We start from the raw sequence: 72,089 nt of genomic DNA, 5'->3' as shown, positions 1-72,089 counted from the left end.
CAGACATAGTTGCCGTTTAGCTGGTGAACATAAAGGAGCATTTAGCAGCTAAAGAGAAAGATATTTACCTCAGTGGATGGTGGCAACCAAAAACAGAGCTAAAAGAGAGTGAATGTTGGGTATTTATTTGTTAAGTGGTTAGACTAAATGGCAACCTCCGGGGCTAAAAAATTAAGTCAATGAAGCGGGAGTACCAAAAAGTGCAGTTCCACTAATGGCCACTTGAGGCTGACTCCAAAAGTGAGTCAATCCCCATAGACCTCCATGTTAAAATGCCCAACTTTACAGCAGAAATAAACATGTTTACACCCTGGTACAAAAAACTGTTTTGGTGTCTTTGGCTAATATCCCCTTCATGACAACTGTATGGGGGTTGCATTTTTATAATAACTCACTTATTTACATTTTATTGCATAATTAAGGGCGTGGCCCCTTTAAGTGACAGGCTGTCCTGGTAGTTCTCAGTCAGAGCCACTCCTCAGCCCTCCCCAAGGTCATCAAATATTGACGCCATGTCAACAACACATTCTCCAATCTCGTCACATATCAACGTTTGGTCAAGGACTTTCCACGTCCAGATACGACTTGAAAGGTACCCTGGGTGCGTTGGTTTTTGACATTCTAGGACGTCAAGTTCTGCCTGTTACATGCATTGTCTTCTTTCAAGATACATTTCTGTTTTCACAGGAAATTTAACGTTTACATACAGTCTCTTTCAAAATAAAAGCACTACATCAGTAAAACACCGCAAATTGATAGTTCTTTTGCCTACAACAACAAACGCACATGGTTGGATTTAGGAAAAAAGAACAGGATTTGGCGTTATAATCTTTCGGGACACGAACATCGCTCTCCCAGATGAAGGTTGGTGTTTGCTGGACCAATACACCACCCCTCCCGTCCTACTTGGAATTTTGTCCTCTTAACTTTCATCCGTGTCCCGCTGCATTTCCCCCTGATGCCACGAAGCGCCATTAAACTTTCACGGCAACCAGCTGTGTATCATGCAGACATTAAAGGATGGGTTTTTCATCTGTATTTGACGCCCAGGCGCCGGATTTCAACGACTTCGGAGTGAGACCAGGTTCACATCATGCATCTGAGAGTGACGCACAGGGCACCCTTTAGCGAATCTATGTGACACACAGCTGAAACACATTGTAACACTGGTGGTTAATGTTGTGAAATGGTTGCAGTTAGGTTAAGGCAACAAAACTACTTGGATAGGTTTAGAAAAAGATTATGTTTTGGATTAAAATAAATATTATGTAATGTATTGTGATATAAAAACATCACCTGAGTGACGTCAGTGCACAACTAATTGTGTAACATTACTTTTAAACAACACTGAGTTTTGGTTTCATACAGAACATGAAATGTGGACTCCTGGATGAAAGTCTGGTTTGGTTTGACCCATCCACCCCCCCTTCCTCCCACCCAGTGCAGACTTTCTTGCTGTTAATATTACACAAGTTGCTCTGAGCATCAAGTGTTGCTGTGAATAGGGTGACATCTGAGTTAACTGAACGCCCAGTGCGTCTCATAAAGATGTTAAAGAGTCCCTTTGGCAAGTGCGTCTCATAAAGATGTTAAAGAGTCCCTTTGGCATTGACATCACACGCCAAGGGGCGTGACAAAGCGGCCGTATTTGACGCCCTGGGAATATGGATAGTCTTTCACCTTGGGTCACCTCTGGCTCCAAACATCAAGGCTTCAAAACAGGAGTCCACAAACCAATGGGTCACATCATGATGGCTGTGTCTGTTATTTTTATACAGTCAATTGATTAGGACACATGAGTGCAGATGAATGTTAATGTAGCTAACACATGAGCCATATCAGCTCCATGAGGTGATAACATGTCAGTGTTATGGCAGCTTGCTGTGCTGCCCCCAGGAGGCCAAATAAATCAATTAATACGGGTTTAAATAATATTGTAAAAGAAGTCGACATTGACTTTACCTTCTGAGTGAGTGATCAGTTCACCTCAAACTGTTTCATCTGTCTGTGGAAATTAGCTCTGCTAACGGGGCCTTGTTCAGGACTCAGTATCAGCGCTAACAGTGACGGCTTGTTGGGATGCATCTCAGTCTGAACCAACCGATTATTCTCGCCACAGCATGCTGGAGGGCAGGCCTTATTAGTGATGTGCTAATGTGACATTAATTGCTTTTACTTTTTCACTCCATTAAGAGGCTGCTATCTGTTTCAGGAGCCCGGCCAGATGGTTTATCGGCTCTGCTCTGGCAGCGGTGTTGCTAATGGACTGGAGCGCGGAGCTGTAAAATAACGACAGCAACAGGCGACCGCGGGAAATGCCCATAATTGAGCTGCAAGCGTGGAGGTACAGAGCACACATTGTGAAAAGCAGGACGACTGTTTGATATCGTCTTCCACTCAAATATTGACCCGACAGAAAAATTGGGAAAATGAGTTTTGGAGGGGAAGAAGTGAAACCTTTGACCTCACATAGATAAAGTCTGTTTGTTTAGAGTATTTTTAATCTTTCGCTGAAGAGCAGTGACAAGACTTGATTCAAAATATTGGCAGCCATTGACTATATGCTGAAAATAAGGCAGCTGCATTGAGCAGTAAAGCCAAGCGCAGGGTCAAATGCTAAATAAGAAGAAACTGGCACTAGAGACACCCAAGGGGAATCCTCCTCCTCCTCCTCCTCCTCCTCCTCCTCCTCCTCTGTGTCCTTATTCTCCTCCTCCTCCTCCTCCTCTGTCCTCACTCTCCCATCCACCACCCCTCCACCTCTCCCCTACCTCTATGCCAAACCTCCATGACCTAGGCCAAGATCAATAGCACAGTTTAAAGAGGATGGACTGTGTAAACAGAGACGATAGATCCTGCCGATGAGGATGCCTTGACCACTGATGGCCTCTGACTGGTGCGGTAGCATTTGATCAAGTCTAACATTGATGGCTGTCAATACATCTGGCAACAAGAGAGGTTTGGGCCCTGTCAGCGGGACATCAGGGCTGTGAAATGTATAGGGGTTGGGTCCAGAGATGAGTGGTCAGTCAGTCGAGGGTGAGTCGGGGCCATTAGGGATCTGGAGCTGCAGGCAGGTATTGGCAAATGGACATCCAATAAGAACATCCTGTGGGTGTCCAGTGTGCAGGTTCACCTTGTTCACTGCAGAGTGGCTGAAGCACACATGCATCTTCTTATATTCCTCTTAACATTAAGATAAGATATCATTAATCACAACTAGAGCTGCAACAGTTGACTTGATTGACAGGAAATTAATCTTTAATTTATCAGAAAAAAAGCCAAATATTCCTCAGCTCCAGCTTTTCAATCTTTGTGCTTTACTCGATTTTATATAAATTTGAATTAAAAATCTTTAGCTTGTTTAGACCTGGTATTAACATGTGTCTCAGGTAATCCTATCACAAGTGGACAGCACTACATCTAAGTGTAAATGACCACCAAGACGTACTGTGATCGACATATGTGTAGATTTCAGAGGACATCCTGCTCCATACCCAAACTTTTGTTTGGTATGCATTTTTAATTTCTCCTAGCTATTTGGAATGATAATTAAGCCCCAATGTCCTCAAACAAGATAACAAAGTCCCAATGTCTTCAAAGAGTACTAATTAACAGCGTCTTATCTTGTTACTGTTGCTAAAATTGGTCAAATTTGTTGCCGTATCAAACTACAAACATTAATAATCATAAATAAACCAGAACATTTGATCAGGTTTTGGACCTTGTCCACTTCTGTGTCGGGATCTCTGCAGACTGACTTGGCAGAGATGGCTGCCATCTTGTTTTAACGTGGATTAGTGCATTGTGCTCTTACTACCACTAGATGGCACAGAAAAGCATCCACGAATAAGGACAACAGGTCTAAGTTAAGCAGAATGAAGTATAAGGTCAAGTAAACCCAAAATGTGATGTCCTCATATGAGGACACAGGGTCACAGGAGGATATTTAGAAAACCGGTGTCAATCCGAGATCGTCAAAATCCAGCGCTTGAACAGTGAATTCTGGAATCAGACATTGACGAAAAAAAAGCATCCTTTTATATCAGCATGATGCCCTGCCAGTTGCCGTTGATGTTTATTGGGGCCTGGCGGCATTAGGGGGAAACATAGCAGGACAGTAACGAAAGTTAAGGCAGTGGAAGTCTGAGTTGTGCAGGTGGGAGGGATGGTAGATGGATCCAACAACAAACAACAGTGTACGCTTCCCGTGAGATTGTAAAGCCAAACCCTGTTCCTTTTTCCTAAACCCAACCACGTGCTTTTGTTGCCTAAACCCAACCAAGTGCATGTGTTTGCAAAACGTAACCACGTTGCTCCGAAAGAGACTGTATGTGAACAGCAAATTTCCTGTGAAAACAGAAGTGTATTTTGAAAGAAGACAGTGCATGTGACAGGCAGAACTTGACAAAGCGTCCCAAAACGCCAACAACCAACGACAAAACCAAAAACTGAGAAGATAAGGGTCCTCCTTGGTTCTTCATGTCAAACTAAGGCCAGCACAGCAGCATGTAGCCTGTGCTCACCGTCCATTTCAGTAAAGATGCAGATTGTTGGTTTTAACAGGTGTCAGGGTCAGTATGAGGTAATCAGTAAAGACCTGTCCACCACCTTTTGATAGCAAAAAAATTTCACATTCACTTTTCTTCATGGAAACTGAATGAGCTGATTCCATTTCCCACAATAATATTATGCATCAGGTTGGAATTCCCCAAATAAAACCAGGATGGCATGCATTTTCAAAAGTGATTTATTATAAATAAAACATTTTACTGCATCTTTGAAGACTTGCATTACCATACCTCAGGCATCAGCTTTTTCACAATATTCCTCTTTGCAGCAGTTTTAATGGACCATGTGTATGATTGTTTATATAGTTAACAGTTTCTGGGTCCAAACAGCCTCGGACCTTTAGGTGCACTTAGAGGTCCAAAACTGGACTTTCAAATGGAAACATTTTGGAGCTTAATGACGGTGTTTTTTTGTTTGTTTTTTTGGTTAAGAAATGTCACCATTTCTGATATTTTAAATAAATGGCAGCCAAATAACAGCAAATCCACCAGATCTATATTAAAAAACTGTTGAATTAAAGATTAAGAAAAATTTAAATATTTTTATAAGTTGTCCATCACAAGAAAGCTTCTAAAGCTTGTAATTTACTTTTTAGTTTAGACTATAAGAGGAATTTGTGGTTTAACCAACCCAATCACCAGAACAAATGTTGGCATTGCAAACCACAGATAGATATGCACTTTATTATGTAGCAGATACATTGAAACTTTACATTTAAACAGCGCTGTGGTTTATGTGTGGTTACGTTTAGGCACAAACACTTGGTTATGGTGAGGAAAAGATCATGTTGTGGCTTAAAATATCCAGTTTGGGGGCCACTATCCCAGCTGGAAAAGCAGTGATGTCTCTGTGAAAGTGATCTGCAGCTTGGCAGGCATCTGGCCCAGGTAACGCACCATCCAGCATCCCCTCCACCTCCCAGTGACAAACTGAGCTCATACAGTACGTCACTTTAGAAACATTGATATGATAGCCTGCATATGAAATGTGGAAATGTAACGTATTCATGGTTTGCATCAACATTGTCTGCTGGTGACTGAGCAGGGTTTAAAGTGAAAGAATACTCCACTGATTCAGCACTGCACTCTGTCAACACTGTGTGACTCACGATTTTAAGGAGGAATAAAAAGTCTAAAAAATTTATGAAGCAAAGCCAGTGATAATATCTTCTCTTCTCTGTCAGAATATGGCACCTATTTTACTTACAATGCAACTTGAACTCTGACAGTTTGGTCTGTGTAGTTATCGCTGCAGCTGGTTATTCGGATGTGTTATGCCAGTAGCAGCTAGTGTAGCCTCGAGCCGCTAGCCTCAGAGATGAGGAGTGGACTGCAGAGGTCTTATAAGCACACTCCTTTCTAATGCTGCATTTGCGTACTCCTCAGATGGTCCCATTTCCCAACTTGGGAAGTCGTTCTTCCAGCTTCGGTTGGTTCATGAGCTTTAAAGGAGCTATATGTAAGAAATCTAAAGCAAATAGTCGTAAAATCCTCCTAATATGTCACAGAGACTAAGGAATAATGTTCATATAACATACTGANGAAGATCAAGGACGCGGCGACGCGGCCCTGTCACGGCAGCCACCTTTGGGCAAACAAATCAGTCTCCAGCGTGCCGCTGTCCAGCAACCTCGAATCTGTAGGGGAGGGGGGGCGGACACAACTCGCGGCAGTATTTTGAATTTGAGTGCAGTAACCGTTTTGGCCACATTCTTACATACAGCGCCTTTAAGTTGTAATATGGAAACAACATGGACGCTACAAAGAAGATGTGTTGTATTTTATTGCCCAGAACATTTAAACAACACGATGGTAACACTTTGAAGCTTATGCTCCAAAGTGATTTTGTCCCAGATTTGTTGCTGCACCAGGACATCCCCCTAAAACTACCGAAATGTTGCTTCACCCAACCAATGCTAATAGTAAACTTTTCAAACTAATCTAGTTTACTGTACATGAACTGTTACTACCTGATACCATGTTACAACTTACATGAAAGCAAACAAATTAACCCAGTGTCTGCAAAATGTTATAATGTTAACGTCCACACAATGTGAAATTCTAACTTCATTAGACATTTAAAATAACTTAATTTTCATTCCAACCAAAATTTTACACCTCTCTGACGTAACAGTGCAGTGTCCTGACATCATATTAATGTCTGGTGCTAGTTGGGTTGTTCCAACTTGAGGGGGATCGTCATGTAAATTTTCCCATTTGGAAAACTTATTTTTTCGATTATTCCGACACCACGTGGGGTGGGGTAACTCCACATCCTCAGTTTTGTTTTACATTTTCAAATTTGTAGTCTTCAGACCCAGCTGACACTGACTCAGGTAACATCACCTCAGGTAATTCAACAAATTGTAAAGAGGCTTTGTGTTTAAAATCAATGGAGTTCCCCTTTTGTTTCACTGAATAACCCCCTGTATATGAAGGAGCGGGCTGAATATAATGTAAGCTACATACGTGGGTAAAAAATGCTGACCCAATACATTGATTGAATGGGTGAAGTCATGGTGTAATCCATTCCTGCAGCATAACTATGAGCAAGATTTATATGTTTTGTGAATGTGGAAACCAGCCTATTTTACACTCCTGTATCTATACAAAAGTGTAAAATAGGTAGAGCAGATAGCATCTCGCCATCTGAGTGAATATTTCTTCAGTGAAAACAAAAACATTACTCACCTCCATTTACACAGCATGCATATCCAACCTTATACTTTGTAAATGCAGAATGTGTTAGTCATAATTCTGCTTATCTCACACGTGTGACAGCTCACATTTTAGTATATAAACCAGCCCATTACCACCTCTGTAAGTTATACGCAGCAGCAAAGTGTGTTGAACCTGGAGCCAGCCAGCTGCTCGTATTAATCAAACAGCCCACTTCCCTTTATGACACAAAGCAAATAGTCATAAATGCTCTTATCTGCCTTTCTAATAGTGTGGACGTTACAATCAGATTCATGGTGGCATAAACTATTACATTTCATCTTTATCACATCCAACAATCACTTTTTCCTCATGAGCGTCGTTTATAACCGCTGGACACCTTGTTGCGTAATGAAATTCAAAGCAGTCTATCGGCTCCAGGGATCTCTCGCTCTGTTTACTTATATTTACATATATTTATGTGGATTTTCTTCCACAACAGGCAAACAGGCATGATGAATGTATGGCTGCGGTCCCACTGGGACATGTGGCTCCCTGCAGAACTGATCTGTGGTCAGGCGACTTCCAGCTTCACTGTAAAGTCTGGAGAGGCTCCGTCTGTTGCATTACAGCGGAGCCTCTTCATCATGTCAACATGTTGGACTGACGAATAAATACTCTTTTCATCACAGTAATGTGAGGATGACATTATTAATGCACCAATAGTTTTGCAAAGAAATTGGTTTTAATCACAAACTGAAAAAGAATTATGTGAAAATTCTCTTTGATGTTAAAAGAGCGGTGTGTAGGATTTAGTGGTGTATAGCAGTGAGGATTGCAGATTGCAGCCAACTGAAGCTTCTCCTGGTTAGGATTCTTTCAGTGTTCATTGTTCAGGAGGTTTTTACTGTGAGCCGAATTATCCGCAGTTGTTTGGCTTGTCACAGACAGGCTGGTAGCTCAGCACCTGCTAATGTGTGCCCATTTTTTTCTCTAATGAATTAAAGGTCCAGTGTGCAGGATTTAGGGGGATTAATTGGTAGAAATGAAATATAATTTAATACGTATGTTTTCTTTAGTGTTTAATCACCTGAAAATAAGGATCAATGTGTTTTCATTACCTTAGAATGAGCCCCCGTTTGTGGAGATTGCCGTGTTGCACCACCATGTTTCTACAGTAGCCCAGAATGGACAAACCCAACACTGGCTCTAGAAAGGACCAGTATCTGTTTATTTTGGAGAGGAGGGGACCTCTGCTGATAATTCAGCTACCAGTAAAAGACTGGATCTGGATCTTAAGTTATTAGAGAAAAAGTACATATTAGCATGTGGTGGGCAAGCCGCTCGTCCCTGACTTGCCAAACTGGGTCAGAGGAACACTGATTTGTAATATATAGCCAATTAGCATGTTTCCTTTAGTGTATAAGCACCTAAAAATAAGAGTTGTTGTGTTTGCATTACCTTAGGATGAGCCGTTTATATCTACATATTGAGCGGGTCCTCGTTCATGGAGATTGCCATGTTGCACCTCCATGTTTCTACAGTAGCCCAGAAAGCACAAACCAAACACTGGCTCTAAATAGAGCCATTTGTGTTTTTGCATTGTCCACCATAGTTAGCAGCCCTTCCACGACAAGAGCATTGGAAAAACATCAATTATTTTTGTGAAACTGCTTTGCTCTGTGATTTCAATGGTTTAAATCACCAGGTACATTTGTTTTGGAGAGGAGGAGACCTCTGTGGATAATTCAGCTCCCTGTAAAAACCTCCTGAACGTCTGGATCTTAAGTTATCAAAGAAAACAGGTGAGCACCACCAATTTGTAATGTGAAACTGCTTTATTGCGTGTTATTACTGGTTTAAATGAGTGGGTCTGTTTGTTGTGGAGAGAAAGAGACCTCTGCGGATTATTCGGCTCCCAGTAAAAACCTCCTGAACAAAGAACACTAAAAGAATTCTAACCAGGAGAAGTTTCAGCTGGTTGTAATTTGCAGTCCTCAGAGCCAGATGCCACTAAATCCCCCAAATCTTGCACAGTGAACCCTTAACACCTTTAGGAGGTTTTTACCAAGAGTTGAATTATCTGCCAAGGTCTCTTCTTCTCCACAACAAATGAATCCAGCAATTAAAACCCGTAGAAACACTAAATAAAGCAGTTTCTTTAAAAAAAAAAATGTGTATTTTCAGTGCTGCTTGTCACAGTGGGGCTGCTAACTATGGTAGCCAGTGCAAAAGCATGAAAACACGAATGGCCCTATCTAGAGCCGGTGTTTGGTTTGTCCATTCTCAGCTACTGTAGAAACATGGCAGTGCAAAATGGTGGACCCTGTGTGCAAGGACCATTCTCTATGTAGATATGAATGGCTCATTCTAAAAACACAACAGTTCTTATTTTCAGGTGATTACACACTAAAGAAAACATACTTATTATATCATATTTCATTTCTGCCAATATAGCCCCCTAAATCCTACACACTGGACCTTTAAATTTAACTGCAAAAAAATCAGTCAAAAGATATTTCAGGAATATTTCAGTCAACAAGGAAATTTGAGGTGTAGTCAAATGTCAGTGAACAGTTTATTAATCAGGTATGTTTGCATCCTGTAAAAGACGCTGCAGCATTCTTCACAATCAAACGTGAGAGAAATATTCAGACCTCTGCTCTGTATACTCCCCCTTTAATTTGGAGCACTTTGATTAATCAATTAATATTCCTTTCTCAAGGTCTTTTTATAAACCTCATCATTAATAAAAGCAGACATTCAATTAGCAGCTAAATCTTGATTGCCAATTTTGTCATAACAGTCTCCCTTTCTACGCTTTTTTTTTTTTCTTTTTAGGTTCGCTATAGTTGGGAGTACGGTGTGGGTAGGAAGAATTAACTAATTTCATTAATCTAATTGTCATCGCTTTCAACCATCCCACTAATAAGTACAAATTAATATGATTAATCAATTTGACGACATAAACTCATTCAATTACAGTTTTTCAAAGGCAAGTGGGTGTGTTGGGGTGATAGGGAGGAGCGGCGAGTGAAGGGAGGTGGGCAGCTGAGCAGCTTGCTCTGTGAGGAACCCAGCCCACAAAATTGAAGTCAAGTCAGGCAATTAGTCATTGTGAATGATAAATAAATGGTGATGAATTGTGGCGGGCAGATAACTGCAGTCTTATTTGATTCACTGAAATTTGGTCCTTTTAATGTATAGAAATAACACGACTATACAGGCCATAGATTATTGGCTATTGAAGTGTTTTAGTGTGTGACTGTGTCTATTTTCTTTTACACAAAACTGATGTGCTTTGATCAGTGTCAGGACCATGGCAGGACAACTGCATGTTGTTTTTAGATTTGATTTAATGAAATGTCTAACCCTGCATGTACAGATAACAAATGAAAAACCTTTAAGTTTTTTATTTGCTTCTCTTAATTGCCGAGCGGCCATTTAAGTAAATTTCTCATGAAGAACTAGGGTGCGCAGTATACAATAAACTGTAGGAAAAATCAAACGTATACAGTGTTGTTAAGCTGCATTTGACGGTCTCTTTGTCTGTCCTCTTTGATAGGAGTGGAGATCACTGCAGGTAACATGTGCTGCATGTAGTGTATCATATTTTAAGTACTTGGAGTCCAGGTAGAGACATTGTTGAGGGTTAGTAATGGTGATCCAAAAACACACACACAAAAAAAGAACAACATCAGCTCCATATGGTTCCATATTTTATCCATGAAACAAAAGACGTGTTGCCTTAAATTAGAAGTGGGCGGTATGGATAATATATTCTGTCACATGATATTATAAATCAACGACAAACAGATATAAGGTAAAATAACAAGACAGGAATGTCTGTTTATGATCCAGATACCTGATGAATTAAGATATTTAATCACACTGATGCAAATATCATATAAACATTCATATAAAAATCATATATAAAGTGTTACTGCTCATTGCAGCATCTCCAACCATGTTCAAATCCAACCAGAGAACAACATTAGGAAAAAGGACACCACAGTATAAGCTGTATGGACAAAGCTCAGTTGCAAAAATTCATATCGCCTCATGCCAGAGCTTCTCAGGTTACATAACACAGGACTCTCCCCCAGGAGACAAGTGTCTGGAACCATGAGAACTTTGAGTTATTTTAAGATACATTGTCACCATGTTTCTTTTCCTTAACCTAACCTTCATATCTTTATGTTATGTATCAAAATTTAAGTTAACTACATAAGTTTACGTTCAGAATGTGGGTGCTAATTTGTAAGATATCACAGACCGTTTTATGATGACATATTGACTCCTGGCACGTTGTTTGTCTTTTCTTTTCTTTTCTTTTTTGATAAACAATGCTTTTTATACACTCCTGAACAGTGGTGTAAGTTAGTTACGATGGGCCCCAGTGCATGCTATCATGCACATATTGTCTCGTCACATGATCAGAGACTTGACATTAGATAACATCAACACACATATTTCCCCAACACATTCTCATTCTGACCTCGTCACATATTGATGTTTGGTCATGGACTCTCCACATCCAGATACAATGTCAAAGGCACCCTGGGTGCGTTGGTTGTTGACGTTCTGGGACGCCGTGTCAAGATCTGCCTGTTACATGCATTGTCTTCTTTCAAAATACACTTGAGTTTTCACAGGAAATTTAACGTTTCCATACAGTCTCTTTAAAAATAAACACACTATGTTGGTACAACACAGCAAATTGCCATTTTTTCCCCCTCAACAACACACATACGTGGTTAGGCTTAGGAAAAAAAAGAACAGGGTTTGGCTTCATAATCTTACAACACACAAACACCACTCTCCCAGATGAAAGTTAGTATTTGTTGGACCCAACCACCACCCCTCGTGCCCACCCTACTCGGACTTTCGCTGCCTTAACTTTCGTTCTTGTGCATCCATGCATTAAACTATAAGAGCAACCAGCCGCGTATCATGCCAACATTAAAGGATGGCTTTTTTCATCAGTGACTGACGCCACAAGTCACTGCCCAAGTGCCGGATTTTGATGACTTCAGAGTGAGACCGGGTTGATTAACCAGCAATCATCATTACATTTCTTCAATATAACAAAAAATACCAAAGAAATTAAGAAATCATTAATTTAATTCAACATTTTTAATAGTTGATTTATAGTTATGGAAGTGTATAATTTTGTTAGAGATGTTACTGACTATTTTCCAAAGAAAAGAAAAAACATGGCGGAGATGGGTTTACATACATAGCAGATGGCACTGTTTTTAATTTAATGAGAGCTCCTCTGTGAACACAGGAACATTTTCAAGGTGACAGTCACTCATGAGGGCCCATTCTCCACTCAGCACATTGTTGGAGGGCCCACTCACTCTATGGGGCCCCCGACCTCACAGTATCTGGTGCAACCACACTGCCTGCACTGTTTATATTTACGCCCCTGCTCCCAAAAAGGAAAAGGCACATTAAATATTCCAAACTACAAAAAAAGTCCCAGTATTAATAAGTTTATTTTCATTGTAAATTAAAATGGTCGGCGTGCCACCCAGCACCCTGCAGCCACCCGTTGAGTTTCACTGTCTCACACAATATAAACCTACTTTCTTTCACAGCGGACATTTTGACTCTTTGTAGAAGAGATGTTGCTTAAAACATTAATGATGGATCCGCTTTGTTTAAGTGTCCCAGTAAACCATGACAGAGTGACAGTGAGCCAGCATGAACAGCACCAGGACCCTGAAACTGAAGCAGCTAAATGGAATTCAGCCATATATTCTCTAATTGTGACATGTCAGGATGTCCTCTGTGAAGGACTGATGATTATGTCCCAAGCAACAATGACTCACATACAGAAAAACAAACACACTTAAATACAGATCTGTGAACCATATGTCTGACATAACATAGCAGCATTTTCAAGGTCATTGACTTCTAGTTGTCCTAATTCATATTAGGCTCATAACTAAGATTCAGATAGTGTGAGCCACAGTATATTAATGAGTCCAGATTTTCTTGGAGCAGCTGCTTGGATTTGATTTGTATATTTCAGATCTACTGTGCTGAGAGGAAGATGTGCTGGCGCAGCGGTTTGGGGTGATGCCCTTTAATGCGCTCTATCTTATCAGCCCAGCATCACCCCTATTCAAACCGCCGTCTGATTGAGCAGCGCGATGTTGTTTGGGTCTTACATTGGGAATAGTTTATAGAGGCACCGTCTCTAATTTGTGAAGTGAGGTATTATAGAGGAGACAATTAGACCAAGGTTCGATTGGCGTGTAGAGGCTTGGATGCTGACAGTCAAGAGAAGGCTTTCAAATGTCATACCAATTAATCTATCCAGCCATCAAACAATATTCTGGAAACAAAGTCAGGGGGGGCGATCAATCCGCATCACTTTTCTCCTCACCGGGTTATGGGAAAATTGATTTGTCAAACAAAGCATTTTGGAAGCAGTGCATGGACTTGTTCGGGATCCATTAGCCTCCATTGAGCATTTTGTTTAACATAGGATTTTCATCACAGAGAAAATGCAGTGTCCTCAATACTGTGAGCTACAACTTTACGATTTCTGATTTCTTTGTTCTTGCTTAGAAAGCTTCAGAAAGTGCTGATCAAGATTGAAAAGGGCTAACTTCTAATGCATTCAAGAAACCCTTCAAATGCTATTGTTATTAATACACTACACAAATGAGCAGTGTAACAATCAGTCCCCTCCCGTGCAGGCATTAGTCCCCAGTATCAGTATTATTGTACACTGTGGGGCTATCCTGCCATCCTATACAACGTGGCTGCCCTAAGCTGTATCATGAATTCCCTGTGCAGTGTATTGTTCTAAGACAGAACTGTATCACATTGTGCCCGTCATGCTGTTTTAGAGGGGAGAGAGCTTCCTCTATGGGATTTCTCCCAGCCCCATCCCCTGATAATGTATCTCTCCCTAAAGGCGAGGCCTCCGTGACCTTGTCTTATTCATCGAGGGCGTCTTAAGCGAAAGAACTGAATCCTGAATGGGCCATTTCCCCTCTTTTAACACCCCTTTAATGTCATCAGTGAAATATGAAGTCATTAGGCGATATTAAAACACTGCTGACAAACTAATTAACGGGAGACATTAAACAGGACGGGCTTGATTAATCCGCTTTAACGATTCTTTTTAAGTGGTTCTGGTCAAAATTAATACAGATTTACTGGTGATCTTAAGAAAAAAATACTCTTATGTGTATCAGACCTCAAGGGCAACCTAAAGTCACTGGTCTTTTACCTCCCACTGCTCTCCCTCCCACCCATACCCTCTGTGTAGCTAAACACAGTCTGAACTCACACAGTTGGTCTCTGACAACAAACTACTGCAGATCGTATGGACATGAATGCTGCAGGCCCAAAGATTTTCCAGATTATTTTAATTTATCATTTAATATGGAATATATTGTAATCAGAGTAGTTACAGGTATGATGGTACAGATAAATCATAGTGTTACTTCAGTCAGCAGCCTGACAAATTTCCATGTGATATTTTCAGAGCTTAGAATTTGTTGGGATAAATAACTTTAATTGTCATTATTATTACTATTATTATTTATTTTGTTGTTGTGTCATATGAGGCGTAGACTGTTACAGATTTTTTCCCCCCTCACAGGTTCATTGTTCAGTAGAAATGTCTTTGTGAATGTCTCCCTCTTGTGGTTAAAGCACCGATCCACGGGCAGCTGCTTGGATTCAAATATTAGCTGTAGGCAGCTATGAAAAGCATGATCAGAAATCACTTAACATTTTCCAAAAAAAATCCTTTTATTTCAGGCCCTTTGTTTTGTGTGTTGCGGTTTTTCATTTTATACATTTTCTCTGTCTAATGATGAGCATGCATCTGGTGAGTTTAGTGCAGGGGTGTGCAACCTTTTTTGACTGGGGCCAGATTAGATCATGTGAAAATACCTGTGGGCCAGCTGCTTCTCACATCATATGGGTTTAAAACAATCACATACAAATTTGACAAAAGGAATGGTTTCATGTTTTAGTAAAACTGCCCAGCAGGAAACTAGGTCACCAACTGTTTGCCGTTACTTGGTACATGTCTACAAACTGTGTGATTGTCCTGCCATAATGAGGTGAAAAGAAGAAATGCATGGTGAACTTGCTTGATGAACCAATATTGTGTATTTACAGTATATAGTATATTTTGAAAGACAAGTCGCAGGCCTCGATTGGCCCCTGGGCTGGACTTTGGACATGCCTGGTTAAGTGCAAATAAATGTTATTATCTTAATACATTCATACAGTAAACTTCTGATCAAAGACCTTAATTGTCTTATGCTTTATTGGAAAATAAATCTACATAAGACTGTATAAACAGGCAAGATCGATGTTTTGCAAAAAACATCAATGCAAAATCATACTACTGCTACTACTAGACTGATAATAGTAATAATATATATACATATATATATATATATATATATGTATATAAATAAAACAGCAATGTATAATGGGAAGCATAGCCTAATCAGATATTATAGAAGAAAAACAAAACACAAACAATTAATTTATTTATTTTTAAAGGGTAATTTTGAATATACTTTTTGTTTCATTTTTTTTTTTTTTTTTAGAAAGTTAAGAAAATATGTATATACTTGAGGAAAAATAAAGCATGGGTATTCTTATAGAAAACGACATTGGTAAAAAGAACATTTTCACCATATCGGTTATTTTTATATTTCAGTATAAAATCATAACATAAAAAAAGAACTACCGGAAGTGGTCACCGGATTACTTGTGACGTATTTCCGTCATCAGTGAGAGAATGCGTCGCACTGTAGCATCAGTAACTCAATGATATAACCGTTTCTAAACGTTTTTGTAACTTATTTTCACAACGATAGAGGTATTCATTTATTTCTCTAACGGATAACAGTGTCTCGCTACAGAGTTGGAGTTCAGTCTCTTTGTTTAATGCGCTCTGTTCTGGTCGGGAAATGAAAATGTAACGTTGAGTAGGTTAATGCTAGCTGTTAGCTTTTAGCCTCTCAGGCCCGGCTGAATGTGAACACAAAGGCCGCGCGCACCGCCTCGCCGTTTCAGAGTCACGATAAGGATCAGGTTACTGATTCTGCTTTTTAACAATGTTTCCCTCCTGGGGAGGCTATGGGGCACCCCCGTCACAAAACTTTGGAGGGCCTGGGCCCCGGAAGCAACCTGGCGGCGGCCACGCAGGACCGACATCGGGTTTCGGCGGCTTCGAGGCCCCCTCCTCCGGCGGCTCCATGTTCTCCAGCCTCCAAGAGCAACACCTCCAGCAGATGCAGCAGCTGCAGATGCTGCACCAGAAACAGCTCCAGTCTGTGTTACAGCACGGCAGCAATGATAATGCGTACGGTGGTGGACACCCGGGCGGATATTCAGGACCATCTTGGCATCCAGACGGCGGTGCTGGACCTCCGCCGTACTATATGCAGGACGAGATACCTGCTCAGCTGAACAGAGGTCCCCCTGCACCTCCGGCGGGACACCCACAGCCTCCTCCCCTCCCACCGCAACCGCAGCCCAGCGATCCTCAGCCGCTTCCTCCCCCTCCAGAACCCCCGACATCCAAACCACCAGAGAACAACAGTGCTCCCAAAGCCAAAGAGGTCATCAAGAAAGATCCACCCACAGTAGAGGAAGACATCTCCTTACCTTTGCAGGTAATGCCTTGTATCTTCATGTGTTGCCATGTTTTGGCAACGATCACTTTGCTCAACGGGAAATCAGAACTTCCACCAGCCACAGTGGCAGGTAGACAAAAAAGATAACTTCCAACCCTGGTGCACACAAATGCACAAGCATCATACCGTGCATTTCAAACGTGGAAGAGAATCAAAATATATTTAAAGTCGTGTAATTGATAAACAGACTTGAATTATCCATATTGGGATGTATTTAATCACATGCAAACTGAACCAGTATATCTAGCATAATGTTTTGGATTCAGAACCACCATAACTCATACACTGAGACTCAGTCACATGATCCACTTGCAATGCGAATTTGGGGTGTCTTGCTCATATCAGCAGGGAGTGGATCAGGGTATGAGGAGGGTGTGCTCTGGGTACGCCAGCTGTTACATTTATTTAATATATAAATATTGATTGGACTTTAAAAAAAAAGTTTTGTTCCTTCTGCATAGAGAATACTGGCAGATGATTTCAGAATCAAAGAACAGATAATAAAGAGTAAAGCACCTGGATTGGATGAAAAAAGTGGATATTTTTTAATCCTACAACACAGATTTTGAGAGCTGTGCCATGATGGACAGTTAGTCAACAAACTAGACTATCAAGTCTGAAATCTGAGATGTTGTACTTGTACTATTGTATATGCAGAGCCTGAGGTTGTATTACTGAAAACAATGGAGAGAAGGAGTCTTTATTATGACTGTGTAATACGATTAAGCTCATTTTCTTCTGTTGAATTAAAACAATATTACTTAAAGAACACACAGATGGGACAAATTAAAGGAAAAACCTGAATAAAAGAGTGATGAAAAATATTGAATGCTGATGCTTTAGTGCAGCAGTGCTCACTGAATGGTTTGGTGAGAATGAAATTGACGGGAATTAAATGCTGCAGCCTTTACAGTCAGCAGATTTCAGTCCAGCTGAACACCTGTGGACGAATTTAGACCAACCTGTAAGGCGAAGCTCTCCATCACCATCTCTATAAGAGAATCTGATGCTGTATGTGCTTTTGTAATGTCCAGTTATGGTAGTTTTTCTTTCTATCTGCCGTATTCAGGTCTCTCCTACAAAAGAGATCTCGATCTTAATGAGATTACCTGATTAAATAGAGGTGGTATATATAAATGAGGAATTATCTTGTGTATGGATGGTGTTCATCCCTCTAATAGAGTTCCACAGACTTGGCAAGGAGCATTGCAGCTGTCCTGGAGGCCTCCGGTTGCTCAACTGCATACAACAGAAGAAAATATTAATTTAACTCGGCAGTATAACCTGGTCTGGTTTATATTTAATGTGGTCAATATGAAATTAGAGTAGAGCTTTATGATGTGCAATGCCAAGCATGTCAACACATATTAACACTGTAAATTTTATAGTTAAATCAATATTTGTACATTAAATAAATGTTGCCCGAATTGGTTAACTATATTTTTTATTTACATTTTCAGAAAAGTGAAATATGAGCAGGTGAAAGACTTAATTTCTGATGCCATTTTTGTTTGTTTGTGTGATTTTTAGGCCATTGACATAAAATTTGAAATTGTAACCCTATTATGTCACATTGAGCAAGGAATGTGCAGGTAAAACAAGAAAAGCAAGATTCCTCAAACAGATGTCCCTGTTTTTGTTTCACACAGGAGCAACAGCAACTTTGGTACAAACAACATCTTCAAAATCTACAGAAGTTAAAACAAGAGAAGGCCAAACAGAATCAGAAAGACAGTGATGGTCCTGTGCCACCACCCCCTCAAAGCCAAGCTGTGCCTCCTCTCCCTCCATCAGAACCGCCAAAAGGTGCACCTCCTCCACCCCCTCCGAAAGAGGAGCCCCCAGCACCACCTCCACCTCCTGAGGATACAAAGGTAAGCATTACTGTAATGTTATGGTGGTGTGAATGTAAGAATTCAAACTTGGCATGTACTACTGCTGAATAATGCTAAAGAAGTTGTATATGGCCTTGTGTGGCTCCAGCAGGAGTCCCTCACTTGAGTCATCATGGGTTGGAGCTAAAGACTATAAGGTTGAACACAAAAATCTGGGATGTGGAGTTAGAAAGAAGTGAGCTTACTAGACTTGTGTCACCCTTACCCCTCATCTCTGTTTGAGGCTAATTTTGCCGCTACTACCAATGTCAACAACAACTGGTTGACACTGTCATGTGACATGTGAGGCTTCTTAGTTGTGGGCTAGGGGTGCATTGTATCTGTTAAACTGTTGTGACAAATATTATGAACTCACAACACTTAACACTAAAGCAACACCATAATATGTATTGATTAATATTCATAGTGACAACATTATCTTAAAACATTTTACGTTATCTTAGAAAATAAAAGAGCCATTGCTTTTTTAATGACACCGTCTTTGTATGTATCGCAGTCTGCCATCCCTGGTGTTGCTATGTCTTACTCCCACACTGCACTTTCAGACCTTTTCTTGAGTCCATCCATCGAGAGAGAGAGTATGGACTGAGGTTTTGACGCAATACAAAAACACTCCTCAATAGCGACGCCCTGTGTTATTTTATATATGAAGTACACTGCAGACTGACATCTCTCCTCAAGGCCTTTTTCGGTCGTGACAGTAACAGAGTGACTGGTGACTCATAAACGGGTCCAACGTGGGTTGAATGTGTATGTGTCCTGGTCCGCTTTATTTACTTCTGGTGTATGAGATTTCTGTCCTCACTGCACTGCGATTTTCTAAGTTATGATAATCGTGTACTGGGTCCCAGTGCCGTCTCACTCCATCCTCCTGTCCTTGCAGTTCTTGTATGCGTACAACTGAATTTACATACAGTAACTATTACTAACAGCAGAGCATTGTCAGGTGAAACACTGGGTGTTTTTGCAGCTTCATCGGATTGGATTGTGATGTTTATTACCATTTCAGTAATATCTGCTGCCACACATTCAACACACAGCTCTGCTCGCCCACCAAAAGCAGCTCAAGTCTGTCTTCCTCTTTTACCACCTGCAGCACGACAGTATTGATAGGCTGTTACTCGTGATGGGTAACCAATCTGATAGAACTGTGGCAGCAGAGTAAGAACTGAGTGGTGACTACAGGCAGAGAGAGGCAGCGAAATCTAAGCCAAAGTCCCTATTTTACAATTAATTTATTTTATCGGCTATCAGATAAAATAAATAATTATTCTAATCATCTTAAAAATGCAGAATATTTGCCTGGCCGATAATCTGTTGATCCCTATGCCAGATTTGTACCTGAGCTTTGAACCATTCAGGTAGCCTAGGCTGGGCTAAAATACTTCCATTTAAAACCCAGCATTTCGTTTTTTGTGCAGTTCAGTACAGTAATTTGACCCATGTTTATAAGTTTGTTGCTTTTTGTTCAGTGCAGTAATGGCTGTGCTGTATTCAGCAGCCTTTTAAGAACACATCAAATCCAGTTTTAAACTTGGTATACAAGAGATATAACATTATTACTGGATCTAAATATGTTTGTTGTTTGCATGAATTTACAGAGTGACAATGTAGGAAATTCACCTACATATACGGACACCGTAAGTCCCACCAACCACTCACCCATCATCATATTCATAGATATTTAACCACATGTAATAACATGTGGTTATGTGAATGCTGCCATTTCATGAATATGTGAAATTCATAGGACTCGAGCACAGTCATTCATCGTTCTATATTGTTAATGACTCCCACCCCATTGATGGTTATTGTCACACCTGCCTGGTGAAAGTAATGCACTTGTATACATATTTTTACCCACCTCTTGTTTGTCTGTAGGACTGGGAATAGTTTGAAATTTCTTCAGTATCATTGCAAAAAAAAAAAAAAAAAATTAACACCTTGCTTTGCTGATTGTAATGTTTATCAAGAATTTTTTGAATAAAGTAAGTCAAAATAATAGATGCACCGATCCATTTTCTTTTTGGTTCCAATCCACCTCAGATATCTGAATTTGGACATAAATGTTGCCATTTACATTAAATGACTGTGTAAAATGTTCTCAGTCGTGCCTTGCTACCATCTATGAAATGTCATCCCCTAAACTATCCTCAGTTATGTCACAAATATTCCCTGTGTGTTACAAAGATATGCTTTGCTTCAATCTTGTCTTATTTCTGTTTAAAGCCCGAGGTCCCACAAGACCCAGAGGAGGCTGCCCGCCTGCAGCAGTTGCAGGCTGCAGCAGCACAGTGGCAGAAGGTACAGCAGCAGAGAGCAGGCTTACAGTACCAGGCTCTTATGCAACAACACGAAAAACTTCAGCAGATCCTGGAAAAGTACCAACAGCTGATTCAGCAACCTACAAACTTACAGGTGAGTGAATTGTAGTTTCTTTGACAGCTACTATCCAGCTAGTTACTTTTCCTGGTCTGAAAATGACTGGCAGCCTTTAGAAAATGACAGGTGAAAAGCAGGCAAAGTGTGTTTAGTGGAACCAAGAGACACAACAACTCTGATCACTGAGGCTGGTAGCATTCTAGAGACCCAGGATGTCATGTCTCAGTAATTTTTATGTTCTGCATGTACATATATGATAACATTTAAACCAAATGTCCTTTGTTGCAGTCAATGTCTCCTGAAATGCAGCTGAGGCACTATGAAATGCAACAGCAGCAGTTCACCCCTTTATTCGGGGACTGGGATCGCTCCTTCGCCCTGTGGTACGAGCAGTTCCAGACCTATCCCCACAAAGACCAACTGCAGGACTATGAGCGCCAGTGGAAGCAGTGGCAGGAGCAGATGAACGCGACCAATGCCCACCTTCAAGAGAGGGTGGCCACCCTCACTGCCATGGTGCCATTCGCCTCAAGCCAGTATAGTAGCGGGATGATGGGACAGTTTGGCCAGTACCCTGGACAAGACATGCATATGCAGCAGCAGTCAGCAAGCCTGGGTGTGCAGCATTCCCCAGTTGGTGTTGGTCCCAACGCTCAAGGTCCACGGTCTGCTGGCTTTGGGCCACATTCAGAACCACCTGCTGGTCCTCCTGTGAGAGGAGTGGGCCCTGCAGCCATGGGAGTCAGACCTCCAGTGCCCCCCACCATTCAGCCACCAAGCGTCAACAGCATCAGAGGTCCACGGTCAGTTGGGATTGTTTTGTATTACTGTGTTGTATCTCATGTTGACAGTGAATATGTATTGTTTTATATTGTTAGGTTATCACTAAAGAAGCTTTATTAATAATAATGTTGTCGTACAATTTCTGTAGTCCTGCTGGTCCCACCGGAAACAATGCTGGTTTTGATGGTCCTCCAAGATTTGACCAGCCACAGCAGCGCTTTGATGCTCCCCCAAGGTTTGACCAACCACAGAACCGCTTTGAAGGTCCCCCAAGGTTTGATCAACCACAGCAGCGCTTTGATGGGCCCCCAAGGTTTGATCAACCACAGCAGCACAGCAGCGCTTTGATGGGCCCCCAAGGTTTGATCAACCACAGCAGCGCTTTGATGGGCCCCCGAGGTTCAACCAACCACAGCAGCGCTTTGATGGCCCCCCTCGATTTGACCAACCAAGGCACCGCTTTGATGGTCCCCCCAGGTTTGACCAACCACGGCAGCGCTTTGATGGTCCCCCCAGATTTGACCAACCTCGATTTGGGGGGCAGCCCAGGTTTGAACAGCCCCAAAGGCTCCCTGTCCCCCAGCCTCTAACTGAACGCCCACCTGTGCCCCAGCAAAAACAACAGCAAGGTCCCCAGCCTAAGGCACAACTTGCCCCTAAACCACCAGCCAGTATGGATTCTAAGACTCCTGGAAAGGCAGCGGGGCCGCCACAGTCTGAAAAAGAAAAAGTCAAATCAGAATCAGGTGGTAAGGCCAGTGCTGACGACTTGACAGATGACAACTTGCTTGGAGCTGAAGGCTTTTTTGTCCAAGATGACCCTATTCCTCAGACATTACAAACAAAACCTGAGGAATCAGATGACAAAAATGCTTCTATCAATACCGAAAAACCAAAACCTGGTACAGACAAGCCTCCTGTAACTGCTCCTTCTACTGTAGTATCAAAAAATACTGCTCCACAAAATTCCCACAAACCAGAGGGACCATTAACAAACAACAAACCCCAATTGCTTCCAAAGCCCCCTGGAATCCAACAGGACCCACAAGATTCTGTCCATATGCAGTCAAGGCCAGATCCTACAAGGCCTCCTCCTGGAAGGGGACGAGGCCAGCCCCCAGTGCCTGTCCAAATGCCTGGACGAGGACGTGGGCAAAGGGTCTGTGAAGAGTTTAGGGGGCCGAATACTATGCCACATGAGGAGGATATGGAAGAAATGTCTTATGACTACGTGCCACCCGAGGAGAACTTGGAGATGCAGGAAGAGGAGGAAGACTATCACTGGCACGATCCTTCATACGAGGAGTGCGGTGATGAGGAATCGGAGGTGCCCCCTGAAGAAATGTGGACATCAGATGGACATCACTACTCGACAGAGGAAGAGTATTATGAAGAACCAATCGGAGGACCTCCTATGGGGAGAGTAGGGCCCCCAATGATGAGAGGAGGGCCCCATATGGGAAGGGGAGGCCCACCTATGGGCAGAGGTGGTCCTCCTATGGGTAGAGGCGGACCCCCTATGGGTAGAGGCGGACCCCCTATGGGTAGAGGTGGGCCACCTATGGGTAGAGGTGGGCCACCTATGGGTAGAGGAGGGCCACCTATGGGTAGAGGGGGTCCACCAATGAGTAGAGGGGGACCTCCAATGGGTAGAGGGGGACCTCCAATGGGAAGAGGGGGACCCCCCATGGGTAGGGGAGGACCCCCAATGGGAAGAGGAGGACCACCCATGGGTAGAGGAGGACCACCTATGGGTAGAGGAGGACCACCTATGGGTAGAGGAGGACCACCTATGGGAAGAGGAGAGCCAGTGGAGATACACTGGGAAGAACCTGAGTCAGCAGAATACTCAGAGGAAGGGGATCCTTACTGGGGAGAAGGGAGACCTCCAATGAGAGGCATGAGACCCCCATTTCCACCCGGCAGGGGTCGTCCTCCACCTGGACATCCTGGTTTCATGCACCCAGGAAGAGGACGCCCCCCTCACCCAGCACATGGGCCAATGGATCACGAGTCATTAGGTCATGGAATGGAAATGGATGATACTGAAATGGATCCAGAAGGGTACCATGGACATGACCCTCATAGCCATCCGATGCATCCTGATGCAGGAAGAGGCAGGCGTCGTGTACCACCGCCTCACGAAATGATGGATCCTATGGAGGAGCCATTGTACGATGAAGGCATGGAGAGAGAATTGGAGTGGCAGCCGCCACATGGCAGAGGCCGTCCTCTGCCTCCACATGAGATGATGGATTCCGGAGGAATGAGGAGGAGACCTATGGGTCGAGGGATGGCAAGAGGCATGTGGCGGCCAGCTCCAACACATGAGGAATATGAAGAAAGACATAGTGAGGGTTTTGTAGCGGACTATGGTCATGGAGAAGAGGGGTATCGCTGGCGGCCACCAAGGGACTATCCTCCTGATGACTTTCGGCATGAGGGCAAGTACTATGAGTCTGAATGGGACAGTGAGCGTCCTCCTCCTGAGAGGGACTATCCCCCTCGCATGCCGCCACCTGAGCCCTACAGAGATGGCCATTGGCCAGAGGAAAGAGAACGAGGTCGCCCATATCCTTATGATGAACATGACAGGGAAAGAGGGGAACTTAGAATTTGTGAGTATAGGGATGAGCCACCGTACCGACAAGAAGAACCACCATACCCACCACCAGCACCGCCTTCAGAATGGGATAGACCTTCAAGAATTCCTCTACCACCAGAGAGAGGGTATTCTGCTGACTATGAGGATCGCAGAGCTCACTATGATGAGCGTAAAGAAGAGCCTCCTTTGGATATACGGACACCTTTACCTCCCGCTGTACCTGTCACAAATCCTCCAGAGAGCTCCGTTGATCCGACATCTCAAGGACCAAGTGGAAATGTACTTGCTCTGTCCCAGCGTCAGCATGAGATCATCTTGAAGGCTGCTCAAGAGTTGAAACTTATAAGGTAATTTGTAGACTTTTATCATTGATCAACACATTATGTGCTAGGTTTGCACAAAATACATTACAACTTGTCTTGTGAGATCTAGCCACACACAGTGCAGTGTTATTATTTACCTAGGTTTTGAAATATCCAACTCTGGGATTTCTGCCACCACATAAAAACAGTTGAGATGAAATTTTAACAAGCTTGGCTGGCCTGCCTTTGCACTCTGTAGTCATTGTTTTATTTTAGTTGCAGCTCTGCTATATTGCTTGTGTATTATCTACTTTACTTTATGGTCTAATGGATTTGGGGGATTCTGGGGTGTCAACAGGGAATTGCAGGAGGGGAAGACACCTGGTGCTGAACCTCAGTCTGCACCACCTGACATCCTGTCTGAGCTTCCTGCTGGTCTTCTTGGTTTGGAGATCCCACCAGACGTTAGGAATGTTTTGAAGGTAAATTATTTAGCTTTGTTAGTTCCATTAGTAAGAGTGCATCACTGTAAGACAGGCAAGATCACTGGTTATGCACATTGGTACTAAAGGACCAGCATGGCCACTAGAGGATGCTAGGCAGACTTTTTTCCATACATTTTTACAAATGTATTTTTTAAATTATATTTTTTATTGTTGTTATTGTTATTTATATAAACATGGCTGGACGATATGGCCTATAAACAATATCATGATGTTTTTTAGGCTAAATCGCAATACACGATAAATATCTAGATATTTTAAAATCTCCCGTAAACTACTAAATTACTAAATAAACTACTGTTAAACTGAAGAAAAAATACTCTTACGATTAATAAAGTACTGATATAAAAAAGTTAAAGTTCTGTTGTAATTAAGTTTTTAAAAAGTACTATTCTCATAAAATTAAAGAAAGTACAGTTAGAACAAAGTTAAATAAAATACTGTTATAAAGATAAATGAAGTTAAATGAAGTACAAATAAAATTAAGTTAAACAAAACACTGTTAAATAAGGCTCTGTTATAATAAAATGTAAGTGTGGCTGTAATGACATAAATCAAAGCAGAACCACTGGCACTTTTATTCTGAAGCACGCGGCTCATCTCGGGCTGGAAGTATTGATGTTTTTGTTGTGAACTTGGAGCTTCCCGTCAACAGTTAGCTGTTAGCAGAAAGTTCAACTATTACAGAGGAGCTGTTTAATGTGAAGATTTATTAACCGTGACTTGGAAACAAACTAACATTCCTCCAGTTCATATATCAATATTATTTGCAAGGCCCACTGGTGCTCCATGGTCGCAAAATACAAATAATTGGCCGCGGTCTGGAGCTCTGCAGATACAGAAACATGCCTCACCTGCTCACAAACTATCGTCCAAGAGAATGTGATCTGGATGGGCAAGGGGAGTGTGTGTTTGACATATCATGTTTGTGCAGGTAGCTTAAAAAATTACATGACAAGTCATACTATGTGTCTGTGATGAGTGAGTCTGTGAGTATAATCGGTATATCACCCACCTGTATAATTATATACTTTTTTATATTTTTTACTTTGCCATTTTGTATTTACCTGTCAGATTAGTATCATATTAAATCTGCCATCCATAGGGAATCGGTACTACTGCTCAGACAGCTGTAACTGAACCTGTGTCCTGGGATCCTAAACCTGCTGCAACAGATTATCAGCCATCTCTCTCTGTATCCACAACTCCACTGATTCCAAAGACTGTGGATTATGGGCATGGGCACGGTATGAGCAGCAAAGAAACACATTTGACCATCTTAATAGATAAACAACAGATGTAGTTTCAGGACTTTGTTGTGACATTAAACCTTAATGTTTCAGAGCCCGGAGCCACTGTTGAGCGAATCTCTTATGGTGAGAGAATTATATTGAGGCCTGACCCTGTGACATCAGACAGGGGCTATGAGAAAGGTGAGTCTCTGTCCCATTAATCTTTCCTGTCTCGAGTCAAACAGAGCTTGCTTTTGCAGATTTCCAACCATTGTTCATTAATGAACTGTTTCATTCTCCTAGAACCTCTCAGAGATCCTTATGGCAGAGACCCTTATTACGAAAGACGATCGGACCCCTATTTGGACCGCCGGGATTACAGCAGAGAGAGGGAATTATACAGAGAGAAGCCACCTGAATATGAAAGAGAAAGAGAAAGATATGAGAGGGAGCGCTATCCGCCACGAGACAGAGATGACAGGTAACGTGTTCCTTTGGTGGCCCTGAAACCCTTCTTTTTCCAAACTGTGCGGAAGTGCACTGTCTCCGTACATGTGTAATATTGTTTTCTGTTTGTCTGTCTTTTGATTCAAGCACACAGTCCATGGTTGAAGAAAGGTACAATATCACATTGTGTCACTACATTGTGATTAGTCATCAGTGTGTGCCAGTTTGAAACACGAAATTCTGTTGGCATCACTTAACAACGCTCTTCCTCTGTTTAGATCTCCACTGGTACCTTCTTCACGCTCAGGATACAGGGACCGAGAGCGGGAACTTCGGGAGAGGGACCGAAGTGGGAGTCGTGATCGTGACGAACATTATGGAAGGCCTGGCTATGACAGACCTCCATACGAGCGCAGCGGACTCGACCGCGGTGTGCCTGAGCGTTACGGCCATAGCTCCTCACCTTACAGTAGGTTCAGTCTCTACATCTGTTAACAGACGTGTACTCACGTTCTTCAGCTGTGTTTGGTGGGAATTTATTTCACACTTAAGCCCAGTTCAGACCAAAGATTCCCAACGAGATGAAACTGGCTTAGAACGTTGAAGAGAAAAGCTGCAGCGGTGTGAACTGGTCTGTCTCAGCTTTTATGCTGACTGATGGAGTCACCTGTGACTCAGCTTTTCCAGTTGCCAGTGGCTGGTTTTAGAATGTAAGGCACGTCACCTATTTCAACAGCCAATCAGCTCGTAGCCAACCTTGCTGATCAAGTCAGGTAAACTGTCTGCAGATGGCGTGTTTGCTTGCTGTGGCATTCTCCTATAACAGCCCTTCATCTCTGCCAAGCCTGTCTAATATACATCCATGCAGCTGTTGACACGTATTTCGTCTTTGTTGGATGGTGGGTTGCTGCTACTTCTCGCTGTATGTGCACATGTCAAACACACACACATACTCATTGACTTATTAATCGATTGAGCTGGATGCTTACATTTTTGTGGCTTACATTTTTGTGAATCGGCCCATCTGAAACTCAGTTTCATCACTACTCATCATCACTACTAGAAATGCAACTGTAGGAAGTATCTCACTATCCTCATACATATTCAAAGAGGCTACAAATTATATTCAGCTAAAAAATATACCCAATAGGCTGGAAATCAAAATGGAAGTACATAGAATCGCTGCTATGGAGACGATACACTGTTTTGTCTAGTTGCACTGGTGTAAACTGCAAGTTGTCGTAAGTTTAGACTTATCTTGTTGCAGATCTGCGGTCTGAACCATAGAAATAAAATGAGAAGGGAGGACATTGAGCTGTTTGTCGTGGTCATTTGACTAGTGCAAAAGTCAATGGCGAGTGGCGTCAGTGGGGCCATTAATTGTGTCAGACTTACTAGTTTGAGAACTCCCTTTTGGCCCACTGTTATTTAGTTATTTTTTCAAATAATGCATTACTCTTTGAAATGTTACTGTTATTTCCCTTTTTCTTTTGTTGCCTTTAATTGCCTGGTTGTTGAAACGTGATGTACTGTAGCTGCCTTCAAAGAACGAGTGAGAGCCGCTGCTCAGTAAGAGGCAGAGAGAGACCGCAGGGATAAACAGCATGCTGATCGGCATATTTTAACATCTAACTCAGTGAAGTTACTGACTAGATAACAGTTGGTGATTGGTGAAACAGTGGACTAACTAACTAGGTGACTACGAACACTAAGTAAGCTGGTTTTGGTGACTTTTATTTTGTTTCTGTGGAGTTTGAATGAGGTATGTCTGGAGTTGGCCACTGCTTGTTTGATTTGAAAATGCATCTTGGCATAAGAAAAATGTACATACTAGAAAAGCACTCAGAGAGTGCAGACCTCCGCCAAGGAAGTGATATTCCCTCCCCCTCTGCATCAGATTTTGCAGCCTGCATCACAATTAGGTTATTTGCATCACTATCATTATCACTATCATTATTAGTTAGGTTATATATGCCTTCACCATGGAGACACTGTGGTGTATTTATTTCGTTTTAATTTTTTACCAACACAGAATATACTGGGGTTTTTTTTATATTTTTGACTTTCTTTTTTCCAACACAGAACATTAATTTCAACTTTAGAATTACAATATTTAGCAAGTAGAACAAGACGTGCTTTCCAGCCACCAGATGGCGCTATTTTCACCATCTTAATTGCTGCTGAGGCTGTCAGACCATAGACTTAATTTATTATTTTATCCACTTTGCTTCATCCGATCACCACCAAAATTTATTTATTTATCATCTGTTTCTTGTCCCATTATCCACCTTTCCTGAAAATTTCATCAAAATCGGTTCATAACTTTTTGAGTTATTTTGCAGACAAACAAACAAACAGACCAACACCGGCGAAAACATAACCTCCTTGGCGGAGGTAATAAATGGCTCTTATGTTGATTTGAAGGGAATGTCCATTCTACTCTTATTCTGTTTCTATGGTCTGGACTGGGCTTTAAATCACAAATTTATTTCTCAGTTATTAAAAGTTTATCTATCGTGGGGAAATAGTGCCATTCAGAGAAATGCTTGAACTGCAATCAATATCACACAGTAGACAGGAGAAGTTACCAAGACGACAGAGGGCCTCCCCCTGCACCTGCCCTTCCGCCTCCACCTCAGCCGCCTCCACGAGTCGAGAAGAAACCAGAAATCAAGAATATTGACGATATCCTCAAACCACCTGGCAGATCATCTCGACCTGAAAGGGTACTAATAACTGCTGCAGTGTTTCCTGATTTGACAGTATCACACTATCACACTCAGTATCATACTGAATACTAATTTAAGTGATTCATTTTAACAGATTGTCATCATCATGAGAGGCCTTCCAGGAAGTGGAAAAAGCCACGTTGCAAAGCTCATACGGGTGAGTGGAGTCATACCAGCAAAATAAATACTCACAGACCTTCCCAAGAAGATGTTTTTTAACATGACAGTTATCAATGCCTTTTAATAACAAAGCAAACTGAATCATGAGAACTTTGCTTTTCAATCTTGTTGGCGTTTAGGATAAGGAAGTTGATTGTGGCGGCGCACCTCCAAGAGTTCTTGTTTTGGACGACTATTTCATGACGGAGGTTGAGAAAACTGAGAAAGACCCAGACACGGGGAAAAGGGTCAAAACCAAGGTGAGTGTGACGTGCAACGATACCAAAGTGGTGCTAAAATGTATGCAATTGGGAACCAAATTCAGCAGCAGTTAACAATATAAACAATGTAATACAATAAAAAAATCTGTCTTGCAGGTTCTTGAGTACGAGTACGAGCCGGAGATGGAGGACACGTACCGGAGCAGCATGCTGAAAACGTTCAAGAAAACTCTGGATGACGGCTTTTTCCCCTTCATCATTTTGGACACTATTAATGACAGGGTTAAACATTTTGATCAGTTCTGGAGCGCAGCTAAAACAAAAGGCTTTGAGGTGAGTAGTGTTCACAAATGTGTCAGAATCGAAAGTGTTGTTCCAGTCTGCCCTGTGCTAAAGAGGTTTTGTTTTCCTTATTTCAAGGTGTACCTCGCTGAAATCACCGCAGACACACAGACTTGTGCGAAGAGAAACGTCCATGGGCGCACACAAAAGGATATAACGAGGGTCTGTAATACCAAATAACTGTCTCCGAAACATTTGTAATGAGAGAGATGTTCACTGACGATCCTACATACAGAATACATTTCTTATGGAGCATATTATACGCAGATGGCCAACAACTGGGAGCCTTCGCCACGTCATATGGTGCGCTTGGACGTCCGGTCGCTGCTTCAGGATGCTGCTATAGAGGAGGTGAGGTCTTCAAAGCTTGTCGGTTCTTGTAGTTATAATTATAGTTGCCTGATTTCTGACAGAATTGGCACAGACTCAGTTTCCATCTTTAGTCTGACATTGTGTCCACTCTAACAGATTTCCATGGGGAGAGGGATTCAATTTTCCTTAAACAGTCACCAAGAAACCAACATATTCATGGGAACTTAACGTCATTTTCAGTCCATACTGATGTGTAACCGTGTAAACACACTCGCTTTGCTGGGGTTTAAAGAGTGAAGCACAGAGTGGGGCGATTCAAAGGTCTGGACACTAACATGTGCTTGTGTTATTAGGTTGAAATGGAGGACTTTAATCCTGATGACGAGCCCCAGGAGCAGAAGAGAGAGGAGGAAGAAGAGAGTGATATGGTAGGACACGGAAAGCTTAAATATATGGCCACATAGTTTCAGAAACATTTTTACTTATTTGTATTCCCATCTACCACATAAGGCTTATCCAGTTATTTAATTTATTATGTAGTAAATATAAAGTTTTCGAGGAAGAGCAGAGCAGAGAAAATATAAGGGAGCTAGACAAACACTGTACTGAATCATTTTAGAAATAAATTAATAGGTGCAGCAGTCCATTAACTAAAGGAGCAGTTGCAAGATTCCTGTTTAGTTTTTTTGTCTTTTTTTCCTCAGATTTCCTTGTTAGTGAAATTTGAAATAATTTTCTTCTTCACATCAATGTTGTTGTGTTTTTTTTTAAACAAAGTTTAATTTTTGAAATTGATATTGTTGCTGTAGTACCACCACCAGGAACAGTGTTCCCAGACTTTGGCCTCCATTATTGTGAATGAGACTTGACCATTATACTAAGTTCAGATTTTCACTCATGGAAAGACAAAAACAAAAAATACAAAAGACAGAAATTCAATGTCAACTAAAAAGTCATCATTGAAAAAACATGAAAAAATGTCTTATCTGTTTTTTCTGTCAGTCCTTTCTAAAATCCTGGGATTTTAAAAGAAATGAATGAATAATTGTAATTTATCTGCCAAATGAATTTTACAAAGATGACGTAAATATTTCCCTCTGAAAAGAAGGAAAATGTTTACAGAGATACTCTGATTTTTATACAATCCCAAAGCAAATAATATAGTTATCCAGTTCTGAACACGTACAACTGTTCTGGTGAAATTTGAACAAACAAACAAACAAAAAAAAAAGTTAAAAAAAATTGAATTACCTGTACTGGTGTTGATAACATCAGAGTGGTGGACTTTGTAATATCCACAACTCAATGCAAAGCACTCAATGCTTAGTTAAAGATTTTGAAAGTTTAAATGTTTCTTTTGGTACCACTCTCAGGGGAAATTTCCCCATATGGAGTATACAAAGCTTGGGACTATACTTGCGGGGCAGGCAAAGTTTCATGAATTTCTGATCATGAAAAGTCATTTTCATGAGAAGGGGAAAAAAACAGCTGAAACAATAAGCCTGCATAATAATCAAACAGCTAACAACAAATCTGCCTTACCATAAAGCAGCTATAATACATATTTTTCTAATAACAATGTCTCAAATAATGGAAAACTATGTAACAATGTGAAAGGGGTTACTCGCAGTAATAAACCAAACCTATAGATCTCATTGGCTTCATGGAGTGTTATAGTGAGCAATTGTTTAGCTGTCAAGCTCACAACTTCACTGTAACACACTGCACACAACCTGCTCAGCAGCAAACATCAGGCACATAGCGAAGCATTTTAGCAGCTTAAGAGCCAGATACTTTATTTATGAGTTTGCACTAGTGTCTGGTAAGCTGTAAGGAGAGCATGACAACATGAAGGAGCTCAAATATCAGTAATGGTGGGAGGGGGGAAGATGTGCACACCACACGTTGTGTTTGTTTGCTAAAAAGTTCATGCACTTTTTGGGGTCATAAGACGAGACAAGGCAGTGTTACTGCCACCAAGTGGACCGGAGTGGCTACACTCTTATTCATGGGCTCTCTCAGTCTCATAATGTTCCACTTGGGAGCGGCTGCTTAATATCAAACCAGTTTAAAAAGTTGTTGCGCCAGTCCAACCAGACCATTAAGGTCCCATTAGTGCCATTAGGTGGCATCTGTTAGTATGGTACAGCTGTAGCACAATATCGACTGGTACATGAAAATGCCTTAGTAACATAGAAGATTGTTTTATCAGACCATTCTTGTTTGAAAATCACAAGCTCTGCACTGACTGTGCTGTTTCCATCTGTCATGTTTATTATAATATGCCTTAATATTTCTAAACCACTTTGACTGTAGTTTGTTCAAATTTTTTTTTATAAAAGTCCATTTTGAATTTTTAGACATTTTGTGGTACCTTCGTGGTTAGCACTTAGTGCTGAAGTGCAGAAAATAATATTGTTTCTAGGGTGTATGAATTAAAATCGAGCTGCTTTGATTATTGTTACAATCAGCCAGTTGAGGCCTGCAGTTCCACACAGAGCATGCGTGTCGTCTCCCAACGTGTACTGTTGATCATGAAGCTGAAATCACCCTAACCTTAAACTGTACTGTCTGAACTGCAGGTCTAAAACTGCTGCATTGTGGCCCTGCACATTAATCACAATGTGTCAGACTTTTAAGTCTGCCTGGTGTGATTGCTGAAACCATTAGTTCTCACATCCAGATAGTTTAAATAATAATGGTAATTATAAAAATGCCCCTTAAGCCCTTGTGAGAGTTTTCTAGCACCTCTGGTGTCTGAATTCTCAATAATATCAGAGCAGTAGATGCAGATTCTTTATTTAAAACAAACCACTCTTATTATTGAAACAAATGACATGATACCACTTTCCAACCGGCTTGTTTAGATTTTATAAAGAGTTTTGATTTCTTCATTTGTTGTAATTTTTTCCTGACATCTTGAAAAATAAAGAAACATTTACAACAAATTAAAGTTACAGACATCACACTGATTTGAGAAGTCCTCAAATGTCACAATATGTGTCTCTGTATCTGTACTGAAGCTTTTATTAAGCTCTCCTGAAACCAGTTTTGTGTCCCACAGTGGACCACAATTATACAGACTGTGTAAATACAAAGTCAGTGTTCCTTGTTTGCAGAAATACTATATTTACATTCATGCTACAAGTCAGCAAAATCAAATCCTATAACGACTGTCTCTTTTCAGTCACAAGAAATTAAAGGTTACAACTTAAAGCTTTGCTTAAATCTCTAGAACAGCTACATCCAGGAGCATCAAACACTTTATCTAATAAGGCTGTCGCTGGTCCTCAGTGTGGTGAATGTTTTGCATCCCCAGGACAAACCAACACCATGGAGTCAACTTTTACGAAACAAAAAGTCTCAATTAATCTTCCTTATAGCATAGTACACTACTTTATTCAAGCCACTATATGTTGGCTTTTGGCTAATTTACTCTGAGCTAAGTATGATACTTTAAAGGGACCAATGATGCTCAAATTGCTTTTATTATAATTTCTATAACATAAAAAACAAAATTATACTTGGAGTCCGTGTATCAGTACATCAGTATTGCCGCTGAAAATAGCAATTAATTTTACCACACCTGGCATCAAAGTTGGATGTAGTCAGATATTGTTTATTGCAGTTGCGACCACATCCAGCAGTGATGTCATGTTAGTCAGAAGCGCACTGTGAGGTGCTAAACTGCACAGAGTGTGGACAGAGCATGCAGCAGCTGCTGCTTGGCAGTACAAGCTGGAAATCCAGTCTGTATGTAGTTTTGTTTTTTGTTAAAGGTTCTGTATGTGATATTCAGAGCATTAATATAGCAGCAAACAACTATTAAATGTTTTAGGATGTTTAGTGGACTGATGGTATCCTGAGTGGAGAATGAAATCACAAATCAGAGCCTCTGTTTTCTCTGTTACGGTCCGACAGTCCGACCGTGCGTGCCTGTTTTTGCATGTGAGTTCCTGTGTGTATCCCACTGGCTAGCTAGTAGCTGCCGCTCTGCAGTGACCTCATACAGCGGTTACCGCTGATAAACCCGTCCTGACCCACTGTGGCCAAATGTCATCATCGCAGATGCGTAACACCCTCCAGTACCCCACATGTGAACAATGTAAGCTCTGTCAGCACTGTTGTCATTGTGTCGCTGTTCAAGCTGTAAGCACCGTTAGCTGCTAGCCACAGCGCTCAGACACCTCCATGTTGAGAGCTGTATGTGGACAATCCTGGCTCAGACTCTGAATCACAGATGTACTCTGAATGTCACATACAGCTACTTTAAATCTGATTATTTTTCAGTAAAGTCTGTAGAGAGGCTGTTTGTCTTGTGTGTAATATTTTTATAAATAATCTGAACAGACCTTTGAGTCTGTTGTCCTGTAAAGCAACAGGATGCCTCCTTTTTTTAACTTTAATCAACATTCTTCAGTTTGCACAATAAACAGGAATCCAGTGTGCCTTAACTCAGATTAAATCTGAGCAGATGCTGTAGGAAGACGAACTACCAGCAACACATCACTATCCTATATGTTTTCTTTTTGTCATACTCATAACAAATTGAGCAGTACTGATATATTCATCTTAATTTTACACACTTTAAAAAAGAGTCAAACAAATGCTTGTTTTTTTACAGTATGCACCTAACGCATACTGAATAAAAAATCAACTTCTTCAAAGCTCCTACACACGCAACGTCCACCCACACAGGTATTTTCACTTCATGCACCTGATTAGACTTCCTGCCAGGACTGAATGGGTGTGTACAGACTGCGCTTGATTGTCTTTCTGTGACAGCAAAGCTCCGCCCATCTTTAACCTGAGCAGAGGTCTAATCCGAAAAATTGAAAACACCTGTGTTAAAGTTTTTAAATTTTTGCACAAAAATTAAAAGGGGTAAAAACATATATGTTTTGACCGGTGTAAATTACATTCTACAAATAAAAGAGAACCAAAGCAAATAATTAAATAATCAGCACAACAGCAAATTCATGTCAAAAATAAATAAATAAATAGATGAAAACATTTTTGAATACATATCTAATGTGGAATTTAACAAATTACCTCATAATCTAGTCTGTGAATAGACTTTTATATCCAGTGTTCCTTTTCTTGAAGAGACAGGGGAGATTTATCTTGATATAGTAAGAAATAAAAAGATGTTAGAAAGTCTCTTGTCTTCACCCATAGGGATGGAGATTGATAAGATTTTCTTGATACCAATTTCATTATGGCTTTTGCTTATCAGTCTGATTCTTTATCGATTCCCTCATTGATTCTTGATCAATTTTCTCTGTGGGGAAAAAAATAGACCTATAAGGCATCAAGGCAACTTTTTATTACGTCTGAGTCTGACCACAGTGTAGATAAAATGAGAGAATTTTTGTACAGCATTCATTTTAATTTAGATTTTCTTGGTCAGAGAAATCTGCTCAGCCTGCCTACTTGGAGTTAATGTTTTTGTAACAAGACATTTACCCTCAGTGATGGATGTGCTGCTCAGTTGAGAAGCAGTGGCACTTGTGTGTAGAATGTCAAATACATGACATTCCAAGAATTTAAGCCCAGTTTGATTTAATTGTTTTACAGCATACAACAGCCAGAAAAACATGGCAGCATCATTAAAAGGAATTGGAGGCAAACAATTCCGATGGATCAGAAAATTCGGAACTGGTTCTCAAACAGAACTGGTTCTTAATTCCCATCCCTATACACCTAAAAGGCTTTACAAAGAAAAAGGAGTTGATAGGAAAAACAGCGACTTGGAAGGGACAAAAGTCCCTCAAATTCTTAAAGTCAAAGAGAGATAAACTGACCTAAATGTGTTGTTGTTTGACCGATGAAACCATCAAACATGATGTTAATTATAACATTTTGACAGAGATGGGCCATGGAGGCAACTATTATCAGCTTTACTCATTTTATTTCATCACTCGTTGCAGAGGCTGTTTTGTCTGTCATATATTATATGGGGCAAAGGTTTTGCCTGGGTTTATTGTCTTTGATAAAATAATTAACTTTTTTTTTCTTAAATTAACATCATCTCAGCTGCAGTAAAAAGAGGTCGCTCTTTGAGTGATGTACCAGACATTCACATGCTGGTCATGATGTTTCAAAATTGAAGCTTGCAGCTATCCAGAATAACTTCATCCAAAGGAAACAAACCTTCGAGGTGTAATTGCACTCATTTTAAATATATATTTTAAGTTCCACAGAGTCCTTACTGAGGAACTGGGTAGTGCTGGCAGTGGACTGTTAGCAGTTTGCTGTTAACTAGCCAGTCAGATAGCATCAGTGTCATTTGACAGCTGAGGATTCGGAGGGATGCTGTTGGAAAAGCGAGTGTGCTTTTTGGACCATCAACATATTTATGATTTGTTAACAAAGCTGATATTCATGTTTGAGCAGCTGATCTGCAGACTCAGTCAGAGGGGCATCTTTCTTTGTAATGTAAAATGTGTAGATCATTAGCTCACACATGCAGACTACATAATAGGAGATTGAAGTGCTCTTTTTGCTGTTTTATCCTCTGACAGAAGATGGAGGTTTGCCACGTAGCAACAGAGTTTGTGTTCTCCAAAGCAGAGCACAGCTGATCTCCATTCTTACTTTTCTTTTACATGTAGCCACAAACACAGTTCAGTCTGAACACATTAGTTTCTCTCAACTTGCAGGAGCAGTATATTTGCATGCCACTGTTACATTATGTGTCTTAACTAGTTAAGTCCTCATCCGTCAGTCGCCTGTGTTGTCTTTTGATAAACCAGTCTGCTCTCTTTTCAGCCTCCCCTTGCTGTCTCTCTCCCTCTCCCTGTATCACCCAAATGTTTAACCACTGTAGTGTTTCTTTATATAATATAGGGCTACATTCCAAAAAGCAAATGGGAGATGGACACGTCTGAGGCAAAACTTGGTAGGTACTCCTTTCTGTTATTCTTATTATTATTATTATTCTGTTATATTCATTTTGTTCATGATGTTTATGGTGCCTTGTAGTTTTATACCTGTGTGTGTATCCGTGCACTAAAGTGGGATTTATACTTCTGCGTAGAGCCTACGCTGTAGCCTGCAGTGCACCTCCCCAGGAATGTCTACATGGCGCATACCTTCTGTCTATTTTTGTAACTGAAACCATTTCCCTCGGTGGAAACGAAGCTTCTGTTTACTTTAATTTCACAGATAAGAAACAATAAATTGTGATGAGTAGAGGAAAAGTCTGATAGCCGCTAGGCTAATTTACACAATGTAAAATGCCATAGCCTTGTGCTAATAATGTTAGCTTGTTGTATTTGTGGGGAAAATGTGTCCAGCAAAAGACAAGTGTTTTGTCTGTGAACGCTGCGAGTTATAGTGAAGCTGATTTGTGTTTGAAACTTTAAAACTGTTACTATTAAGTCATGTTTAATGTGTGTTTTAGAGGTGTAACTGCAGAGTCACAGACACACCACCGCACAAGTATAAATGCTCACAATGGCGTAGGCTCTGCATAGAGCTGATGCACAAGTATAAATCCCGATTAAGGGTGGGCAATATATTGAATATACTTAATGTATCACAGCTTGCTCCACTTGGGATAGATAAAATGACCATATTGCAGCCATCAAGTGTAAATTACAAATTACATTTAAAATAAATGTAAATGTCACGTCTTTTTTTTTTAAGACACAGCATTAGACTTGCTTCAGCATTTCAGTTTTCTCACTCTCTCCTGTGGCTCTCTCCCTCACACATAAAGAAAGACTCACACAATACATCACATACACTCCTCCACCCATTCATAATTTGACTCTGCTCTATATTTAAAGTTTATGTTTTTGGATAGGATGCAGTGATGGGCTATCTATGAATATCTGCACAGTTCCATGTAGCCAAAATGATAGATCTGCACAGCAGCAGATAACATTCAGAGTTTTCAGGCATTTCTCAATCTAAGGTCATAAGAGTGATGTTTGGAAGGATTTTGACAAAATAAATGAATGTGCAGAGCAATCTATATAACATTTAACATGCCAATCATATCTCTACAGTCTGCAGTGCAAAAAGGAAGGTTAACCCTCAGCCATGCACGTATTTTTTGCTTGGATGTTCATTTCGGACCTTTTTTTGCAAGTACTGTATAATAATTTAATGTGAGTGCTCTATTTGAGTGTGAAATACTTAAAATACCTATCCCTACTTGAGAAGAGAGGAAGAATCCTCTTCGTCTTTTTCTTGGCTTCTTACCATTATCTGCCTGGTGCTCTCTGACAGTGACACAGACATGCCATTGGAATTTCAAGAATAAAGGCAAATCTTAAATCTTGACGATATGGATAAGTGTTTTCACTTCGTACATCAATCCAGATCAATGGATTGTTACACCTCTAGAAAACGTGAATGTGGTCATACTTTCTACGAATCCCACACCAGACAATCGAGGGAGGAAAGTGACCAAGAAAACCACCTCTAGAGTTTATTGTGATTAAACTTGTCAGATGTTATTGTATGTGACTGTATGAGAAGCAGGACGTTGCTAAAACCGATAATGCTGAGTGACTGTCTGTCTTTTCATGGACAAATTAATGTTAGGATGACAAGGTTTGAGTTTTCATGGGACTGACAGAATAGTGATCTTCCATTTATACAGACAAGTTGGACGGTCTGGGGAGCGGTGGGAAGAGGAAGCGTGAAGACATGGCAGACCTGGAGGACTACCTTCAGCTACCAGACGACTATGCCACACGTTTGTCCCAACCAGGAAAGAAAAGGGTAAATCGCTATGCTGTGCTACAGAACTGTTGCTTTGCTCGTCTTAAATGTATTTGTTTGTCAACGAAAATACAGAAAGCTCAAAATCCAGGTACTCCAGGGCTATTTTCAGTTTGGAAACTCACCAAGTTGTATAACCTTACTTAATGAAGCTGATTTGTCTTGATGATGATGCTCTGTCATCCTCTTCCTGGTCATAACAAAGTACCCTGGTTGTTCTGTCAAGGTTCGATGGGCTGATCTTGAAGAGCAGAAGGAAGCGGATCGAAAGCGTGCTATCGGCTTTGTGGTGGGTCAAACAGACTGGGAGAGAATAACGGATGAGAGCGGACAGCTGGCACAAAGAGCTCTCAACCGTACCAAGTATTTCTAAGAAGATAATCGTATCCCCCCCTTTTCCCCTTCATGGAAAGGTGTGTATGTTTCTCTTCTCTATGATGTCATTAGGATTACTGTAGATGTTACTGCTGGCTTTTAAAAGTTAGTCATCAAATCAACGTTTTGAAATAAAAATGGTGATTTGTGTCACATTTACAACATTTAAATTTATAGTAATTACAGTTTTCACGACTTGATGTTTGGGACCTTTTCTAATTGCATGTCCATTGAAAATGTACTTTATGGATCAACAGTTTCACCAAGCCGCTTCTTAAAAAGGCTTGTCTAACATTTTCTGAGCTTATATGCAGGAAATAGTGAATAAAATGCTTTTGAGTAATTCAAAAGTGACTTTGCTAAGTTTGATTGCAAGCCTATATTTTTTAAAAAATACCTGTAATATCTTCTACAATGATGCAAATACAGTATAAATGGGAGTGTCTGAATGCACACATTTATTGGGAAAGAGTTTTCTTAGTTAACTTGATCACAAACTAATCTGTCTTTGGCCAGTGAATCAATGATTTCTTTTTCTTTCCGCAGGTTTCCACAATGTGAAAACACTGAAGCTTACCTGTGGTGAAACAAGAGTCTCATCGAGGTCACGATATCACCGATAGTATCAATTTTTTTAGTTGTTTCATTGATGAGGATACAGTATAGGTTTTTTTCTTATTATTTTTAACCGGGCCCTACGGTTACTCACCGATCAATTTGTAGTTTATAACTCTGTGCTTCTTCTGGTCATGCATTCTGTATTAAGTCATGTTTCCTGCTGTTTTTTACTCTTCATGCTTCCTGTACTGTTTACCTGTAGCACTGTTTCATGGCCCAGGCATACTTGAAAACAATAAAAGTTTCACAAATTTATGGTGACCTGGGGAGTCTTTCTTGCAGTAGAGCCTTATGAACAAGAGGCCTCATGTGTGTTTGCCCACAAAACAGTGAAGGAGAATGTGCTAGAAATTAAACAATGGCCTGAAGAATAATTATTGACATCTGTCTGACTTCACTTGTTTAGCCAATGTGAATTTTTTTTAAAGGGTAAGTTCAGTCATTTTTAACCTGGCACTATTATCCCATGTTTTTGTTTGTAAGTGACTTATGGGAGCAGTTTTTTTAAACTGGCCCAGTATTGAATGCGAGCGCTGCAGCCAGCAGCGGCAAAACAGGCTGCAATGTAAACACTTGGGGCAGTTGTGCACTGTCAGTTTACGTCCACTGAAAGTGTTTGTTTTTGCCACTGACAGGCTCAGATTATTATTCTCAGTGTCTGACAACATTACTGAAATGATCCCTACAGAGATAGACCTTTTTGTTAAAGAGTAAGATTCTTTTTGTTTAACCAGAAACAGCCTCTAAATCACCAAACTCACCAGACTCCATTTAAACAAGGTTGAAAAATATTAAACTTACCCTTTAAGGAAGACTGGTAACATGTTGTCACTGCATGGTTAAGTGAGGAGAATGGGAGTGAGAGAATAAATGATAACATAAACTTTCCGTGATGTGGAGCAACTCCGTACACCTAAGCAAATTTCAGTGTAAAACTTTGTATGCTAATTTATCACATCCCAATCCCCAGTTTTACACTTAATGGTAGTGTGTTAGCCATTTTCTCCTTTTTTATATAGAAATAATTTAAACTTTTAAATATACAATGCTGTGACATAATTGCACCTAAAAAGAAGCTGCCATCTTTAAGAGTCCTAAGAGTTTAAAATCAGACTAGTGTATTTTTTGTGACAAATGTGCTTCTTGCAGCATTTTCTTTCTCTGAAATTGTGGCTTGAATGAATGTGAGTGTAAGAAATTGTAATGTGATGTAGCTGAAAAGGACCAGCTCACTGTGGTGGTTGATGTGGTCTGTAATGTTTATCTCCTGTAGGTTTGAGAGGTTCACAGGATTGTCAAAGACTGTTTACGAAGATAACAAATTTGTCAGCTAAGGAGATAAAGTCTACAAGGGACATTGGGGTTCAAGTGATTAAAGCCTGGTTTCCTCAATAATGAGTTAAGCCTACAGTGGCTTTTTAAAAACAAAAATGGTAATTTGATTTTTATGTCTTATTTGAATGCAAATTTTTAATCTTGCTGTTATATTACATTACATTCAAACTAAAGATGCAAAAAAGTTATTGGTACCACATTCAGCTCATTATTATTATATGTGATCACTAATGCACATCAAAGCCCATTTACCATAATGTTGATTTAACTGAAAAAGAACTCAAATGATATGCTTTTATTTTTATCTGTCTGACAAGTCAATTAAACTCTGAAAAAAAGCTCAGAAATGGTTGCAAATTTATCCGTGGACAGTCTTCATGTCCTGTAGCAACTCAGATTCAGCCAGTGAAGACCCAGACGCTGGGGGGCTCATCCCACACCGCTCCAACTCCTTGCTGGAACAGCAAACTTTCTGTTGCTGCTGTTACACAGGTTAGACCCAGCTATGCCGCTGCCCATCGCTGTGACCCCCGGCGCTGGGATTTGCACTTGCTGAATTTGAGGCTCATCTCTAGGGCTGCCGCCCACTCTCCTCCCGGCAAAGTAACCCCCAAGCAGCAGTGAGGTGGAGGGACTGCAGGTTGCACTAGCTAGCTGATTCTTATTTCATTTGTAGCCTGATAAACACAGAGAGAACCCAAGAATGGGGCAAGGAGGGGCAGAGCGAATCAGTGTACTGCACGCAGTTAAATGTACCCATTTTAAAAGTAGTACCTGTATTAGTAGTAAATAAAGAGAAAAAAGAAAATTGATATAGCGGTCAGTGTTGATATTGTGGCGGGCCAGCACAACTAATTCAGTTTGTGTGTACACTCTGCTGCCATATTGTTATTGTTTTCCTGTTAACTGTGAGACAGATCACTACAGTTTCATAGACGTCGGAACTAGGGGTGCGGGGGGTGCACACCCCCTCCCATCCGCATCCCAGACTCCCTACCCACTGCATTACGCTTTAAAAAAAAATAAAGAATCTGAATTTAAACTCAATTTGTCTGACTTACATTTATCTCTTTCATATCATTAATGCATAGATCTATGCTTTTGATGTGATATGCAGCCTGCCTGACTACATACAGTAGTAGTAGCCTTGGCATCCAGGATGTTGTGTCCATCCTGCAAACCTTGCAGGTGGAGAAGCTCATTAAGCTCTGTCTGGCCCTGCCCATATCTGTCGCTGCATCCGAGCGCTCTTTCACAGCCTTGCGCAGGCTGAAAACCTGGCTGCGTAACACCATGACGCAGGAGAGACTAACACATTTGGCCATTATGAACGCTCACAGTGACCTTATGGATGAAAGCGATGTCTCGACCCTGCTTAAAATCTTCATCAGTAGGTCAACTGAGAGAAGGTCCACTTTTGGAAATGCATGAAAGCCCTCAGTCAGGAGCGCAGACTTTTCTTTTTTTCATTCAAGGTTACAAATAATGCTGTTATGTTCCTTAAATGTCTTGATTTAGTTATCAAAGTTTCATTTTCTTAACAATGAAGATGCCGTGTTCATCCATTCTAGTTCTCTTATAACTGCATGTTATTATAAAATAACTTCAAATCAAATCCTTAATCATTGATAAGTGTGCGTGCTTCCCCCGCCCCTCCCAACAAAAATCCCGCCCCCCCTCTCAGAAAATAGTTCCAACGTCCATGTACAGTTTACGTCAGGACAGTATAAACAGTTTGCAACCCTGCATTAGATTGCTCACTTACAAAGTTAAATTTGTGCATGGCTAAGGGTATATGAGTACAACAACACCGAGCTAGCTTCTTCTTAGAGCTTACTTCTGGTGTGTGATGTAGTGCGGTAAAGCGTTGAGGGTACAGAGTAAAAGACGCACCATTCTCCCTTTTATAAGTGTAGCATTTAAATGATTTTGAAGCTGCTATTTAAGGTAATTAAATTTTCTTGAAAAAGTTGCATAATGTTGCTTTGATGTATACTAGAATATACCTTTGACCCTTGTTGTCACTCATTGTTGACCAACCCAATCGCCAGAAAAAATGTTTCTACAAACCACGGATGCGTTACATTTTCATTATTATGTAGCGGATAGGGTGAAACAAAAACTACTTGGTTATGGTCAGTAAAGGTCATGCTTTGGCCTGAAATGCCTGGTTTGGGGGGCACAGTCTCAGTAGGAAAGGCAGCAATGCTTCAGTAAAAAACAACCACTCTTCTTGTCTAAAAATCAGCTGGAAAAAGCAGCTATGGGTCGCTAAATCACTGGTTTTGTTGTTTGTTGGTCTCAATCAGTGGTCTGCAGCTTGACAGGTGTCTTGCCCACATTCAGCTTACATATGACATCACTTGAGAAACAATATGATACATATGAAACATGCAAATATGACATATTTGTGGTTTGCAGAAATGTACAGTGCCAGCAGTTTTTTAGTTAATGGGCTGTTGAGAGCACAAATGCATATGTGCACACTGCAGTTATTAAAGGAGCAGGTGTTTTTGATATAAATTTTACATTTACAAAGGGTCCACTTGTGAAACAAAGGGGTCCAAGATTTTCACTCATGGAAAATTTTCCTCTGGATTATCAATGCTGTTACGGGAGTAACAAGATGAAACAAGGATCATTATGACCGAAGCACACAGAATGGATGATGAAGGCCTGTTTGATTTGCGAAGGAGAACCAGCCACATGGAAAGTGGATGGATGGATCTGAATGGTGAGTATGGAAGAGAAACAGAACCACTGCTACAACAGACATCGTGTACTAATTCAGCAATTTTTGAATTCATTTAATTTCCATTTTATATATCCTGTACATAAATACAGCTTGGTAATAATGAGCTCTGCTGAATATTAAACATGTTTTTCTCATGTGCTGTGGACATTATTTTGTACTACTTAGAGAAAAATGTCTCCCAAAAATCAGAAAATGTTCAGTGTTGGACTAAAAGACATTTCAATCAATAAGAATATGTGTTATTGCTACATAATGTGATTTATATAGCAAAATACATATGACAAAACAACCTTAGGATGCGACAATAACAGACAGTTGATAAACTCAGACATCAGTCTGCCATATTGGAGACATGCAGTCACCTGTTTTACAATGACGCATGCTCTTCATCAGAAACTAATAGTTTGCTGATCAAGGCATGAGTAAGTCCACATTGTGACAGTAACCACTGTGGCACATGATGTCTCCTGGTTGGTTCTCATCCAGCGTGATGACTTTTGAATTCAGCTGGTACGTCACTGTCCAGTTTACAGATAACTTTGTAGATGGCTTTCTTCCACGACGGATCTCGATCCTTTCCCACTGAAATTGAAATGTAAAACTCTCTCAGTGTAATCTCAGCAACTTCCAGGAATCTGTCAGGAACCTGTGAAGATTAAAAAAGATTTTTTTACACACATCCAGTTTATATTGTAGATAATCACATTCAGGCGCTGGAAATGAAGGTAAGTAACGAGTCAAAATTTAGACCAGGGAAAACTGTTAATTGACAATAACATTAAACTGGTTGAATGATCAATAACAAACTGCACAGCAGCATGAACGTTATTAATTTTAATGTGTTAAAGTTTTTTCTGTGTTTTCATACACTTAACAAATGTATTGTTCAAACAATACAGGAGCTGGTAAACAGTATTACATTGCAACGTTAAACCTTGCCATCCAAATTCAGTCCACTGTCCAAAGACTTTGAAGCACAGCAGACACTGCATCAGCGTGGTGTGGTGGTAATATTACATAATTCTCTACTTGCTGAAATATAAACCTTCCAAGAAAAGGCTCAGCTGCAATCAAAGTTTTTAATGGTCTTGATTTTATTTTATAATAAATGTGAATTTGGACAATATCCCTGCCTTTGGCCGGGCCTGACAGATACTGGATTTTTGAGGCCAGTATCAATATTGACATTCGATAGTTTAAAAGCACAATAATGATATATTGGCCAGTATATATTTTATTTAGACAACCCATGATGTAAGTACACATTTTTGATAACTTTCTCTTTTTTCTTTTTTTTCCCATTTGATGAAATATATGTTTAGCATTTCTGTGCTTCACTATATAGCAGTAATCATTTATAATTTATCAGCTAATGGAACGAATTCACATCAGCTGATATATATCACATTCTTAGCTCAGGTAATCTGATTTGTTTGTCATCTATTTGGCGTCTGGATTTTTCAGTTCTTAAAAGCTGCTTAAAACATTATGCATTTAATAGAACTAGTAATTAACAAGATAATAAGCTTATTAATTTGGAGAAAACATAATTAACGAGATTATTATCTTGTTAATTCAGTAAAATTAGCTGATTTTTATTTATTTTTTTAAACCATTCTCATAATTCCAAGATAATAATCTCAGTAATTCAGAGAATATGACAAAAAAAAAAATCTCAAATGAATGCTTTGTTTCCATGAGTATTAAATTAATATTAACTATTTTTTTTACTTATGTAATGGTGACCCTGTGACATTTTCCTTCACCAGCATTTGATCAAATATTAAAATCTATCGAGTCTAACATTAAATCTTGTGAGCACATTTGAGCTCCCCAAAGGATGGACAATTTATGTTCTGGATGTTCAATGTGTTCAAGTCTGCACGGAGAATACATCAGGATTTAAAAGGCCCTATAGTTGGCTGAGGATTTGTCTCTAAGCACCAGACGAATTTTTCATTTTCAGCACCTCTGCCACCAGTTAAAGGAGGAAAAGGGTATTTTCCAACTTTATTTTGGAAGAACAATTTTTTAACTGGTCCTGTATTGAGTGAGACCGCTGCAGCCGGCAGTGGCAGAACAGGCTGCAATGTAATCATTAAGGGCAATAGCGCACCCTCAATGTAGTCCACTGTAAGTGCTTGTTTTTGTCACTAAGAGGCTCCAATTGTTCTTGTTAGTGTCTGACATTGTGGAGAGAATTCTTCAAAGAAGTCTGTTTGTTATTGTCTTCCTGTGACAACTCGCAAGATTTTGTCTTGAGCAAGACTTGGCTAGACACAATAACAAACAGACCTGAAGAAGCTAAAGTTAAAGGAAAAAAATGTATGTATCTGTAGGATCTTTTCCATAATGTTGTCAAATACTTACAATAACAATCTGAGCCTGTCAGTGGCAAAAACAGGCACTTATAGTGGACGTATATTGACAGGGTGCAAGTGGTCACATTGCAGCCTGTTTTGCTATTGCTGGCTTCAGTGCTTTCGCTCAATACTGCACCAGTTTCAAAAACAGTTGTTTCCATTATTCTCTTAGACACAAAGATGGGAAAATAGGGTCCAGGTTGAGAAAAAAAAATACAGAAGTTTCTCTTTGAGCTTCTATTACTGCAGAATCATCACTGTCATGTTTGATATGCCAAATACTGATTCTGATGGGTTCAGTAAACATTGGTCAGGTAGTAATTTACTGTACATCTCACAGATTGTTTTGATTCCTCTGGTATCTCAGTGTAAAGAGCATCTGATGCCAAAGTTAGGGATTTTACGTAACTTTTAAACTCAGCTGTATAGACATGTTATGGGTCACATAAATACCATCAAAGAGACAAGTCACTTAATGCTCATCAGCCACAACAGGCACCCATGTCCTCAGTTTAACAGTGTAACAGCTGAGATAGGATATTATGATGTCATTAAGTATGTGAGTATGTTGCTGCGCATGTTTCCAGCACAAGCATGGCTTAAAATAGTGTGAGGAACCAGTGTGTCATGCATTAAAACAACAGACTTTAGGTCCAACTCACAGATGAGCTTTTACTGTTGATGATGTGTGAAGGAAACCTGTTTGAGACAAAGAGGGCAGTCCCTGTTTACATTCCATCTAATATGCATGTTTGATTTCAGCTCCCACACCCAACATCACTGCTGGGTGTGTTCATGTGTGGAATCTAAGAAAATAAAAACCAAAAGAATAGAAAAATAAAAAATAAAAATAGTGAGTGCTGCACTGGGTCAAGATTGTCAGGAGACAAAAAGTCGCTCAGGTGCTCTTCAAAGACAGGGAATGAATTTTATGAAATAAAAACAGGAGGACTGTCCTGATAGTCAATTGAAAGTTTCAAAAAATGTTCAAATGTTCAGTTTGGACTGCATTTTTGAAAGTTTTTTGAAACTTTCAATTTACTATCAGGACAGTCCTCCTGTTTTTATTCCATAGAATAGAAAAATAGTTTGACATGACTTTGACGGTGACTGAAGTAAAAGAGAGGTTTATTCAGTACAGTTACATCATTTCTGTTTCTTGAAAAGAAACCCCAATTTTTGACTTTGATGTTATCACACATAACTAACTATGTTTTGGCCTGTTTCTCTTATTTTTTGTTTGTTTTTTTCTTCTGCTGGAATCCTTGATGCTCCACGCTGAGCATAGTCACATAATTTCCATTTTCATTTGTCCTAAATTTTTAATCTTGTCCAAATGTGCAGGTCTTTTAAAAAAAAAGTCTTTAAAAGCACTGAATACAGTTTCCTTAAAAAAATAAATAAATACATTTTTTTTAAAAAGTCTATTAACCTGTGTATTCCCACTGCAGGCAAATATTTTACCGTTATTTTTTTAAAAAAAAATCTGATTGCAGGCTGTCTGGAGATGTTACTCACGTATAAACTAAAAGATTAAGACCACCGAGCAGGATGTTTAATCCCTTATTAATTATTAATTTGGCCATAAAAAAATGTCATAAAATTATCATGTACTTGTATGAAATTGACTTTAAATACTCCGAGGTTATGTCCCAGTAAATTGATTTCATGTTAATAATACACATTTGATGCAAATAATCCAGCACCTCTGAAATCATATCTGTTCTTGCCTACTATCCATCAGGTGTAATTGCTCTTCCTGTCGTATTTCATACAGTTGTGGTTACAGACTCTCTCCACCTCCCTACACTTGTATTTTCAGTGTAATTTATTTGCCCAAAAAAGGGATAAATCAATAAACAAGGTTAAAGCCTTTTGGCAGCGATAATCATGTTGTTAAACGATATATTAAACACAATGCAACAACCTAATTACTCAAATCAACCAACAAATCAAAGTGACCTTTTTTTTAAAAAAAATATAACTCCAAAACTAAAATTTGGTAATATTTTAACTTTACTCTTGAAAAAAATAATGACACTAAAAAACTGTGACATGAACTTCACAGTGTGCTTCTTTAGTTACAAGGCTCATTCGAATCATCAAAAAGCCTTGTAACAGGTATTACTAAGCCGTGTTCATGATATCATTTACTCACAAGTTATGAAATCCATTATCAACTGTTAATTTTTGCAGCAAATCCTCATTCAAGATTATATTCAGTAAACTCGCCTTCTATGACACTTTTCTCACTGTGTCACTGACACTTCTCACTGCTGTAGTGTTGTAATGAAGGAGATGCACTAGTTAGTAGAAATAGTATTAAAGCTACTAAATGTTACTTTATGTTAATATGTGGCAGACAGCGTGGAAGAGTACACAACGCCTGTGTGCACATAAACAGGTCAACATGAACACTTATAAATTACCAGATAAAAGAGAAAATGCTAATCACAGTGACCCTCACAGTCCTGTATCCATGCATATTAATATCAGTATTTCCTTCCACCTGTTCACTGATGTAGTGATGTCTTTATAACTTAGTTATAGTAGATTATAAAAAACAATATGAGAAGTTTTTTTTTCTCATGCCAATATTAATGTGGGTTTATGACTGGAAACTGGATGGAAGTTAAATAATCCACATTTGGCTCAACCAGCTGATTTTTGTAAACTTTAAGAAGGCTTTTATTTATTTCTTTGAACACAAAAGTTGTATCTAATCTGATTCCCTGAGCTGCCAGTATGTGCCATATTCATGACCTTTTTTTTTTGTGGTAAGCTCGTTTGAGTATCTGTATTTTGTATATTTTGTCTATAGCAGTTATGCTGTTAAGTAACTTTGTGATGTGATCAAATTTACATGTTGGAAAAATTCAGCATGAATAATAAAATGTCAAAAGAAAAAAGTAAGAGTTGGATATATTTTAAGTATTACTAAAATATTTCCATACAAATTCCCTTATGGACAATAAAGATATATTTAGTTATTTACTAACCTGACAGAAAATCCTCTTGAAATTATCTGCATGCATTATCACATCTAATTGAGCCTGTAGTAGACGTGTGTTTACACGTGCAGGGGATCTGGCTATAATGAAGCATGGCTTTAAATTCTTTTAAGTATTTTTTTACCTCTGTACTTACAGTAAAAAGCAAGCACTACAAAAGCAATTCACATTAACTATGTGTATGTATCATATTACATACAAAATATTAGAAAGAGCTAAATGAATCCTGTAAAGCCACTAAAATATATAAACCAGTTACAAATGAGGAGATGCAACTGCAGTGAAGCGGACAGATTAGACAATTATTTTAAGATGTTAGACTACTGAGAAATATGAAGACAAGAAGATCAAAGTAAGACAAATAAAATGAACACAGTGAAAGCTCCCAAAGCAAATATCTGCATGATGTCAGTAAGATGTCATTAGTGTTTAGTTCATTCAGAGCAGTATAAGAATCACAGTGTAGCATCGGTTTACCTGGAAGTCGTTGGCTTTGTTGTAGTGCATGTTGAGAGCCCTGAAAAGTTCTGATTCTCTCCCCACAGTCAGACCCCTCACGTCGACCACTCCTTCTGCGAGAGCGTGCCGGGCGAACTTCTCCATCTGGATGTAGTAGAACTCCCTGAAGTTACTGAACCACTTGATGAGCTGGGAGGTGATGCAGCGCGTGAACTGAGGACGAGGCGGACACACAGGTAAGTGACATGATCAGAGTGAGAAGGTTAATATGCTGTGATTGATTTGTCTTTATGGGAGAGAGGAGTATTAAAAATATGAAGCGAATAAAATATAACTACAGCGTTTTTACATCTGTGTTGCCTTTTTTTTTTTTTTTTTACACAATTTGTGTTTTACAGATATGAAATAATGATGTACAGTTTTTAATCCTGATCTGATTGCTTGATTGTAATGTTGTTGACTAATAAAAAAAAGCAGAAACTATTATTTTGTCTCACTGACTCTTTATTCTGTGGCGACAGAGATGCATTATTAAAGAATAAAACAGGTTTGGGATCATGCGTCACTTTAAGATTTTCTCCCAGAAACAGCAAGAAATATGTCTCCTTCAAGGTATTAAGACATACCTTTACCAAGATTGTGACAAATGCTATACATCTGTATTTTTTACAGTAAAATCAAGTCATATTTTATAAATAAAACCTTTTAAAATGGCACAAACGTATAGAAGAAATGCACCAGTGCTCAGTATTTCAAGTGTTTTCTCACCTGCACATCATGGAAACACATTTTCAGCACCAGCGAGCTCGGGTAGCGAGTGTAGAAGAACATGAGCTTTGCTTTCTTCAGGTGATTTGTGGTCAGACCCTCCTGAATGCAGCAGCGTTAAGGGTGAAACACACACATCCTGCACAAAAGAAACACCTGGACTGGTGAGATTTGGAAGTGGAGAGAAACTGCAGTTTTCTTCAAAGTTTTGAGGATCAAAGGGAGTTCTTACTGGATTTTGTAAGGTGCGAAAGTTGTAGCCTTCTTTAAAAGAGAGGGGAAATAATTGTGATAAGGTTTGTGACAGACTGGGTTGTTATTTGGACCTCATAGGCAAAGGGAGACTTATTACTGGTGTGGAAAAGGCAGGTGTCAGGTTCAGAAGCTACAATAAGGAATCATTATTTTCTGTCACTGTATTGATGTAGTCCAATGTTGGATCTTTTATTTGGTTTTCTTGTGGCTTTAAGAAGCAATTGTAAAGGATACATTCAGCATGTAGAGGTTATTCTTCAGGCAATCAGACTCAATCTTGACATGCGGGAGACACAGGCTTTCCAGCAGCAATGGATCCACCGACACAGTCTGTGGGCTTCTGATGGACCTGGAGTTGACCTTCGATCTCACTTTGACCGAATTCCAACGTCTGCCAAACTTTGCTTGATCCACTTCGGAGCATCCATCGTGCAAACACCTGAGGGCATGTGGACGGGCAGTGTTGTGAGTGGAGTCACAAGTGAAGGGGACTGAAGGTTTGGGATGATGCTGAGCTCTTGATCTGGACTGAAAGATGAACTTGTCAGCTCTTTCCAGTCGAGGCTTTTGCACAACCAGAGACAGAGCTTCAGTCTGAACATTTGGGACTTGCACCTCTGTATTGGTGCAACAGGAAAGTCTTAATGTATCATCTTTACCTACAGATGGCTGAAGAGGCGTATCTGTCTCTATACTCCCCTCGTCGTTTAGTGATGTCTGTAGAAGCGGCATGCTTTTGAAAATAGAGTCGACGCTCCTGCTGACAGCTCTGGACAGTTCGTACTTTAAGACATCCGCCATCAGCTTTAATCTCTCAGGTTTGGACTGGAAGTAGTTCATCAGCTTCATCTTCTTCCATCCTTGATATTTTCTACTCGAGCTGCTCTCAGACTCACTGTGAGAATCTGTGAATGCCTCCCTTGGAGATGTTTCAGAAGAATGGTTCCAGGTGGGGTATTTCCTGTCCTTGCTGCTGTCCGTAGTGTCAGCTGTTTCGTCCACATGGCCGAACCTTGTTCTGAGCTGTCTGAGGTGCTGATGCTGACTCTCAAGGTGATTTCTCGTCGTCTGGCTTCTTTCCACATGCTCCTGATCCTGAATCCTTTCATTTTCCTGCATGCCGCCTGACTCCACATCCTGACTTGAGCTGGTCATGCCTTTGATGATATTCTCTACCCTGGCACGTTTTGCTTGACGGCCACTGTTTAAGTTCCACTCAGGGTGACCACAAGAACTCGGAGCAGGAGACAGGTGCCTCCTGGGGGGTAAATGTCCAGTGGTGCCGTCTCTGGATGGACTGAGCTCCAGCTGGCCAGAGCAAAACAGACTTGAACCAGCATCATTGCTGCTGTAATAGGCATTCTCCGGGAGCATCTTTATGTCCTCGCCGTCTTTGTGTGAAGACACAGGGACACCTGACACATCTGAGTTTGACAGCACGGGGTCTGGCTGAAAGGAGGAGAGGTGCTCTGTGGTGCAGCCGTCAAGGCAAATGCTGCTGGAAGGATACATACCTTTGCTCCAAATGCTTGGATTCATGCTTGCTAGGGTTTAAAAAAAACAACACTGACAAACTTGGATTTGACTTGACTTGCAGATAAATCAAAATAAAATGTAATAAGACATTTTTCTGGCTATTTATTTCACTCAAATGAACTGGAATATGACTCAACTTTAACATGAAGCCACAATAATAAATAATGTCCAGATAAAAGAGAATTTTAGAATAAAGCATTTGGTATGTTGGCTTTTTTTTTTCACCACTAGCACACAACATTTTTCAAATATTTTCAGGTATTTCCACCTCACTTTTGAGTTGCATTTTTTTTTTAGTTTAGTCATAATTACACGAGACTTGATACATGGGTAAAAATAAAGATAAACAGAGATACAGATACAGATAAACATCTTACATCCTAGTTTGAAATGGCAGTAAAAGCTAAATCATGCAACTTATAAAATAAAGAGCACATCTACATACAGTATAAAACAACAACCCACCTGTTGCCTGTGGAAAGGGACCCGAGGAGGATGCAGGTCTGGAGCTTGCAGGAGTGACTCAAGTATTTGTAGTGGTCCAGCTAAGAGCCCCACCAAAATACAGGAGGTGTGGTCAAATATGTCAACCTATCCCATCCCTACCTGCACATAATGACATTAAATATGTTATTTAAATTAGGCAAATCACATTTAATGGACTATATTAAGAAAACATTCAAATTGGATTCTTTTTCTTCCCATTTTTCTTGAACAGTGAACAATTAATTTGAAAGAATGTATAAAGTATGAATCACTGCCTCATGCTAGCAATGGTACAGTCCTATTACCTTAAATGAATGCTATCATCTGAAAAACTACAATAACTAATAGGTAATAATTATTATTAAGAAATAAATCAATAATTAATATGATTTTTGTCAGGTTTTAGTTCATAGTGTCGAGTTTGATTTCTATCCACCCCCATCTCCCGCCGCTCTGTGCTCCAGACTCCCCCTCCCCTTCCAGCCGCAGTGGTTGCTCCCAGTCGGCCCGCCCTCGCGCCTGGTAGCAGCGCGCTTCCGCACCGCTCCACCAACTGCTGTCAGATAGGAGGCACAGCCGCTAGCTAGCGCCATGTTATCACGGTCCAGATGTGCATACCAGACGCTTGGTCGCTCTCTGTCGGCGGTGAGCCAGGTAGGTTGGAAAACACACTGGACGGAGCCTGTGTTTTAACTCTGAGACAGTTCCGACTGGTTAAAACAAGGCACAGCTAGCGGTTAGCTAGCTAATGTTAGCTTGTGTAGCAGGGCCTCGCCTACCAAGGACGGACACCGACAGCTTCAGAGGCAGCTAGTGAGGATAAGTTGAAGAAGAAACTAAGAGCAGCACCCTGTTAACTACCTGACTATTGAAAATGGGGCTTTATATCAGAATAAAAGCAACATTTAAAGAAAGCTTTGTTAGCAAGTCATAACAAGCTCACTAAGTAACTAGCTAAGACCCCTGTCTGCTGTAAACTATTGGCTGTTCCTTCAAAAACTGCTTTAACACTACACCAAACAGTCTTTACAGGCTAATGTTAGCATGTTATGCTGCTGTGTGTTTATGACTGAAGTGAGTGCAGCTGACCTTACAGAAATAGCCCATGTCATGTTACACATACTATAACCCAAGTTAATAGCATGTCAAGCTTCAGGTGTCTTTAAAGTGCTTTGAGCAGGTAATGGAGCTGAAACATGCTCATGCCAGTACAATCTGGTGTGTCCTGTGACTGTCAGGGTTCATTTGTCCTTCTCCCTACTTCAGAGAGACTATTGTCCTGCATAGGGTTATGGAGAAATACAGTCAGTTGTCAGTTTATTAGGTACACTTGGCTAAAAATGATGCAGCCCAAAGCAGTAAAGCATACCTGCATGAAGGCTAGACTACAACGGTCAGTTTGTGTTAAAAGTCTTAAAGAGGTTTTGATTTAACTTCACAGTCACTCTAGAAGTTGCAGTTTGTGGTGCTGTTGTGTTAGACTGATTTTTAGTTCATCTTCATTCACAAAAATGCACTCAGTCGACAGTTTAGTACACCTAGCTAGAACTATGTTCATCTTTAGAGGCTGCAGTTTATGGTGCTGCTACAGTTTATTGCCTCATACTGATAACTCTTTGTATTATTTTACTCCACCTCATTTATAGCATGTATGAGGGTCGGCTTAATAACAGTGTCTACAGTGTGTCTACAGGTCCTTAAAAAGTCTTAAATTGTCTTAAATTCAGATTTGATGAGTCTTAAATAGTTTTGGTCACATTACTGCAAAAAATTCTCCAGCCTGACAGACCCAATGACTGTTTACAATCATTGGACAGACTGAAGAATTGCAGTAATAAATAGCATTTATAACAGCGATGAGATTTAGTTTTCTTTTTACATTAAACACATTTAACTTAAACTCACCCAATTGTTGTTGTTTTCCTTACTGTTCACTTTGAACTGTATGTTTAAATGGGTATTTCCGTCGCAGGTTTGGTCTTTAAATTCATATAAGGTGGCATTTAAAAGGTCTTAAAAAGTCTTCAGTTTAACTTGGTTATATCTGTAGACACCCCGAGTTCAACAGCACCACAAACGTCATCCTTCACATTGACCATACAGTTAAAGCAACACCTCTCCAAAACAAAAACTGATCATCATTACCTTTGTGGATTTATTGCAGGGCTGTTGCATTAGGCTTTAGTTTTGATTAGGTGTAGCCTACCTACTACCCAATAAACTGGCGGCTGAGTGTATAACTAGGGGTACAACTAATGATTACTGTTATTATCGCTTAGTTTAGTTATAACTAGACTCACAAGTCAGTCTTTAGATGCTTTGCTTAACTAAAGACTGATGTCTTTCTCCCTGATTTTGTGTTTAGATGAGTGGATACAATTTCAGAGTTTAAAAAAACTCCCTACGTTGCAGAACCAATAGTAAATCCGCAGGGCGGTCCTTCGGTGGCTCGCTGAACTCTTGTGCTCATAAACATAGTCCGAGTGCATTAAAAGTTTTAAACAAAGTCACTGTAAGTGCTTCATTTCCACAATCTTGTGGACTGAGCACACGATAAAATGGAGTTAAATCTCTCGGCATCCATTTTCAAGCTCTCTGTGTGTTTGTGTCCTTGCAGACGAGAAAAGGGGGAGCACACATTTCCGGGAGGACGTGTCCTTTTCAAAAATGCAAGAGGCGTTGCTTTGTTGCCGGCCGTTTTCTCCAGTGTGTTAAACACACTTTAGAAAGGAGTGTCCCCAGACTATCAGAAGGCGGAGATCTTTGATTGTCTGGTGGCGAGACTAAGTTAAAACTGGAATCAGTGTCGGTGAATGTATTGCATTTGTGCTTTAAAAACTACTTTGGACTTTTGATCAACAGATTGAATAATTTAAGGGGATGATTGGTTGAAGGTAGGATTTGATGTGGGGCAGTTTCATTAACTTCGCAAATGTGTGTCAGCAATGGCACAAAAGACTCTTTTAGAAAATATTATAAAAGAAACCGCACAAGCAGAACAGATTGAAAACATTAACCCAAGATGCCTGAATATTTTGGCTGTTCATCCGCCAGTGTAACGTTGTACTCTCTGTTCTTCATGGTACATAATAAACACCAGTTGTTCTGGTGAGTCAGAGCACTGAACACTACAGAAACGTGGTGGCAGCATGTTTGTGCACACTTTGATCTTCTATATAAGGTTTGATCCATTTCTGACAACTCTACCCTCCTCTGGCATCCCACATCCGGAGGTTTAGGTTTGGCAAACAAGCGACTCCACCAAGCAAACATCAGTGTAAAAGCAGGCAGAACGAAGAAGGCCTCTTAACGAGAGGCTCTGTCCTCAAATTACCCGACACATGACTCATAACATGCGGCAATGCAGCACAGTAACAGTCAGCATAGGAGAATCCAGCGGTTTTAACGGCGAGCTATGAAAGTTCAGAATTTATGGGTGGGTTTTTTTTAGAGGACTTACAGTTTGCATAAGCTTGTTTGTATATCAGATTAAGTAGGCTGGTTAACTGGTAAACCTTTGTGTAAGATGTAGGGGGAAAGTACGTGATGGTTTGATGCTCAACATTGGCGACAGACTTGTTTTTAATCAAAGTATGGGGAGGACAACTAATCAAAATCAACCTAATGTGATTGAAAAGTTGCCAGTTTAAAGGGCTGTCATAATTCGCAGGCAACATATATAAATAATTTAATATGAACCATATTTTTGAAGTTTTACTTTTCATCTTTTCAGGCCAATAATGTGCTGGTCCGACAAAGTGCATCAGGTAAGTGTGCCTCTGACGAAGCAGACCAGACCTTTAGCTTGATTCGAGAACCTCATCAGTAATGCAGCATCTAAAACTGCAGTCTTAATGTTACTGCTCATGAATAAACAAGCTCTGTGAGTGGATCATCCAAAGCAGAGTAAGTGATGCTTGTCAAATGACTGAGATGCATTTAGGAGCCCACAAGTGGTAAATTGCAGCTCTCAGAGAACTCCTCTCATATCTCATGTGAGAGCCTCAGGAAAAGCTGCTGTTGTTGATTTTCTTTCTTCCTCTTCTTTTTTGTTTTCTTTCAAGGCCTCCCTGTCTGCAGGCGGCTAGTTTACAGGAATTCTCAGTCGTAAGTGCTCTCTCCTGCTTTGCTGGCTGTCTTTAAACGCCCCTCAGTAACCACTCTAAAACATTGTCAGAGTCTATTTTATTTATGTAACTCAACTGTAAATCTGTGCAGCAAAAATGATCTCAAAGGGGTTTTATGTGCATTACAATAAAGGTAAAAAGATGAGGAAGGCATCTGCGTATTGATCAGATCATTTGTGCATGGTAAAGCACGGTAATTTGGTTTGCACAAATGCATTTGTCTAAAAATACAAGTAATTATTTTTTTTCTCGACATTTAGATGTGAATTTCCATCATCAGCGAATGTCTTCCACATCAGATACTTCAAGACATCTGCTGTTCACAGTATGCATTGCAACAATTCTCAGCACTTTGTACTGACGGTCACTCTGCTCAGTGTTTAACTTACAGCAACTGTTGTTTTGGTGTCTGTGCAGGGGATGAGGTTGTCACAGTCAAAACTCCTGCATTCGCAGAATCTGTTTCAGAGGGGGATGTGAGGTGGGAGAAAGGTCAGTATAAGTCAAAATATCTTAGTTAAGTTGTCAATATTTCACAGGAGTCGGTGTCCCATATTGTATTATGAATGGGCCAAATGTTTAATTATATTCTGCACATGAAATACTGTATGCTCTTTCATTGTTTGTTTCAGCTGTGGGCGACTCAGTGACAGAAGATGAGGTGGTGTGTGAAATTGAGACGGACAAGGTATGAACAAGAAAGACCATCAGCCCTAAAATCCTCTCTGATTTTTTTTTATATATGATGTTAATATGTCAGATTAAATGTGGCCAAAGTTCCAAATAATGAGGTGCTACATGTAGCTACATGCTAACATCTAGGAAACATGTAATCTTGGTTACTGATGTCGTTAATGTCTTCTTAACTTCAGATCATATTTCTGCTGGAACATGTCTGGTTGTGTCTAGAAGATTTTACTGGTAATTTTTAGGGAAAAAGTGCCACTGTTCTCTGTTACAGTGATATAATAGATCCCCTTTAAACAGAGTGTGTGAAAATGACTTCTAAAAAAAAGTCTGTATTTTGTACTTGCAGACCTCAGTACAGGTCCCCGCTCCAGCAGCTGGTGTCATTGAGGAACTGCTGGTGCCTGATGGAGGGAGGGTAGAAGGAGGGACGCCGCTCTTCAAACTCCGGAAAGGAGGTGATCTTAGAGACCCATCAGTTATCCTTTTATTCCCGAAGTAATATGTTGGTGGCAGCATGATACCTGAGTTTCAGTACCAAAATATTACATTTTTTAAAAATTTACTTGGAGATAAAACTGCCTTTCTACTCAAACAGCCTTATTTTCCCTTAATAATATACAGTATTAAAATATAACAAATTCTTTTCAATGGGGAACATTTGATGTGGTTTTCTTTGTTTTGGTACCATAGACACACTGCTTTAAAATGTATTGAATTATCTCAGCAGTAATAAGGCAGAATTTTGGTATTTTGGAAATCATCAGACCCATACTACATTTTGCCACATTAGAACTATAAGGTTCAGTCTGCATTCTGAATGGTTTTGAGATATTAAGCTTTCACGTTTTTGCATTTCAAATGGCAAAAATATGTGGAACAAGTCTCTTTCATACGTGAAAATGTCAACACCCAGAAGTTATGCTAAATGTAGAATACCTAAATCCTGTCAGTTTTGTAAATGGGGTTTTTACGGACATGTCAGATAGGTAGATAGTAGACAGAACCACCACTTTCTGCTAGTAATTATAATTTTCTATCTTGCAAAACATGAAAAGAAGCAATGATTTTCATGTAAAACAAACTTATAGTTCACTTATAATTTGTTTAAAAACATAAAAATAGTGTTTAACAGAGTGTCTACATGTATGAGAACATTTAATTAAATGCTTTCTATGATATTTTTATGGCTTTTATTTTTTGTTGTGGAACAAATCTTATTTTTCTTATTCAAAAAGCATTGCAGGCTAAGTAAAGATCAGTGATAAATATTTTGTTCAGTGTAGAGGTCAATCTCCAGGCACCATTAGTTTAAGTTTTGTTTGGGTTAAGTCAGATTGAACCTTATAATTACAAGATGACGAGTTGTCTTTCTTTACTTCTGTGTCCTCAGCTGTTGCTGCCAAAGCTGCTCCCTCCCCAGCTGCAGAGACACCGGCTGCAGCCCCTCCACCTCCTCCTCCACCACCACCTCCAACTTCAGCCCCCTCTGCCATGCCTCCAGTGCCCCCGGTGCCACCACAGGCCGCTCAAGCCAAACCTGGTGTGTTTCCTTCTCCAGCTTATGAATCCACATGCTACAGAAAGCATTTATATGTAATTAATGTGCAGTATGTATCCGATTAGGCCACGAACACTGTTTTAATATCACATCCTGTCTTTCCCCCTTTGACAAGTTTCTGCCATCAAGCCCACACCTGCAGCTCCAGCTCCAGCTCCTCCAGCAGCAGGAAGCAGAGGAGAAAACAGGGTAACACACACATGCTGATGACATTTTTAATTGATGTTTTGTTTCTTTAGTTAGAGTTAATATTGGACATAATGAAGTTTGTTCTCCTTCTGTCCAGGTGAAGATGAACCGTATGAGGTTAAGGATCGCCCAGAGGCTAAAAGAGGCTCAAAACACCTGCGCCATGTTGACCACCTTCAACGAGGTGGACATGAGGTGAGCCGCAGCACAGATTTATCTAACTTACCTCATAGTATCCACATGAGTCTAAACCCTCATCAGTCAGGACTACAAGCCTCAGCAGGCTTCTCCAGTTTTCAAAGAGGTTTGCTCACTAAACTAATGTTCTAATACTTACTTAACTTTGCTTCAGCAACATAAAGGAAATGAGGAAACTCCATCAAGATGTCTTTGTAAAGAAACACAACATCAAACTGGGTTTTATGTCAGCATTTGTGAAGGCAGCCGCACACGCTCTGACTGACCAACCTGCTGTCAATGCTGGTAAGATAACACTGACTGACTTCCACTGGTTTTTTTTTTGCCTAAAATTGAACTTTCTCCAAGGGAGCTTTACTCCCTGTTGTGTAACTGACTTGTTTTCCCGAATTGTTTATCTACAGTTATTGATGATACAACCAAAGAGATTGTCTACAGGGATTATGTGGACATTAGCGTCGCTGTGGCAACTCCAAAGGTATGACTTCTGGTTCTATAAACTTTATTTTTTATATTAAAACTGTTTCTGCTAAATGCTGAGTCACATTGAATACAGCTGAGTAACAGAGTATTTGTTTAGGGTCTTGTTGTGCCGGTGATCCGTAATGTTGAGACCATGAACTTCGCTGACATCGAGAAAACCATTAATGCACTGGGAGAAAAGGTAAAAAGCTTTGTGCTACAGGTGTCCCAGATGTTTGTCATTTTAAACTGCAAAGTAGTTTTAAACCAACATCTGCTTAATTCACCACGAAAAAGAGAAAATGATTTGTGTTGTGTGCCTCAGGCTCGTAAAAATGAGCTTGCCGTTGAGGACATGGATGGAGGCACCTTTACCATCAGCAACGGTGGCGTGTTTGGCTCCATGTTTGGCACACCCATCATCAACCCCCCACAGTCTGCCATCCTGGGCATGCATGGCATCTTCGACCGACCTGTGGCCATCAATGGCCAGGTGAGAGTTATGTGTCTGTAGATACAGGTGTCATAATTGTTTCAGTGTTTAAAAAGAAACAATTAAATGAGCTATAACTGTATGACTACTAAGAAAGTGAATAGTGACTTTAAGCTGTGCATACACCGTGCGATTTGAGAATGTTTCTGACACGTTTTTTGAGCTGCACGACTCATTTTGGAGTCGTTCTGAATTTTTCGCTTCGCCAGACGTTGTTTGTAGAAGCGAGGACTGATCATGGCTTGATTAACTGCTCCCGGCTGGCTGACGTTTGAAGGAATTTCTGGCAGAAAATTTTGGTTGGCTGTTGTCAGGCTCTGACAGCAGACTGAAAGTGCCATGGTGACAGGAAATAAGAGGGTCAGGTTGGTCGAGCTGTGGAAACGGCATACGTATGAACGAGAGTAACGTTGGCAATAATGCATCCTTGTGACCAGCTTTGATGTAACATTACAGACCTCTGTTAGCAAACAAACTTCTAGCTGCCTTGGAGCTTTCAAACAAATCTTTGTTGAGAAGTCAGTAACCAGAAGAGTCTGCAGGGGCCGATGGGCCTTTCTTTCCTACAGAACGTACCTGAACGTACAGTGTGAGCACTCAGGTTGTGGCTTGACAGTCGCACCATACATTGTGAACACATAAATCATGAGCTGTGGCTTTACATCGCAGACAATTTACACATACAGTAGGAGTTGGAATTATATGTGTAAGACGATGCTTTACACAGAAAAGTCTCCAGGAAATTAATGTCAGACCTGAGCTACACGTACAGACAGCCTGGGCAGACAGTGATCATACATACTAACATGGATCTACTTGTTTTCTACATCTGATGCACTCAAACAAGAGTAAACAATAAAACTGCTTTCTGCTTTGGCAGGTCGAGATCCGGCCCATGATGTACGTGGCTCTGACATACGACCACCGGCTCGTTGATGGCAGAGAAGCGGTCACTTTCTTACGCAAGATCAAAGCGGTGGTGGAAGATCCACGAGTGCTGCTTCTGGACATGTGATGTTTCCACCACCACATTACTCTTATTTAAAGATGCATAAAAATGGACTCCGTGTCACAAAACACGCACAAGATCGCCAACACAACTATTGCTGTCTTTTTAAATAGTCTGACTGGACTGCAGGAGGGGATATTAAGGTCACAACACTCACATGGAGCTTAAATACGTGGTATTATCTGTAAAAAAAAAATATGCTTGAAATGGGCTGTGGCTCGATCAGCAGAGTAAATAGATTGTTCGCCATCTTCTATCAGTTACTGTTTTGCTATATTGGAATTTAGACGTGGGACAAGTCACATTTACATCACACGTCTCAGGACAAAAATTGGCACACATAGGCATAAAATGTTGACGATAACTCACAGACAGGTGTGTCATTATACCTATGTGCTCTTCAGATGGACATATGAAGCAATAGACAAACACTCACTGCATCTTTGGCACATTTGTGTAATCATGAAACAAAATGGCTTTTCCAGGCAGCAGTTGGCTGCCTGACTTTGTCCACTGCTCGTTAGTTAGTGCTCCTCCTGAGCCACTTTTTCCATAGCGGGGCCAAGCTGCGCTCACACAGATTAGTTCAAGATGTTTTTAATGTAAACACAGGATTGAAAGAATTCTTTGGTTTGCTGCTGGTCATTGTTACTAGCAACAGTCTGGGGAAAAGAATCAGCTACCAGGAAAGCAGGTTTTTGTATGAAACACGTGTCCCTGTGCCATGTTTAGAGGTGACCTCAGTTAGATTCCTGCTTCGCACAGTCGTCCATGTCCTGTATCATTTCCGTTTTGTCTTAAATCTGCCCTGCAGATTCTTTGACCTTCAAAGTCTTATAATGTTGATCAAATTGCTTTCAGCTTTCTTGTAAAACAGACACATGAATTCACTGTTCATTAGCAGAAACTGTACAAAACACAAACCAAACACTATTTGTTTTTTAACCTGTGTACATATATATAGAGTGGTACAGGAATGAGTCCTAAAATACAGAAATGACCTAGCGTTTTTGCACTTCCCTCGTCTCAAAGTCAATGGGTTTTTGGATAGATACCTGAAATAAGGTCTGTGGTTAACGCAAGTTTAAGGGCCCGTACACATGCCGCGTTTTTTGTGCCCTCAACTTCATTGTTTTCAATGTAGACGCACGGCAGGTGCGCTCAAACGCCAGAGCAATGCCAACAGCTATGCCAACAGCTGTGCCCCGAGATAAACGATAAACTGAGTTCAACTTTAGGAATGCAGCAGCGCACACCGCATGTCACGTGAAGAGAAACATCAGTCTGTAATAAATACGGAAAAGTTGATCATTTTGGTGCAGAGCTTTCTGAGCTTTACATCAGTCCCATGGACGATGTGCCCACACACTTATAAACAGCACCAGGAAGAAGATCAGCTCTGCACTTAACAGTGCTTGTTAAGTTTGCTTAGCAACCTCAGATGCCACCTGCTGCTGCGCTCTTGAAAGCTGGCACAAAAGTAGCGGCCAGTGCCCCAGCTTGCATTTTCCAGGTGGTTAAAGACGCGGCACGTGTACGGCCCCTAGAGATTTTTTACATTTTGTTCTTTAACATGAAATACATCAGTAAATACTCCACTTGTAAATTTTGAAGCTTTTATGAGTCTAAAAAAAAAGGTGGTTGCTGACAAGCGGCTAAATGAGACTACAGAAATTTATCATGCTGAACACGGCTTTACAGCCTCATTGTGGTAACGACGTTGAAGTCATATGACCATAGTGTCGATCATTTGTAGTCTAACATTAGCTTTTTACCTCTGGCAGTTGCATTTTTGCTTCAAATATCATAAAAGTGGTGAATATTTGTAAAGATTATCTTGCTAAACAAAATGTGTAACTATCAAAAAGTTTTGTTCACCACAGAGCTTTTTTTAATAATAATCCAAAATTCAATGAAAAATCTCATCCGCTTTTTGTCGAGGGAACCAGAGCAATGCTAAAATCAAAGCCTCATCCCTGCAGCACTCTATATACACTATATTGTTACTTTATGGGCAATATGTTGGGAGTAATGTTCAAAATGCACAATTTGGCAGCAGGTTTTTATGTTGAGCTCCACTGTTGGATGAGATTTGCTTTGTGCTATCCTATATATAGAATACTTGTATGTATTTAAAGAAACTGTTTTAAACATTAAACATCTCAAAAGTTTTATGTACGAAATTTTGTCTTGCACATTTACTTTACAGGCTTTGTACACACTTTAGTCCAACAGTGATTAACTAGAGCTTACTAGTCTAGTCCTTTTCACGTCGATTGACTTATCCATTAATCGGCAACTATTTTGATAATAACGGTTAAGGTTTAAGGTTTTCCTTCTTTAGTTTGTCTCATATGATTGTAAATGGAATCTCTGGGTTTTGAATTGTTGTTCACACAAAACAAGACATCTGAAGACGTAATATCGAGCTCTAAGAACTTGTAAAAGGCTTTTTCTGTAGCTATTTTCTGAAGTTGTATAGACCAAACAATTCCAAGTGTACACTGCACTAGAGAAACTGTTGACTGCACATTTTAGGGCTGTACCTGACTCAGAGTTATGCCAGTTGAATCAGATTTGTTTGTTTATTATGAATGTTTGACAATTCAGGGGATTTTTCCATCGAAAGTTCTAAAGTTTGACCTGGGTTCAGTTCAGTGTGTCAGTAGCATTCATGTGATATAGTAAACAAGCAATCAGCGCAAACAATGGATCTGACGTGCAACAATATATTTTCCCGACACTAGATATCAAGCAAAACCCAGAGACTGTGTCGTACTACATTGTTGTGAGCTGTAAATTCACCTTTTCCAAGCAGTAGAGAGAAGATAACGTTATCTCGAAGGCTTACAGTGGAAAGTCCGCACCTGTCTGTATCAAAGAGTGGCGTGAAAGTGAGGAGTGCTCACTCTGCAGCAAAATCTGGGGACCTGAACGTCCCCAGAAGTACAGCATGCTGACCCGGAAAGCAATGTCATTCCACTGAGGGGTCTTCAACTGTCGACTCGAATGTCTGACTTTCAAGAGGCAGCACATTTCAGCTCAAGTTTCATCTTCTAGAAATGGACTTTGTCTTTTTGAAAAAGACTCACACGGCAAAATAAAAGCACAAAGCTGAGGCCGTGAACGCTGTCATGGCCGACCCTGGCTGAAGCATTTCATCTCGTGCCAAATCTGCTTTGCTCCTGAATTCCCTGCTGCGGCTGAATTCTGTACCGAAGACCGATCTTCAAAGCCTCATTAGCCAGCCCACTGCTCTGCTCTTGAGAAGCTCCAAATAATGGGATCGTCTCTGACAAAGTCTTGAGGGTTGCTTGGCCCTTTCTCCCACTTCACAAACACAGGCTCAAGTGTGTGCAGCTGTGTATGATGCCCCTTCAGTATTTCTGTTTACTTTAATAATCACGGAGGACAATGGGTCCTAATGTACGTCTTTGTTTCTCTGCCAGCACCTACACAAATGTCTGAACAACACTGTTTGGAGGAAAAACACAGAATTCATTATGAGGACACAAAAAACCCAAAACATTAGATTACCATGAGAATACTGGAGGTCCTAATGGGCCTGAATACAGCAAACAATGATACAAGGGTTCCTTTAATTTAATTATTTACTTTTATTACCGCTCAAGATTCCATTAGCGCTTTTGAGATCATGTTAATTGGCAGCGTGTGCCAGTGGGTGCATAGATATCTGAAGGGTTTGTTGGCAGGTTTTTGTTTCGTCTTCAAAATTTGGCCAAATCTGTGAATTTCCAATTGGACTGCTCAATAAGATGTGGGTTTTAAGTCTTTGTGTCCATTCAGATGAAAGATGGCCCATTAGAAATTGGCAGCTAGCTGTTTGTTTTCATTAAGCCACATCAGAGAGATAATTTACCTAAATTATTCTGTTATTTTTCCTCTTTTAAATCGCTAATTATATCAGTGTCATTATATAAAGAATTGTCTTTAATCCAATTGAAAAAGTGTGTTTTTGGGTTTAAGGAGATACTAATATTAACAAGCAACACTGTCCATTTATATTTTTATTCTCAAACACTTTTACTTTTAAATTATTGAAGACATCCTGTTAGGTTTTATTAGAGTACTCTTCATTTAGTGGAACATCTTAACACATTTTGTCAAATGAGCAACCCTTGTATGCATGTTCAAACGAATTCTAACTAACATCCTGTCGTGGTTTTACATCTATTAGATAATTCTGTACACATCCCCCATGAACACAGCCGGGGACAAACTAATCGAAAGCATGACTACATACTTGTATTGCTTTTTATATAATTTTTATCTGGACTCAGCTACAGCTTATATTTTATACATTACTGATGGTTATGAGAGGGATCCTGTATATTATAATTACACAATGTGACTGAAATTCACTAAATGTTCACAAGAATCTCATTCAAATAAGGTAAGTTTTATGGGCCTTGATAAACTGATAGTCTCTGAATAATATACAGTATTATAATAACTTTGTTGGAGTTAAAGTGTCACATATTGGAATTTTGCAAACCTTTTTCTGAGCCAAACAGCAAATGTTCAAATTATTGTTGGTGTGAAAGGAAAACTTCACCTCCAAATGACCATTTTGTTCTCTTGAAAGCCAGACTTCATTGTCATTTTACCTCCCTGAACACAGGAGCTGCTGGTCTATCACTTCCTTGATTGTTTAGATGGTTTGTTTTTGTGTGACTTGGGTGAATCCAAACTTACCCTTTAAAAAAGTGGTTCCCAACTGGTGGGTTGTGGTCCAAAAATGGGTTGCAGGTTCATTCCTAATGGACCGCAAGTGACTTGCAAACGTGTCAAGTTCGTAAAAAACACTATTTTAAAGTACAGTGAATTTCCGGCACAACGCTTTTATTTTGAGGTGCTGTTTCCTGCTGTAAAGTGAGTGAATAACATACAGCTACTTAACAGAGACAGAAAACTAGCTTGACAACATGGCCACACGCAAGTATGATGCTGAATTTATTCAACTCCTTGGACCTTGAACTAATGACTTCTGAACCCTGTGGCTGGACCAGTTTAGAACTACTGCTTTAAAACACCAAATTCAAACAATAACACAAACTAACTGATCAAGGCAGCGGTAGACCAGTAGGTCTCATGTTCAGCGAATTAAACTTATAGTTCTTATGAATGGAGTCTTGCTTTGAAGAGAGCATAGATAAGTTTCACTTTGAGTTCAGTTCCTCGTCAAGAAAGGGCTGTTTGGGAAGTACTGAGCATATGACTAGAAAAGCAGGACTTGTAGTATACAATGCAAGTTGTGTAAGCATTTGTAACAGATGCTTTGATATTGTTTTGCTGTTGTTAAATGCAGCCCCCTATGACTTCGATTCAGCAAGAAGTGTTCTCTGTTTTTGGATTCTTCATCATGAAGAAAAAGTTCTCTACATCAATTCAAGGTAACATGCAGTGAGTAACTGATATCCGGTGAGGTATTCCTTCAAGACAAATGTCTTTGCCTAATTTTTTTACCAAGATGCAGGAAGAAGAAGACGGAGGCCATACTCACATCAGGGTAAGAACTTGTTTTATCATTTCACAGAGAACTCTAGCAAAAAGAGACATGTCTTTACTAAAGCTCTTTAAAGAAAACTGTTGAAGCAAAGATTTCCAATTGTAATGGTGACCATTGTTTGAATGATCTTGTGGGACCTGGATCTTGGTACCATTCTGGCAGCCAGTTGCCATCCCTTCTAGACAAAATTTTAAGGATGTGGAGCAATCGAATGGCTTGGAACACAATGTGCTTCCTGTAGGATCCAGGAGAACGTCCAGAGAGGAAGGTGATAATGAAGAAGAGAGTTGGAATAGTTTTCAACTCTGACAGCTACCACAGCTCTTCATTGAGTAATGCTGACAGCATTAGCTATGTAATTTTCCTATTGTGACTATAATACTTTTAAAATCTACAATATATGCAGTTATTACACATTGCAAAAAAACAACAGATCTCTTCGGGTTGACCTCCATCTCTGGCGGCATTTTGTTATCTCCATGGCAACGGATATATGAGTAAGAGGGTCAAAGTTCAGGGCGTTATGTCATAAGGAAGACTTATGTCCCAACTGTGTGCATACTACATGCAACAGTACGTACTTTTTAAAGGCAGCTGCAGTACCTACGAAAAGCAAAAGGAAAAAGTATGCTATTCGGAACGCACCCTGAATCAGACATACGTAGATGTCAGCCACCATGTTGAAAAAGACTTTCTGGAGGATCCACAGGGGGAAGAGATCACGATGATGAAGAAGAAGAAGAGGATATAACTCAAACAGGATGTTAGTCTTAAACATCCTCCCGTGTCCTTATGACGAACGATATTAGATGTCAAGCAGTTTACCCATGACTCAATAATGAGGTGCAGGTGAGACGGTGCATCCGGTCATTGTCCCCTCTGTGGTTACCACTGGAGCCACCAGACAGAACCAGATTGCACTGTTGGATATCACACCTTGAGACAATTCACCCCTAATAATCCCACTCTGCGGGGCCTGCATAAGTAATGCTGCACATGCATATTCATAAGCGTGCTGTTTTCTTTTCCAGGCCGTTTATTCAGAGCTAACAAATGTGGCCAAACAACTAGCTTGCATCTGGCCCTATTCTTTCCCTCCTCTCGGTCCTTTGATATGGACGCCAGCTCTCTTTTTCTTCCTCCTCTTGTTCTGTTGTCATACCAGAAGATTATTTTTGGATGGAGAGAATGAGGCGGAGGACCCCGTGGCCCAGCCACAGACACAGCTGGCCATGCTCAGGTGGGTGCAGCTGGTTGGTGTCAGAGGTTCAAGTATTCACACTGGACAGAATTGGGTTGAGCTAAGGACAACAGTGGAAGGAGAGGGGAGCGGGAGTTATTAGGATACACCTGTCAGTGGTGCACAATGCCACTAGGTTTGTGATGTCAGTTCCACCTCCTTATAAGTAGCTCTTTATTTTGCTAAAATATTAAATTCTGAGATTTGTATGGCAGAAATGGAGGACCTACTGAATTTACAAAGTCCAATTGGTAACTTACAAGAACAACATCAAATAACAGACTACATTAACGTTTATTTGAAGATGTCTTAGGTGTATTTTGGCATTTTTATATTTCATATCTTAATGTGTAATTCCTTGACAATGTTGATAAGCTACACTGTTATCCAAACATTTTCTGACAAATAACTTAATTTTGTGCTTAGTTTAAAAAAAAAAGGTTGCTAAAAAGAGAAGATGACGAATGATGAACGTAGAAGCTCTTTGCATCTTGTTGAGAACAAAATGACGTAACAATGGTCAGTGGAAACCAAAATCATCAACCCACTGAGGGCTGGATTCAAAATCACATGGATGGTGTCTGGGCATCAGTGAACTCCTGGATAGTCTGTAGCTGTGCTTGGTGGCAGAAGATGCACAGATACGTAACGTCCCATAGGTTCTCAGTTGGATTTAGGTCAGAGGAACAAGAGTGCCAGTCAATGGCATCAACGCCTTCATCATCCAGGAACTGCCTCCACACTCTGGCCACGAGGCCAAACATTGTCCTGCACCAGGAGGAACCCAGGGCCCACTGCACCAGTGTAAGGTCTGTCAAGCGCTCTGAGGATTTCATCCCGCTACCTAACAGCAGTCAGGGTACCGTTGGCTATGACATGGAGGTCTTTGTGACCCTCCAAAGATATGCCTCCCCAGACCATCACTGACCCACCGCCAAAGTGGTCATTATGGATGGATTATGGAACATGTGCCATCCTGGAGGAGCTGGACGACCTGTGTAACCTGACTGGGCTACAGGTACCGCCTCATGCTCCCGGGAGTGACGAGGACACTAGCAGAACACCAAACTAGAGAAGAATCAGTCAGGAAGGATAAGGAGAGCGCAACTGTCTGTGGACACCACATGTAAAACCATTCCCTTTTTGGGGGTTGTCTTGCTTTTGCCTCTTAGTTGCACCTGTTGTCACTTTGATTTGCACCAAAGCAGGTGAAATTGATTCACAATCACTTGTGCTTCCTAAATGGACAGGTTGATATCCCTGAAGTTTAATTGACTTGGTGTTAAACTGTGACGATTAACTGTTCTCTTATTTTTTTTTGAGCAGTGTATAAACTAATTGAAGGGATTGAAGCTGCCTTACTTGCGGCCCATAGCATAGTGGTTCAGACTGACATTGACTTCATCCAAGTGACGCAGGAAGGAAGAAACTGGAAAGGTCCCGACCACTGACGGGAACAAAACAAAGGGAAATGAGGAAGTGAGGCAAGGTGAGTGACGACTATACATCATTATTATTATTACAGTATGGTTACTTTAACCTACTGTCTGTTTCCAGGTCAGTATCCCACTCATCACCAACGTTGTCCTCCTGACCCTAGGTTGGCCTCCCCTTGTTCTCCATCTGATCTCGGCTTGACTGCTGCTCCTCTTCCTCTTGCTGCTCCTCCTTGACCTCCTCACAGCCGAAACAGTGTGGAAACACGGTATGACACAACTAAAACAGAATTTATATCGAGTTAAAGAGTTCACAGTAGTTAACATGACTTTGTTGAAGCCTCAAAGTTATGTTCCAATTAAAGCGAGGAACAGTTAGCTTCTAGCTAACCATTAGCGTTATTTCGTCGACCAAAATGACGCAGGTGATCCTTAGAGCAGACCAACGTCTTTACGGTCAATATAAAAATAATTAGGATCGGTATTTCAAACAAACATTTACATTTTATTTTAATAGGCGTGTGAAATTTCCTTTGATATTCAGAATAACTAAAACAGCAGCCAGCATGAGCGAGTTTAGCCATTTTATGAAGTGTAATATTAACGTGTTAAAAAAAAAAAAGACGAACGTTTAAAACAGGTAACCAACGGTTGTTGTTGTTGTTGTTAGATAGGTCAAATTCTCGAAGGAAAATACGGATGAAAAATGAAAAAGGAAGAAAAAACAATAAATAACTGGGGGAAATCGTTCATTGCATTTACTTTTACAGTAAACTGACCGAATATAAATCAGTAGACATACTATTGAATTGATTTACCAGGTCTACTGTAAATCGTGCAGTTCACAAAATGATCCACTAGATGGAGCTGTTGACTGCAGTCTGAGCTGAGAGATACTCACTACAGTACAACACAGTTGGTTCTAGTGTTCCTCCTTCAGCAGTGATTTTTATTGCATTATAGTAGTAATTAGTATTTTTATTTATTTTTTTGTTTTTTTGACCTGCACTCATCTACTATCTTAAATTGTCTGAAAGTCACTGGCTATTTGAGGGTAGCATTTCAGTTTTGTCTGGAAAGAAAAAAGTGGCCCATGGACTAAATGCATCATAAAATTGTTTTAGATAGTTATTGGAGATGTGTTACTCCTAGTCAGTGTCAGGGAGTAACTAGTTACATGTTACGTGAATTACAGATACTGATCAAAATATTGATGTTAACAAAGTGGTTGCATCTGAATTTATTTATTTTTGGTAAGAACTTTAGAAGTAGAACATACCATTCATTCTGCTGCTTTGCATCTTTTCACTGTGCAGGAATGCCTTCTTTTGACATAGACTATTTTTCAGGTTTACAGCACAGTTTAATACATTTGTTAGAAAAGTAATCAAATGTAATTAGTTACATTGCTTATTACATTTTTAACAGGGAACTAGTTATCTGTGACCTACTATATTTCAAAGTAACCTTCACAACACTGCTTCTACTTAATAGATCAAGCGAATAGGCTACATTTTGGTGTCAGATTTGAACATCTGTGATGGGTGATGGTAGCTGCCTAACAATTTTATCACAGTTGGGAAAATGTGAGCATGGTTGGTTGTATAATGATTTGGGGGTTGGAAGGCAT

The 72,089-nt window shown here is 40.2% G+C and overlaps 3 protein-coding genes across 5 annotated transcripts; 2 read left to right on the top strand and 1 right to left on the bottom strand.

Annotated features, from left to right (window-relative positions):
* The first annotated feature begins 15,946 nt into the window (after nucleotides 1-15,946).
* On the top strand, nucleotides 15,947-39,979 carry ylpm1 (YLP motif containing 1). The gene is given in 21 exon segments (XM_050057659.1): nucleotides 15,947-16,897; nucleotides 18,568-18,792; nucleotides 21,043-21,231; nucleotides 21,484-21,998; nucleotides 22,127-22,307; nucleotides 22,310-24,930; nucleotides 25,244-25,367; nucleotides 26,494-26,635; nucleotides 26,732-26,821; nucleotides 26,924-27,101; nucleotides 27,346-27,536; nucleotides 29,639-29,793; nucleotides 29,891-29,953; nucleotides 30,096-30,215; nucleotides 30,333-30,509; nucleotides 30,597-30,680; nucleotides 30,786-30,869; nucleotides 31,184-31,258; nucleotides 37,680-37,731; nucleotides 39,445-39,566; nucleotides 39,793-39,979. Coding segments are annotated over 21 exon segments (6,096 nt in total). The 5' UTR covers nucleotides 15,947-16,336; the 3' UTR covers nucleotides 39,940-39,979.
* Nucleotides 39,980-40,950: 971 nt separating this feature from the next.
* On the bottom strand, nucleotides 40,951-53,681 carry LOC126398378 (prospero homeobox protein 1-like). Of its 3 annotated transcripts, none has more exons than XM_050057663.1 (5): nucleotides 53,507-53,681; nucleotides 51,740-53,049; nucleotides 51,251-51,352; nucleotides 50,501-50,695; nucleotides 40,951-45,295 (listed from the first exon to the last, which is right to left on the bottom strand). In XM_050057663.1, the coding sequence occupies exons 2-5, from the start codon at nucleotides 53,042-53,044 to the stop codon at nucleotides 45,128-45,130; spliced, it is 1,770 nt and encodes a 589-aa protein (XP_049913620.1). In that variant the 5' UTR covers nucleotides 53,045-53,049; nucleotides 53,507-53,681; the 3' UTR covers nucleotides 40,951-45,127. The 3 variants fall into 3 exon arrangements, with proteins under 3 accessions (XP_049913620.1, XP_049913618.1, XP_049913619.1); XM_050057661.1 differs by having other exon boundaries at nucleotides 40,951-45,231; XM_050057662.1 differs by lacking the exon at nucleotides 53,507-53,681 and having other exon boundaries at nucleotides 40,951-45,231; nucleotides 51,740-53,237.
* Nucleotides 53,682-54,040: 359 nt separating this feature from the next.
* On the top strand, nucleotides 54,041-64,436 carry LOC126398780 (dihydrolipoyllysine-residue succinyltransferase component of 2-oxoglutarate dehydrogenase complex, mitochondrial-like). The gene is made up of 15 exons (XM_050058373.1): nucleotides 54,041-54,181; nucleotides 57,261-57,294; nucleotides 57,592-57,634; nucleotides 57,915-57,979; nucleotides 58,072-58,146; nucleotides 58,287-58,342; nucleotides 58,691-58,799; nucleotides 59,735-59,884; nucleotides 60,018-60,091; nucleotides 60,189-60,286; nucleotides 60,444-60,574; nucleotides 60,694-60,767; nucleotides 60,870-60,953; nucleotides 61,077-61,244; nucleotides 62,125-64,436. Exons 1-15 carry the CDS (start codon nucleotides 54,119-54,121, stop codon nucleotides 62,257-62,259), a joined length of 1,359 nt encoding a protein of 452 aa, XP_049914330.1. The 5' UTR covers nucleotides 54,041-54,118; the 3' UTR covers nucleotides 62,260-64,436.
* Nucleotides 64,437-72,089: the final 7,653 nt, after the last annotated feature.

Source organism: Epinephelus moara, chromosome 12 (assembly GCF_006386435.1).
Source record: "Epinephelus moara isolate mb chromosome 12, YSFRI_EMoa_1.0, whole genome shotgun sequence".
In the NCBI taxonomy this organism is placed as follows: domain Eukaryota; kingdom Metazoa; phylum Chordata; class Actinopteri; order Perciformes; family Serranidae; genus Epinephelus; species Epinephelus moara.
This window is presented reverse-complemented; position numbering and strand designations above follow the sequence as displayed.

Bases quoted from the DNA above. Each gene is read 5' to 3' on its own strand.
- LOC126398378 (XM_050057661.1), bottom strand. From the start codon at position 53,044: ATGAATCCAAGCATTTGGAGCAAAGGTATGTATCCTTCCAGCAGCATT. The intron at 50,696-51,250 runs GTGAGAAAACAC...CCTCGTCCTCAG, and splicing joins TGTGTTTCCATGATGTGCAG to TTCACGCGCTGCATCACCTC. The intron at 45,232-50,500 runs GTAAACCGATGC...TTTCAATTTCAG, and splicing joins ACAAAGCCAACGACTTCCAG to TGGGAAAGGATCGAGATCCG.
- LOC126398780 (XM_050058373.1), top strand. From the start codon at position 54,119: ATGTTATCACGGTCCAGATGTGCATACCAGACGCTTGGTCGCTCTCTG. The intron at 58,343-58,690 runs GTATGAACAAGA...TTGTACTTGCAG, and splicing joins GTGAAATTGAGACGGACAAG to ACCTCAGTACAGGTCCCCGC. The intron at 59,885-60,017 runs GTGTGTTTCCTT...CCCTTTGACAAG, and splicing joins GGCCGCTCAAGCCAAACCTG to TTTCTGCCATCAAGCCCACA.